The sequence below is a fragment of the Thunnus albacares genome, chromosome 5, assembly GCF_914725855.1.
Source record: "Thunnus albacares chromosome 5, fThuAlb1.1, whole genome shotgun sequence".
NCBI lineage: Eukaryota > Metazoa > Chordata > Actinopteri > Scombriformes > Scombridae > Thunnus > Thunnus albacares.
In genome coordinates, this window is record NC_058110.1 from 24,415,881 (window position 1) to 24,477,081 (window position 61,201).

General features: G+C 39.0%; 3 protein-coding genes and 1 long non-coding RNA gene across 6 annotated transcripts; 1 reads left to right on the forward strand and 3 right to left on the reverse strand.

Annotated features, from left to right (window-relative positions):
- Positions 1-1,515: 1,515 nt before the first annotated feature.
- Positions 1,516-5,353, reverse strand: LOC122982768. The gene is made up of 3 exons (XR_006403526.1): positions 5,251-5,353; positions 4,029-4,142; positions 1,516-1,757 (listed from the first exon to the last, which is right to left on the reverse strand). It is a non-coding gene; the product is annotated as an uncharacterized LOC122982768 (long non-coding RNA).
- A 3,935-nt stretch (positions 5,354-9,288) lies between these two features.
- Positions 9,289-17,324, forward strand: ddx23 (DEAD (Asp-Glu-Ala-Asp) box polypeptide 23). Its single transcript, XM_044352301.1, has 17 exons — positions 9,289-9,394; positions 11,213-11,358; positions 11,517-11,636; positions 11,936-12,029; positions 12,121-12,186; positions 12,282-12,420; positions 12,517-12,650; positions 12,962-13,074; positions 13,197-13,340; positions 13,566-13,791; positions 13,964-14,109; positions 14,227-14,404; positions 15,096-15,338; positions 15,462-15,613; positions 15,710-15,818; positions 15,974-16,148; positions 16,267-17,324. The coding sequence occupies exons 2-17, from the start codon at positions 11,213-11,215 to the stop codon at positions 16,488-16,490; spliced, it is 2,409 nt and encodes an 802-aa protein (XP_044208236.1). The 5' UTR covers positions 9,289-9,394; the 3' UTR covers positions 16,491-17,324.
- Positions 17,325-18,017: 693 nt separating this feature from the next.
- On the reverse strand, positions 18,018-39,896 carry cacnb3a (calcium channel, voltage-dependent, beta 3a). Of its 3 annotated transcripts, none has more exons than XM_044352304.1 (15): positions 39,743-39,894; positions 39,455-39,579; positions 38,512-38,604; positions 28,880-28,999; positions 27,737-27,859; positions 27,518-27,633; positions 27,330-27,409; positions 27,198-27,217; positions 26,950-27,027; positions 26,688-26,746; positions 26,477-26,577; positions 26,231-26,382; positions 26,052-26,147; positions 24,557-24,727; positions 18,018-22,583 (listed from the first exon to the last, which is right to left on the reverse strand). In XM_044352304.1, exons 2-15 carry the CDS (start codon positions 39,533-39,535, stop codon positions 22,152-22,154), a joined length of 1,722 nt encoding a protein of 573 aa, XP_044208239.1. In that variant the 5' UTR covers positions 39,536-39,579; positions 39,743-39,894; the 3' UTR covers positions 18,018-22,151. The 3 variants fall into 3 exon arrangements, with proteins under 3 accessions (XP_044208239.1, XP_044208238.1, XP_044208240.1); XM_044352303.1 differs by having other exon boundaries at positions 39,784-39,887; XM_044352305.1 differs by adding an exon at positions 24,304-24,349 and having other exon boundaries at positions 22,498-22,583; positions 39,455-39,896.
- A 10,204-nt stretch (positions 39,897-50,100) lies between these two features.
- On the reverse strand, positions 50,101-52,830 carry LOC122982280 (protein NYNRIN-like). Its single transcript, XM_044351467.1, has one exon. The coding sequence runs from the start codon at positions 52,813-52,815 to the stop codon at positions 50,101-50,103; it is 2,715 nt and encodes a 904-aa protein (XP_044207402.1). The 5' UTR covers positions 52,816-52,830.
- Between the last annotated feature and the right edge of the window lie 8,371 nt (positions 52,831-61,201).

Below are 61,201 nucleotides of genomic sequence, written 5' to 3' on the forward strand. Positions count from 1 at the left end.
TTTATACATTTACTATCATCCCTTATGCCCAAGTAAACACTTCTGTTATAACTAACTAGGCTTTGCCAGCTCCAGTAGCCATGTTACCCTACTCATAAAGGGCTCACTTGTGTTTGAGGCCATAACAGATCCAGGTGAGTAACATGTCCTTTTCTCTCTCTCTGAAGGTTACTTAACTGCTACTTCTGGTTTTACTGTTTCCCTTCCTCTTGCTTTTCCTTATGTAAGCAAACATCCTCCCTGACCTCCATTACTATATTTGCTTAGTCTTTCACTTCACTGATATTTGCTCTTATCGGGATCTCCCTGGCTGTCACAGTCTGCCCGCTGATGATACGACACGGATGTAGTTACTGTTTGTCATTCCTGAACTATCACACACACAATACGGCAATGACTCATGACCTCCTTATCCATCACCTTTAAACAACAAGGAGAGGCAATTGTGAGAGTATACTCTGCATCACTGGACTCAGATAAATTTCATCTCTTGTCTGCTCCAACATTGATTTTCTACAGCTTGAAATGGAGCAGTGGTTTGATTGTCTTGTGGATAAACTGGGCTGCCTGCCTGTCTGTCTACGTAGCTCCTCTTTCTTATCTTTTTGTACCGTTTGATCTGTCTCCCTGTCTCTTGCGCACAGATACATACATACACACGCCCACATTTATCAAAAATTGGCCAATGTACATTACACGTGTCTGCAAATCAGATAAACCTCTGATGAAGGCGTATTGAGCGTGTCATCTATGACATGTTGCTCCAAGGCGTGATTATACTGTACGACCATAGCTGATGTTAAACTCAAGCACTGGGATTCTGCAGTTCTTTTGTCAAAGACTGCACCTTTTTGTGCTCGCAGACTACATTTAAAGGGATAGTTCCATGGTTTAGGAAACAGTTATTTGCTTTGTTGCCAAGATTTATAAGAGAAGATCAATACTACTCAGGGGAAACAGCTAGCCTGCGTCTGTCTTAAGCGTATCAGCACCTTTAAAGCTCACTAATTTGCATGTTATATCTTGTTTGCTTAATTTGTACAAACAAAAAATACTTTGGGTTTTTTTGCTGGACTATTTTGTGGCCTGGTGCACATTTAAGGCATTTAACTGTTAGCAAGGAGGCAAATATGTGTATCTCTCAAAATGTTGAACTATTCCTGTAAAATCAGGTTTACTGTGCTGTCCTCTTTATGTTGTCCCAAACTTAGAAAAGGGAGGTTCCTAGCCCTGTTTTCAGGGATATATTGTTTTTATTATTGCTTTAATTATGGAATTAGATGTTATATGATTGATAAAACTAATAGCTGTCTGATAAAACTGACATTTTGATGACTATATGTTCAACATAGAAGCAGCTCTACAGGATCTCCTGGACCACATGGCAACTTGTCTACTTCCACCTACAACCTGGATTTGTCTATATTTTTTCTTTCTTTCTTTTTATTTTATTTTATTTTCCCTTCTTTTCTTTTCTTTCTACTTGAGAATGCATACAGAAAATAAAAACTCCAATCACAAAAAAGAAACAGGTGTCTGTGCTGTAGATTTATTGATAAAATTACCACCATGTCCAGGACAATTTCTGAAAATAGATTTGTACAGGCCAACAATGACACATGTATGAAACTGACATATATGATGTAAACTAATGAACAGGTCAGCAAGTGATCTGTGCAGTCTAGACATTTTGTCCCTTCCTCCCTGGATAGATAGGTGCCTGCAGCGGAGACGGTGAGCCTGCTGCAGATCAGGATCTGGAACCAGAGGAGGGATGATTTAAAGAAGAGTGCTGCCATCCGAAACCCTCTGGGGGAGTCAAGAGAAAATGGACGCTGTGCAGCGTGGCTCATTACCACATAAGCACATCATCTATCAGACATGGCAGCGCAGGCAGGCAGGCACACATAACAACACACAAGATGCAGTCTCACACACTCGCACAATCAACCTATCAGACCTCTCCAGCGCTGCAGCGGCAGAGAGGGAAGCAAAGGGCTGATGAGAGGAAGGATGGGGGGTTTGCAAAGCTATGCTGCCTGGTTACTGATGAGCTATCTGCAGACTGACATATAGATCACATTCCCTCATATGCCCGCGCCGCGCACACCGAACACACACATCCACTATAACAGTGAGCCTTACCACAGCTGCTCTGACAGTATCATAACTCCTGTCTCAGGATGGAAAATGGGGTTGTATGTCACAGGCTCAGCTGGCTGAGGAGTGACATTCTCCAGTGTCCCATATGGGCATCTGCCTCTCTGCGGTTCAATCACACAGACATGGTCGCTATGATGTCTTTCCAGATATTGTTTTGATATACTGCACTACTGTATGTCTGCATAATTCATGTCACTGAAAAAGGCATATTTAGATTACAAATGCAAGTTTTTATTGTGTATTCAAATTGTGGTTGTGTTTATTTCTTTAAAAGAACCCAGTACTGGCACAAAAACCATACCTGAATGTGTCTACCTGATTGTAGAGGACTTACTGAAGTGAAGTTTTACTCAATCAATCCGTCACTCGCTCTCTGATTTCTTAGTCCAAAGCTGCTCTGATGTGACAGATTCAGGCAGCAGAGCAGCGCTCAGTCTGTGCATGTCTGTGTGTTTCTTTTTAACTTTCCAATGAGGCGCACAGACATCACCAGACAGCATAAACTACAGCCTTTCTATATAGCCCTGAACCCTGAGGACTGGCTCATATGATTATTAACCATATCACGGGGTAGCATTAGCATACTGTGCATAATGTGCTGAAAATCAAGTCAAATATTCAATAAATATAAGGCTGCGTCTGTGATTTTTAAAAAAAAATTCAACTATACATTTACGACTGCTGTTATTAAACCAAGTTTCTTTGTTTCATTTACTGTCAGTGCAGTCCTGTTATCTGTTCATGCGTGTGTCTGTGAGTACCGTATTTGCAACTAAGGGCATCCATGCATGACGATGTACATACGAATTGATGTATGAATGTGTGTCAGTGTGTGCTGTGTATACTAAGCAGTTTATCTTGTCTGCTCTGCATATTTCCTTGTTCCCAGTGCAGCGAGGTGGGGTGAGCCAGGTTCACATGCACCGGCGCTCAGCTCAGGTCTGCAGGAATGATAAGACCCCTTGTGTCCCTGCCAGAGGTAAATAGAGTCCCCTGGTACGCCCCATCCAACCCCCCGCCCCCTCATTCGCCATATTATGGCACCCCAGAAACCCCTATTTACCCACACTGTTCACCTTCACCAGATCCAACCCCCCTTTCATGCCCATGTGCCCCGTTTGCCACACCCTGAGGGCATGTCAAGAATGAGTGCTCTTCTAGTGGTTTAATTAGACAACCATACTTGGCATCGGGGAATATTGGGGGAAGGGAGCCCAGGCTGGGGCACATGAGGTGCCTGAGATGGGGGGATGACAGGGAGGGAGGGTTACTGTTGGATATGTGGTGTGTACATCTGGTAAACATCCCTTCAAAAGCTAAACACAGTCATATCTGTGTCATCCAATCATGCAACTCCAGCAAAAGGCTGTTTCTAGGGCTTTTAAAGGGCTTTTAAAGGGGTAAATATTTGCTAATCAGTTGGAGTCATTTCCATGTTGTATCTTTAAATCGAAAGTGTTTTTGCCACAACAATTGACCCTTGACAATATGATTTGTCAACCCACTAATATTGATCTCTTGCTTGCACATGCCTAACTGTTATCAATAGTGAGCTGTTAGGGATCAGAATTAGGTAATAGTCATCATTACACAACGTTGGTTGATAGCAATTCAGCTTCCGGACCTGAAGAATAATTAACTAGCCATGACGCAAACAAAACGTGGAACCACAGAGACTTCAGGTGGTAAAAAATGCATTAAAAAGTTGAATAAGGGTAAAATATATATATTTTTTTGCTTGTTTACAGTACATTTACAAAACATTTGCCTGCTTTTAATGCAAAACTTTCCCCACAAGCACAATGAATTTCCCAATTCACTCAAAAGAAGAATAAAAAACCAATTGAATGTATGTGTGGACTTACCTGGAAAATCTTCCATTAATTGTGCCTGCGTGTGTTTATCTCCTGCCACGTCGTCACAGTTGTCAATCCTCATCTTCCTGCCTTTTGTTGCTGTACCTGTATGCTGTATCATCACTGTAAAAACACCAAAAATAGGGCAGTAGCATGTTAGGAGAATCATGACAGAGTTATGATAATGAGTATATTTTTTTAATTCAACTGTTGTACTCAATTTTCCCTCTATGAATAACTCGCTAGGGGCAACTGTACACATATTGTATAAGACAGGCTCCTAATGGCAAACATAGGGTAGTCATGGCAATGGTAAAGCGTGTTTATGTGTGAGTGAAGCATGCCAACACCAGCAGAGACAATATGTTATGGGCACTGAATAGAAATAACACCACCTTGATGTTTCCAATGCATGACAAACAATTTTACCTAAAACGGACAGCCAAATTATATAAATCAAACACTTTCATGTCTCATGTTTTTAGTTGTGATGAAGCATAGTTGTGATAATAAATTTATAAGAATATGGTCATGGAAATTGTAAAAAAGTGCCATTTACTGTCAATTTACTATTTTATATCAATGAACAATGTTTCTGAGTTTTGTTTACATGATTACTGCTGCTTTTGTACAAATTTTATACATTACATGTTGTGTATGAGAAAGTTAGCACCGTAGATTTACACCACATGACATACTGTACATACACACAGCGCAGTAATTAACCTCCATATAACATATACGTTAAAATAATGCAGGAAATTTGTAACCATATAAGATACACAAACATAATAAAAAGTCCATTTTATAACATGTTTCACTGAGTTTTCACTTACACACAGATGAAGAAATTCATTTTATTCATTCATATATATTTTTCATATTATAAATCTACATTCTCTTTCTCTATGTTGTTTTTCTCGTTCTTAACCACTCAAAGTGACAACATGAGATTGAAAGACTTTGTAATGACCCTCCACATCCATACAGATGTTATCATTTATTCTGGCTGATTGACTCAGTTCAGGTTGAAGTTGGGCAACGCTAAGTTGACAATTGTGGAAGGTCAGAAAAATGTCGGTGCACTAATAAAAAGTGATAAAGGTATAAGTTGTTATGGAAAGGTTTATCAAAACTGAAGAGTGACGAAGATGTCAATGGAGCGCTGAAGCATAAAAAACAACTGGTCAATCCAGACTAGTGTTGAGGAGACTTCATCATCTACTCTTACCCACATCTGCCTGTTATTCCAGACCTGCCATTCTGCACCTGTCCACCAGTTGTTCCCACTGAGTTCTCCCCGCTAACTAATTACCTGCCTGCACACCTGCACCTCATTACCAAATTAGTGCTAGTTTTTTCATAACCGTAATATCTGTTTGCCACTACTCTTCGCAGACTGTCTATGAAGACGCAGTGGGCCAGTTCTATTTCTGTTCTGCCTGCCTTTGCTCATAGGCCTTTTTCCATTGATGACACTTGGACATGTCACAGTAGAAAAAGCACAGGTGTAAATAATAAAATGAATGATGTCTGAATAACATTTTTCTGCTTCAGTTACAGCGTCCTGGTACTGTGTATGCTGGCTCACCACCATGGCTTACTGGGACACTTGAATAGAACAGAGCCATTGTTAATGTTATTAGTAAACCTGTGCTTTTCCTGCTATGACAAGTCAAAATGTCTGCTGTGAGAAAGGCCTATTGGGTTTGTTTGCACAACCTTACTGCCTCATGATAAAGACTGTCTTATCCCAGCTTTGCTAGATTGTGACAAAATGGGCAGAGACAATCAGATTATCATGACTAGTCAGTCCAGTCCAGGGTTTCTCAAACCCTGACCATGCAGAAACAGCAGCACATTGTGGTCTCTGGCCCATTGCCTAGGGTTAGTACACCATGAAAATATACTTTATATTAGTCCTTGAGACAAAAGGACAACAGTTTAGCTTGTGAATGGAAGAAAAAAAGATTAATAAAAGAGAAACAGAATAGATTTTGTTCATGGCGGGCATTTTAACATGTCATAGCAGGAAATTAACAGGTGTATTTCATTTATTTCTGTAGGTTTCAGGGCCCTCATATTATGAATGCTGACTCACTGGCTTGGCTTACTGAGACACAGTTAGGTAGGGATCTTCATTAAATGGTGTTCTGACAATTTCATTGAGGTTAACGTGACTAAAACAAAGTAAATGGTTGCAGATTTTAGACGTAGTGAAGGAGAAGTCCCACTCACAAATGTCAACACTGTACCCACTGAAAGAGTGAATACTTATAAATACTTAGGGATAGAAATTCATGACCAGTTGAAGTTCAACAAAATTTTTAAACCGTGAACTGTAACAGTGAATGATTTTCTAATGAAAATTGTACATGTTTTAATGTTGATCGGTATGTCCTTCAACTGTTTTACAAGGCTGTCCTTCAGATCGTCTTGTCCTTTGGCCTGATTTGTGTGTTTGGTAACGCAGCCGAGACTAAGATAAGTAGCAACACGTGAATAGAGTCATTGGGTGTGACCAGGTGCCAGGTGCTCAGTTGTGACATCATTCTGAGTAAGGCTGAGTACATCCTCAGTGACCCTACGCAACCTCTACGTCACAGGTTCCAACTAAGCTATCGGGGCAAAGGAAGGATCCTGCAAAGGACAATAAAAATAACCACGTTTAGCAAAGTCTTTTGTTCCTTCAGCAATTAGACTTTTAAATGAGAAGGACAGCACAAAACATGGGATTTGATGTTTTTTTTGGCCATGGCTATGTGCAGTGGTAATCCTTGTGCAACACTTGTATGATGCAATATATTTTATTTTATTAGTTGGTTCTACTTCTTATGCAGAGTTTGTTCCTCAGGGACCATGTAGTTCACTGTACATGAAGTATTTATGTCTCTACATTAGTGTGTCTGTGTGTGTGTCAGTGTATGCTTGAGTGAGGGAGCTTGGAAATGCTCTGTTTGTGTGCGTGAGTGTGTGTGTGTGTGTGTGTGTGTGTGTGTGTGTGTGTGACATGTGTTAGGGGGATGGAAGGGGGGGCTGCATATTGTACATTTAATAGATGGATAATAAAGTTTACCTTGACCATGACACCTAAATGGAACAGAGCCATCATTAATGTTATTAATTATACCTGTGTCAAAAAGTCAAAATGTCTGCTGTGAAAAAAGGTCTATTGGACTGAAACAGATTAAAGAATAATATCCATTTGCACATTAGTAGTTGTATGAGACAGAGGGAATTCATCATTTGCTGCTTTGATCTTCAGCCTTGTATTCAAACTTGTTTAGAATTATTTAATAAAAACTAATCAAGAAAAACAAAGAAATGCTAATGACTATAGTTCAGTACATAAAATACAAATCCTGACTTTATCTGTCCAACCAGTTCATTGTTCTCTTCTCAGAATCTTTCCCCTTTGTGATTTTTATTTTTTATCCCATCAACTTTGATCTGTTCCTACTGAAAGTGTTTCACCTTCAGAAGGGCTCCATAAATCTCACTCGTTCTCCCCATGGATGAAGAGGCAGGTCCAGAATATGAATCAGCACTGAGCCAATCCGGACTGTAGTCAAGCTTCGCAGCATCTAAAAAGTCTTTTATCTTTCTGCAGAAGCATGTATACGCACATACACACCAGAGGACGGTTTAGATTACAGTCTCGTCTCTGCACTAACAGCACTTCTTGAATGTTAATCTGTCTCTGAGGCTAGTATTTTTAAGTGCTACTGAGCTGACAGACCTATTTCATCATGGCCACACTACAGTCTATGCAACAGAGTGATACGGCCTGCTCCTACTGCAGACCTTTTAGTCTTGTATCGGGTAAAAAGCAGACTAATAAGCAGTAGTGAAACAAGTATTCAGATCCTTTACTTATGTAAAAGTACCAATACAGCAATGTAAAAATTCTCCATTACAAATAAAAGTACTGCACGAAAATCCTACTTAAGTAAAAGTACATAAGTATTATCAGCAAAATGTACTTTAAAGTATTGCAGTAAAAGTAGTGGTTTGGTCCCTCTGACTGATATATTATTATATATGACATCATTAGATTATTAATACTGAAGCTTCAGTGTGTAAGCAGCATGTTACTGTTGTAGTCGCTGGAGGTGGAGCTAGTTTGAACTACTTTGTATACAGTTAGATAATTTAGTCCAATGATTCCCAACCTAGGGTTCGGGCCCTCCCAAAGGGTCAGCATATAAATCTGAGGGGTCGTGAGATGATTAATGGGAGAGGGAAGAAGAAAAAACAAAGTTCTGATACACAAATGTTCAGTTTTTGGAATTTTCCTTTAATCTTTGATTTTTGGTGAAATATTGGATCATTTGAACATTCATTGAAATTAAACCATGTGAGAAGTTTAAAGGGAAAAATCACTATTTGGTGGAGCCGTTAACAACTCATCTGAAATGTGACCCAGACTACACATTGCTTTTTGTAAGATGTCAAAAGTCAAAAAGGCAGAAAACCACTGGTTTAATCTTTAAAAATGTGTTGTATTTTAAAAGCTTGTTATATTATCCATTGTGTTAAATCTTCGTCTGAAAAGTAACTAAAACTGTCAAATAAATGTAGTGGAGTGGAAGTGTAAAGTAGTATAAAATGGAAATCCTCATGTAAAGTACGTACTTCAAAATTGTACCTAAGTACAGTACTTGAGTAAATGTAATTACTTACTTTCCACCACACTGAAGACTGACCGGCTGGTCTAAATAGATTCAGGTTTTGTGTTTCACTCCTGACAGTATGAAATGCCCTGTCTGGGGAACATAAACTAGCTGTGTCTGGCACTGTTTAAAATGACCTACATATTTTTTTGATTGTGGCTCATTTTTTAATTTGATGTTACTTTGCGTCTTATTTCATTTATTTTCTTTTGAATGTATTTCACAATTTTTATTGTTTTTAAGTGTGTATTTCTCTTACCATCTATAGAAGAGATAAACTCCATTTAGATTTAATAAAAACTTAATACTGTCAAATGCATCAAAGTCTGGACAATTGACGGTTAAACTGTTTCATTTGTACAATCTAAACCTACCACCTGGTATAAAATTCAGCTAGAATAAATATAAAAACAGTTTCGCCCTAAGTTGTAACACGGTTGCCACCTTGTGCCCGAGATGCTGCGTAGAAAATTATTTTTAGGCAGGCATTTAGGTATTCATGCGCCAAACAATCGGGGCCCTGAGAGAATGCCTCCTCCTCGATGGGAAATGTAGTTTAAAGCTCTCTTTGCCTCCACTCTGTTTGGCGCGCTCAGTACTACGACTCCCACAAATCCTTGCTGGCTGAAGCTCGTGTCGACCGCTATGGCGTCTTCTTGAAGCGAAGAGAAATCGCAATAGTTTTGTTGACAAGTGGCCAAGGTAAGCTTTAAATGTTGAACTACGCACTTCCCATTTTGATGTATCTTTTATGAAGCGTAAATATTTGTCTTGATTGTAGTCTTAAAGTTTAATGTTTGTGCAGTTTCTTGAAGATAAGTCGTTTATTTGCTCAGTTGTTAGCTAACGTAGCTTGTGCTCACTATTACACCACATTCATTCTGCAGAAGCTGAGTGAACCGTCTTACTTTTATTTAATTAATTACGTTTCATTTGACAAATTGTGTTTTGCAAACATTGATGGTGAATTTTGACGGAAACAAAACAAACCTGACGCTTTCTCTGTACGACTTAATGCTGTACGTTATCTCAGTATAAGCAATAATAATTAGAATGGAAATATACTTTAACATAAAACATAACAAAATACACATACTATGTTGAAAACATATAAACCATATGCGAACCCACCACACAAGCAGTTAATGTCAAATAATGATCTAGTAATGCGCGAGTTTTTCTTTGTCTTTGGCAGAAAACTATATGTACGTGTTTTTTTAAGCTTTGCCTTCTTTTAACGTTAAAGGACGCGTTCACAATTTTTCAAAGTCTGTCTTAAAACATCAGTCAGCTGTCCATATGAACACGGTAAGCGGTTTTCCTCGTTGTAATCATTCTTCCTATTTATACTGGCTTTTAAAAGATCCCCTTCAAATGTGCTTTGAATGTAAGTGATGGGTGCCAAAATCCACAGTGTGTCCACAGTTTAAAAGTTTATCTGAAGCTTATATGAGGCTTCAGCAGTCTGAGTTAGTTATATCAAGTGAATATCTGCCACATTTACGGTCTTTTTAGCATCAAATTTCCTGTTTGTTTCCTCGGACAGTGTTTCCCTGTTGAGCTGTGGTGGAAGTATAGTAACAAAAAGAGGGACTTTGGCACTGAAAAGACTGTAAGGTTGCAAGATATCTACTTGATTTGACTCATCTGGATGGCTGAAGCTTCAATATTAGCTTCAGATAAACTTTTAAATACATTTTCACATAGAAGGAGGACTGTGGATTTTGTCCCCCATCACTTACATTGTAAGTGCATTATCAAGGGATGTTCTAATGGCCAGTATGAACAGGAGGAATTATTATGGCAAGAAAAAACAATTTCAATGTTAATTTGTGCAGCTGACTGTTGTTTTAAGACAGACTTGGAAAAACTGTGAACCCGTTGCTTAATTAATAGTCAAATGAAGTTAAATTCATGGAAATAATACATGAAATAAGGCTGCATATTTTACTTGAAAGTATTGAACATCATGTTTGCTAACTTATTATATGTTGGTAATGTATGTCGTTGTCTGTTGTACTGCTCATATTTGTGGCTTATTTGTCTATGAATTATACTCTACCTTTTTGAATGCATAAAATTAAGTGTTCAGTTAAACTGAAGGAAGAAAAAATATTTTTTGTGACATTTTGATAGTAACACTGAGCAATATAGTGAATATTATTGGTGGACTACAACAAGAGGTAGCTTTTTTTAATGATAGTTACTAACCAGGCACAAATTATCCATCATGCATCATGCATGACCTGAAAATTGCCCGGTGTCTTATCTGTTAAAAACAAACAAAAAAAAGTTTTTGTGAGAAAAAATTGTTCAGTGCAAGTTTAAATGTAATGGCTCCTTTTTACAGTGTCAGACTGTTTATTAATGCAAGCCATCTGAAAAATAATAGTTCAGTACCTTATCTACAACCTACCTATCCAAGAGAAAGTAAAAAAACTGATTATAAAAATGTATTATATGTATAACAAGTCAGTTCAAGTAAATTCAGCCACCCACACCTACTTGCTGTGTTTGCAGATGGCAGCCGACTCCGCAGACAAAAAGGATGCTGAATCCTCAGGGACCAAAGACAGAGAGAGGACACGAGAACGAGATCGTAAATCCTCCCCTTCACGCAAACGCCATCGGTCTCGTGAACGAAATCGCTCCAAATCTCCAGAAAGGTAATAAAACTGCTAAACTGGAAGTTGTAAATGTTATGCTTTCTAAATGTTTTCTGACAATCCTTGCTGTTTCATTTTCTGCATCGCCAGGCTTCAGTTTTTCTGATGTAAAAACTTTGTTTGTTTTTTTTTTCTACCTTTTTTGATTATGCCTACAGAGATCGTCGCATGAAAGACAAGGATAGGGACAAGGAACGTGACAGAGACAAGGACAGAGACAGGGGCCGTAAGGACAGAGACAGCCATCGACGTGATAAAGATCGCAGCAAGAGGTCCAGGTATGTGAAGGCTGAAACGCACTGCAGTGTGAGATAGAAAAGGATCACAAATGCAGTAAATGCTGATTTATTTTTTTTGAGCAAAACCAAGAAATTTTTACGCTGTAATTTAGTTTACAACTTTAGGTTGTGACTATTTACCCACAGCACTCTAAAAAACTTTCAAACAACTTTATAAAAACTGACATTTAAGCCACATTAACATTATCTTAATTACTATTTTTAAACTTGTGAATAGTGTTCACAATCCAATTTCATTACTGACTTGCTAAATTCAGTCTGTTGCTCTTTTTTTACAGAAGTACATCACCCAAGTCAAAAGATTCCAAGTTAAAGAGAGAGAAGGACATAAAAACAGAAGAGGATGAGGATGATACAAAGAAGAAAGAGAAGGTATGAATCTGGTTTGGCTGAATCTTTCCTGGTGTTGCATCGTTTCTAATGTTGTTATTTTGAGTGTTTGACCAGTGTTGCCTCTGTTCAGGTCCAGCCACTATCTTTGGAAGAGCTTCTCGCCAAGAAGAAGGCAGAAGAGGAAGCGGAGGCAAAGGTGAGAAGTTCCCTGAGATACACATTTTCTTTTCCTTTTGTAAAACCAAGATTATTTTGTCCTCACTTCTTTTTTTGATTTTTGGTCCTTTCCAGCCCAAGTTCCTGTCAAAGGCAGAGCGAGAAGCCGAGGCTATTAAACGGCGCGAGCAGGCGACAGAGGAGAGGAAGAGGATGATAGAAGAGGAGAGGAAGAAGAGAAGGTTGTTCCAGGACACGGGACGAAAAATGCTGGGTGTGTATCAGCCTCTGGTTGGTTCAGTTGTAGACAATCTGCAATTTTGTAACACTGTAGAAGTGTGTTGATCCTAACTGAGGATGTGTGTCACAGAGGACCCGCAGGAAAGAGAGAGACGAGAGCGAAGAGAGCGAATGGAGCGAGAGAACAACGGGAACGAAGATGATGACGGACGACAGAAGCTGAGAGAGGAGAAAGATAAAGGCAAAGAACTCCAGGCCATCAAGGTTAGAGAAATTTGACTATTGTATTAAGCAGAGGAGTTAGATGTTGTACAGGTTTAAGCATTAAGCTGAGTCTTGGTGTATTTGGGCAGTTTTAGTTTTTCATCAAATTAAACCCTTAAATTTCTTCTGTGAAACTGCACTTTAGTGGCAGCTGAATATCTAATGCACCATATTTATATTTATCACCTCAGAACTTGCATGTTGGATATTTATGGACGGACTCAGTTTTGGTCCATAACAAGAGAAGGCTGCTTCTTCATGCATCTTTGAATCATGTACTTCACTAAATTGAATATCTAACCTTTTCACAGGAGCGTTACCTGGGCGGGCTCAAGAAACGCCGGAGAACGCGTCACCTGAACGACAGGAAGTTTGTGTTTGAGTGGGACGCTTCTGAAGACACGTCAGTCGACTACAACCCGATGTGAGTCAACATGAACACACAGTATCACTTAAACATGCACCTCCTAGATTTGAGGCAGGTTTTGTTTAGCCAGCATGTCTTCATGTATAAAACATCACGATGTTTCCCCGTCTGTCTCCTAGCTACAAAGAAAAACATCAGGTACAGCTGTACGGACGAGGCTTCATCGCTGGCATCGACTTGAAGCAGCAGAAAAGAGAGCAGTCACGTTTCTATGGTGACCTGATGGAGAAAAGGCGCACGCTGGAAGAAAAAGAGCAGGAGGAGTGAGTAAAACATAAAATGATCATCTCTGTTTGGCTTTTAAAAAGGATACTGTTTCCAAAAGCAACTTCAAGTCTTTAAACTTAAAGCTGAGCGTATATTCATAAAGCTGACTGGAACATAAAAACTAAACCTAAAACTGACTCAGCAACTCACTTAAAGTTACTCCACCCTCTGTCTGGCCTCCAACCAACCACTATCCAATCCCCGATCTTTACTCCTCTCAGGACAAGACTGAAGAAGATGCGTAAGAAGGAAGCCAAACAGCGCTGGGACGACAGACACTGGTCTCAGAAGAAGCTAGAGGAGATGACGGACAGAGACTGGAGAATCTTCAGAGAGGACTACAGCATCACCACCAAGGGAGGAAAGATCCCCAACCCCATCAGGAACTGGAAGGAGTACCAGCTGCCTGCACACATCCTGGAGGTCATCGACAAATGTGGCTACAAGGTCAGTTCACTGAGCCGCCTCGTTGACCTTTTCATAAGTGGAATACAGATACTTTATCTCACCTTTTTTTTTAATCGTCCTCTAATTGACCTAGAAAACTGATATCTCTTAACTGTCCTCGGTCTAAGTGAATTTAATCACTAATAATATCTTTTTCCGCCTTAAAACCCAGGATCCGACACCTATTCAGAGGCAGGCCATTCCTATTGGCTTACAGAACCGTGACATCATTGGTGTGGCCGAGACTGGTAGCGGTAAAACGGCTGCTTTCCTGATTCCACTGCTGGTCTGGATTACAACCCTGCCAAAAATAGACAGGTAACGCAGTCGAGGCTCAAGTAATCACATGAAAAGGCGTTAATGTATTTGCTTTGTGTTCTTGTTTCTTTTTTTTTTTTTTATTCACATCTGCTCTCTGTTTGGCTGTTCGTGAAGGATTGAGGACTCTGATCAGGGTCCGTATGCTGTGATCCTGGCTCCCACTCGTGAGTTGGCACAGCAGATCGAAGAGGAGACCATTAAGTTTGGTAAACCGCTCGGCATCCGTACGGTGGCTGTGATCGGAGGAATCTCCAGAGAGGACCAGGGCTTCCGTCTCAGGATGGGCTGTGAGGTGAAACATGCAGCGTTTATACTTTCTTAGTGGACTCAAAACACCACTGAAACAGTAGATAGACATTCTGTTCTTTGGCTCAGCATTCAGCGAGCACCAAATGTTACTAAAATCTGTCTTTGGTGCTGTCTCATTTTGACAGTAACAGCTCTTGGTGAAGAATTACACTCTCGATTCATTATGTTTGCAACAAAATAAGTAATTCATTATATTCAGTACCCGAAAATTATAATCTTGTTCATTTACTTAAATCTGAATACACAGACATGATGCACATACTGTTAGATTCAGTATCACTTGCACTCTTAAGGGTTACAAATATCGTAGTGATGATTACACATCATAAAATAGGAGCTCTTTAAAACCAGGTGTAAATTCAAAGACCTGTGGATCAGATTTTACTATCAAGACAACATATCCAGATACAGATCACATGTTAGTACCAAAAAAGCCAGGTTCAAAGGTTAAATGGTGGTGAAAACAACAAATTATTTTGTTTTGTAAAAGTGAATTGTAGCAGCTGTTTCTTCAGCTTATCAAACCTCTGAAATTCAATGAAAAAGTTCCTTGCAGACATCCTAGACGAGCAAACGGCAACAAGAAGTTTATCCTTTTGGTATATTTTAAGGTAACGATACTGTGTTCACAAAACACGAATATACACCAACTGTTTGTTTTACTCGTCTAACAGATTGTGATCGCCACCCCCGGTCGTCTGATTGATGTGCTGGAGAACCGCTATCTGGTCCTGGGCCGCTGCACCTACGTGGTCCTGGATGAGGCCGATCGTATGATTGACATGGGCTTCGAGCCTGACGTCCAGAAGATTCTGGAGTACATCCCAGTAACCAATCAGAAACCAGACACAGACGAAGCAGAGGACCCCGAGAAAATGACGATGAACTTTGAATCTGGAAAACATAAATACAGACAAGTATGTTTATCTGTCAGACGTTTGCCAACATCATTTATGAATAATGCTGTTGTGCAGGTGCCAGGTGCTCTCACTGTTTGTATGCGTTTCTAAACTCAAACTGTATTTTATTGCATCCTGCAGACGGTCATGTTCACAGCCACTATGCCTCCAGCTGTGGAGCGACTTGCCAGGAGCTACTTGAGACGTCCCGCTGTGGTTTACATCGGCTCCGCAGGCAAACCTCACGAGAGAGTCGAACAGAAGGTCCTGCTCATGTCAGAGGGAGAGAAGAGGTGAGACGGACACTTTAAACCCCAAATGTCATGTTTACTTTGTGTCAAAGTGTCTTCAAGTACTGAATGTTTTTTGTTTTTTTATGTGTGGTGCAGGAAGAAGCTGCTGGAGGTGTTGGCACATGGTTTCGAGCCTCCCATCATTATCTTTGTCAACCAGAAGAAGGGTTGCGACGTGCTGGCCAAGTCTCTGGAGAAGATGGGGGTAAGTCACTGTAGACTCGTCTGGCGGTTTCACCATCACTACTTGTGATGTGTGTGTAATCACCTTTGTGAAACGGGCTGTTGGATTTCCAGAATGCTGATCATATAGAACAAAATCTAACCCGTCTCTTCTTCCCTCTCCGTCACTTCTTGCAGTACAATGCTTGCACGTTGCACGGTGGCAAAGGCCAGGAACAGAGAGAGTTTGCGCTTTCCAACCTCAAGGCAGGAGCCAAAGATATCCTGGTGGCCACAGACGTTGCTGGTCGAGGTATCGATATCCAGGACGTCTCCATGGTCATTAACTACGACATGGCGAAGAACATCGAAGGTAAGAAGCACGCAGTGTTTCCTCACTATCTAAGTTTCTTCTTTGTCTAGTATATTTGTTTTCTTGGTGTTATTGTTATTACTCTGGTAACAAAGTGCTCTTCTCTCTCCTCCCGCAGACTACATCCATCGTATCGGTCGTACTGGTCGTGCCGGTAAGAGTGGTGTGGCCATGACTTTCCTCACTAAAGAGGACTCGGCGGTGTTTTACGACCTAAAGCAGGCCATCCTGGAGAGCCCGGTTTCCACCTGCCCTCCAGAGCTTGCCAACCACCCGGACGCTCAGCACAAACCTGGAACCATCCTGACCAAGAAGAGACGCGAGGAGACCATCTTTGCCTGATTTACCCCGGTGGTTGGACTGTATACATTGAAAACACACACAGGACTATTTTATCACCTCTTCCTCTGTTGTATCTCAGAATATGTATTTGTCTCACATTTAGGATTTGGTCTGAGTATTTCTGATTTCCCTTTCTATCAGTTTTTAGTCCATTCTGTGGGTAGTGATATCCTTTTGTCTGATTTAAAACACAGTAACTAGTGCAGAAATCATCTCAGCACTGGGTTTTGCATTGTGAGGCTCAAATTTGGACAGTACTCATCAATGTGTGTGAATTTGACTATTTTTACACAGTTCAAATCTGTGTAATAAATGTTACGATGCTTGTAATGTTTCTATAGACGAGTGCAGGTCCAGGATCACTGATTATGTAGCTGAGCTCTACTGTAAAAAAAGCTTCTCTTCTGTTTTGAAATGTGATAAATACCAGCCAGGATGTGAGTACAGATGAGTAGTAATAAGTACTGTGTTGTGCATCTTTCTTTTTTAATTTTCAGTCATTATACTTTGAGTTTCCTGACTTTCAGTAAGAGACCAATTCCAGGAGTGATGGCTTATTGTTTTTCGCTGACTAAATTACAATGCACCGTTTTAAATATAAACATTTGTATGAAGTGAATACAGAAATTGTGTTTGACATTTCTCTCCTCACTGCCTAAAAAAAATATTGTGAAAGACTGACATCTGCTCGACCACATTGTTAGAAATGTGGAAGGCACAGGAAGTGTGTAGTAGTCCAAAAAGAAAGCGATGTGTTCAATGACTAAATCTTAAGATGCAGAGAAAGAGTTAAAATCTTCAAACATGTAAATAAAGGCCAAATGTCAGGCAGGAGTAATGTGGAGTTTTGTTAACAAGCCCTAATTGGTAACATGGCTTATTCATGAAACATTTTTTAATGGTTTAGATCTTGGTCTTAATCAGGGTTCAGATCAATAGATAAAACCTTTCTGCATTCATTCAGAGCTGTTTCCTGATTGGATATGTATGACAACAGGTTTGAGATAATGAGTGTTAATTTAGGAAAATTAAAGCAGATTTGTGTATTTCTTCCTTCCCATTAATCATCTCACGACCCCTCAGATTTATCTGGTGACCCTTTAGAGGGACCCAACCCCTAGGTTGGGAACCACTGGACTAAACTAGCTAACTGTATATAAAGTAGTTCAAACTAGCTCCACCTCCAGCAGCTACAGCAGTAACATGCTGCTGTAACACTGATGCCTCAGTATTAATAATCTAACAATGTCATATATAATAATATAGTCAGAGGGACCAAACCACTACTTTTACTGCAATACTTTAACTACATTTTGCTGCTGATACTTATGTACTTCTACTTAAGTAGGATTTTTCATGCAGGACTTTTACTTATAACGGAGTAGGTTTACATTACTGTATTGGTACTTTCCTGAATACTTCTTCCATCACTGCATTCTCTCATCACTTACATGACTGACAAAGTACATCAAAGACTACATTTACCAGCGAGTGTGTTATAATGAAACACAAAACGGACCCAAACCATTAAAAGTACATAAAATGTCATGTTTATTTTGTTTATTTCACATAGCATTGTAAATCTATTTTCAAATAGAAAGCATTCTTTACAGCATCAGGCAGGAAATGTCTCACTTTTTTACACATTTGCTGTCTCTTCTGATAAATAGAGGGAACAGGCGTGTTTGGGTCACGCTAGCACGCTGTGGTCATCTGGTGGATACATGGTTATATTAGTGCAGTTATTGCATTACAAAGCAACCATCCCCCAAAAAAAGTAGTGCAATTCTTCTTTTTTTTTTTTATTTCTCTACTCACACAAAAAAGAGGAAGTCCAGATGGTCTAAGGCGTTTAAAGTTTTTTCAATGTTAGGCTTAGTATTGCATACAGAATAAGACAGAGGAAACTAAATTATAACCCTTGTAAAAATTGTGCTTCATAAATTGAAAAAACCTCAACTGCTTTATCAGTTGCTAAATTGGTCCGCTTTGAAAAACTGCCAAAGTATAATGGAAATAGCTAATTGGTGAACTAAGACATGCAGGGCTTTGATAATTCACTCGTTCCTTTAATCACAAATTAAAAAAAAAAATCATAAGCCTGATCTGGGACAATTTTTAGTGAGTGACTTTAAAAGTGCGTCCGTCTAATATTGTGGGATAAAATGTCCCCCAATATTAAGGTTTGTGGAAAACTAAAGTGATGCGCTCTGATTTTTAGTAATAGTGTTGTTAGTGGTGGGGGTGAACTGCTGCATTTCACAGAGTGAATAGCCCCAAAGACAAGACTATCACTACAAGACGACAAGGAGAATCAGAATCAATGCAGTACTAAAATACTTAACCATGAAAAGAAACAATCAGATTTCATGCAACACTTGCATAGATTTTTTTTCTTTTCTTTTTTTTTTTCTCAATCATGCTGATTTTTTTTTTTCTCTTCAAAATATACAGAACACTAGATAGAGATACCTGTGAGACATGGAAGCAGTAAACCAGTATTTCCTAAAGCCGGCTGTGTATCAACCCCCTGTATGAACAGAAAAGCAGGTCACTGCTCGTCACCAACTCATCATCGGCTCGTGGACTGATAATGGCGCAGAGTGACATCATAGTGTCATGAGGTGCTACAGCTGCAAGTCCTTCAGGAGCACGACACATTCATTACATGGGAGTGAGCAGTTGAGCGTGATGAGTGTGTAGAGCCGCGTTTCCACCGCAGGAACTTTTCCCCAGGTACTAAGAACCTTTTGCGTTTCCACCGGAGGGACCAGGGTCTGAATTAAGTTCAAGGGAAATTATTTTACCCCCCCAAAACTCCCTGCTGGGTACTTACAAAAGTACAAGAACTACAGGGGCGGGGTTTGCAGGGATGACCGTCACTGATTGGTCAAACAAACACAGCGCAGCTGCTTCAACTTGTGTGCCGCTTCATTCAAAAAACAGGGAAGTACCCTTAATTAAGGACCAGTTTAGGACAAGGGAAGGACATTTCTCTTTCTTTGTTAACATTAAAAGTCAAGGAAGCCATTGTTGTTGGCGTCCTGACTCATTTTAAAAAAGACTGAGGGAAAAAGAACGAGACACCAAGCAAGCTATGAGGTGGTTGAGTGGAGAGAGGGAGCTGCGGTAGCGAGAACAAAGCCGGTGAACGAGAGAAATAAATTTTCTGATTGTTATTGGCGGTTCTAAAGCACAAATAAATAACCATCAAACACTCAACAGATGATTTACTGTGGAGACAGACGCTCTCTGCATTCATTCATTACATCCAACTCATGCAGCAGTAAATACAAAGAACAACAGGACAAATCTGTGTCGTTGTTTTCTCGTGTGTTAATACTGTGTCTCAAATGCTGCCATCATTTTAAAATTCCTTATGGGTCTAATCTGCACGACCAACATGGTTCCTCAGATGCGGTGGAAACGCCAACAGGACTGCACTACAGGGACTTTAAAGTTTCAAGTTTAGTCCTGGGATCGGTTCTAAAGTATCTGGAACTTTTGGTGGAAACAGAGTTTAGGACTCGCCCTCAAAGGGACACCTGAGGATCTGCCTTTGTTAAAAAAAAAAAGACAACTAATCAGTGCTCAACTGTTAAACTGCAGTACACAAACTGAACTGAATGCTTGACATACAAGGGGCTGAGATTAGTGTAGAAACTGTGGATGCTACAATCAATAACGTGCTACAATCGAATTACAGGGTAATCGGTTGGGTTGGGAGACACCAGGCGGTGCTGGAGGTGCAAAGGCATGCAAGCTTACATTCTCTGAAGCCTGGATTTGAAGAGGAGCTGCCGCGGTGCAGCGTGTGCTTGATATATGTGAATGAGTCGATGTAAACAAACAGTTTGGCAAATATAATTCGTCCTTTAAAAGTTCCCTTTCTTAGTTGTGTTTACATTCTCTGTGCCTGTTTTTTTTTTTTTTTTTTTAAAGATTCTTAGAGGTGTTTAGAGAGTGATTGTGCAACAGCAAAGACAAGTGATGCCCAGAATGTACTGCAGCTTCATATGATGGGATTAGATTTGTTTCATAATAATTTAACAAAATCCCCCAAAATCCAAATAGAAACAAAAAATTGAATTGAAAGTGAATGAAAATAATTTGGAACCAAAAACAACATCAAAGGCTTCAAAAAATTTTTTTAGATTACAATAATCTCCACTTTTCTTTCACTTTCTTCAGTTTTGCTGTTGAATTTTTCAGTTCTGACACAAAGCTCTTGTGTGGCTGCTAGGGCTGAAACAAACGATTAATCTCATTGTCGATTAATCTGACAATTATTTTCTCAATATTTAGGACAACAGGTGGGAGATAATGAGTGTCAATCAGAAAAATAACTCTTGTACAGCATGTTTTTCATTTGAGTTACCTGCTGTTATGTATTTTTGAGTTGTTTTATTATACCTGCCCCTCTAAGCGAGTGCCTGAAGTTTGCTCTTTAGTAGAGCTGCAGCCATTAGTCATTTAATCAATTAGTTGATCGAAAGAAAACAAATAGTAGGCGATTAATTTTGTCGATCGATTAATCGACTACTCGATGCAGCTCTAATGGGCGGGTATTACAGGGCTTCTGCGTCCACATTGGCCAGTTACTTTTTGGAGGGACAGGTCAACAGTCTGGAAATGCAACAAGTGGTACAAAAATAAAAAAAAGTGACATCAAAAGAGAAATCCTGATCAGTGAAAGAAAAATTGAGAATATTGTAGTTAATTGTAGCACTTTTGTGTAATTTAATTATAAGTTTTGTCTTTGAGGTGATTTTTTTCCGTTTTGAAATGATTTTTATTCACTTTCAATTTATTAATTTTTGTAGTGTGATTTTTGACTTTTTTCAGCTATCATGAAAAAAAAAATCTAATCCCATACATATCGCTTACACTCATATTGTGACCATTTAGAGGCTGATAAACCGTATGTGTGTCTCCCTAATGCCATTCACCGTCTTCAGAGTGTAAACTGACCGAACACATGGGTGGAAACATTTCTCTGAAACAACAAACGAGTCCGTATGAACATAAATCGATCAAACAAATAAATAAAGTAGCAATGAAACAAAACCAGGTGCCCATTCGGTATATACATTGTAATCAAATGCATTACTATTTCCCATAAATGGATTCAACAGTAGACATTCCTACATTAGTTTATCCGTAAAGATCATTCAGTTCCTGTTCTGACGTTAATGTGCAAATAGTCTTAAAATAATTATATTCATACATGCAATAGTAAAGATATTTAAAAGTCTTAGGAATTTTAAGGCCAGTATATGAGACATCCTACAATAGAGAAACCTTCGGCAAAGCAGCTAAAGTTTGCGTACAGCTGGTAGCCTGAAACCTTTCCATTGCAGATTTGAGTAGCCCTGTTGACAATCTGAATGATCTGACCCTGGAGAGGTCGTTACATCCCCTCGGTTTAGATAAAGTAAAACTGGGAGTCTGGAAGAGAGTGATTGTAAATACTAAACACTTGTGGATTTAATAAATCTGTTTCTGTTTGTTTCTGATTGGCGTTACAGTTTGGAGCTGATTTCGGGAAAGCTGTTTCATCTTTAAATCGTGTTTATGGAGACAGTTGGAGGGCTCGGGGGGGCGGGGGGGGGGGGGGGGGTCTAGGTGCTGATCTGGAGGCCAGTGGGGGGCTCTTGTTCCTCAGTAGGTGTCTCGGGGCCAGGGGCGGCTGCGCTGGCGGTTGTTCCTCTGGTTGTGACCTTGCTGAGCTTCGCGTTGGAGCAGCCTGTCCTGTGACTCGTGCCCGTTGGCACTGTGGGCACTGCCTGTGTGCCCACGGTGAGGGGGGTACATGTCCCTGTATGTGCGAGCATGGCACGGAGAAGCATACTCATCCTCCTCTTCCTCCTCTTCTTCTTCTTCTTCTTCCTCCTCTTCTTCATCCTCCTCCTCCTCACCCCCCCTGTGGCACGGGCTCCCCCTCCGGCCGCGAGACAGGGAGTCACTGGCCTCATCAGACGGCATCAGACTGTCCTGCTCCAAGGGGGAGTGAGCCTCCTCGCCCACCTCCTCCTCCTCGTCGCCCTCCAAGCCCACCGCCTCACGAGGCTGCGACTGGTTCTTGTTCTGGTTCTGGAGGATTCAAACGGTGATGAAGAGAAAAAAAAAAAAAAGCAGAATGAATCAGAACACGGCTCCGCCTCAGAAACCAGGACAACATCTCTAAGTAGCTTCTGGTAACAGTTGTCACAGTTTTTCTGCCGCAGCTACTTTTCATAGACAGCAAACGCACAGAGAGGGTGGACAAAATAATGCAAACACCACATGAAGAAGGACTCTTACATAACTGTTAGGATTACAAACACTGCAGTCACATATCACTTTCGATGCCAATTATATGGAAGCAAAAATCTTACAAGAAAAAAAGAGCAAACATTTGTTGTTTCCATGTGAGGATCTTCTGCTTTTCTCCGTTTTATATGATTATAAATAAAATATCTTTGGGGGTTTGATAGTTGGTCAGACAAAGCAAAGCAATTCAAAAATAGAAATTATGCATTTTTCACTACTTTCTGACATTTTATGGACCAAATGATTAATTGATTAGTCGAGAAAATGTTGGTCAGATTAAATGATAATGAAAAGAACCGTAAATTCACTGAATCATATTTTCATTATCAATTAATCCATCAATTATTTTTCCGATTAGTTGATCAATCGTTTTGTCTGTATCATGTTGTAAGATAATGAAATATGGCCAGATATTTTCAAATTGCTTACTTTGTCGATCAAGAGTTAAACCCTGAAGGTTTTCAATTTACAATGAAGCAGCAAATCCTCACATTGAGATGCTGGAACCAACAAATGTTCAGCAATTTTCCTTTAAAAAGACCTAAACGGTTAATTGATGACCAAAATGATTGCTGATTATTTTTTTGAACTGGGTTTTGAAATGCTATTTGATATTTATGATGGCTGTCTCTGTTTCTAGTGTTCAAAGCCACAAGCAGCAGAGCAACAAAACTACAGGTGCACTGCTCAAAGAAACAGTGAAAGTTTCTAATATGTCAAGAAGAAAATCTTTGGAAATCATGACATTACATCCTAAACATAACCTGCCATAATCTACAGCTAAATTACAGTTCATAACCTAACTGGCCTGCACTGGTTTGCAGTGTTGGTAAAGCCTTCTTCAAAGTGTTTCCATTGTTTTGTCTGTGTGTATAAAGGTTAATACTACAGACACTGAGCAAAAGAAATGCCAGTTCAACAGTTGAGGGGGTTACTCTCGGACATAAAATGTTGTTACACTAACATTATGGTCTCAGTATATTGTTGTGTATTTGGTTCCAGTAAATACACTGTTTAAGCATCGATCATGTGCTGTTAATTAGCATCGTCATTCAAGATAGCGTTATTATGTGCCACTGTGAGCGGGGGCTCCATTCACAAAGCATGCCTGGAAAAGGATCAACACCGATTGAAAATAGAAAACAGTGGTGAAATTTTCTCAGCTGACATTTTAAGCAAATGTTTTTGTGATTTCAAGCATGTTTTCAATAATAGTATTAAATTGAAGCCCTGCTTTGTGAATTTTCTCCCAGAGAGCTTGTGGTGCAGTGTTGATTCATCTGAGACCATCAACTAAGGAAAAGGAGGCAGGATGCAATTAAAAAAAAAAAACAATAAAAACATCTTTTCTGTGGTGAGATCTGAATGAATAAAATGCTGTTCATTCACTGTCTCAACCTGTGTGCTGCGTTCAGGTGTCGGAAGGTGTGTAAAAAGGGATTTTTGGGGTTGATAGTGCAAATATAAATATATATATATATATATAAACCCTACTACTCACCCCATTTTGTAAGCGATCATTCAATTAATTCCTGTGTTTCAGAAAACTGCAAAAATGTTAAGCATGGATGAGTGAGAGGACACACAAGACAACTGGAGACAATTAACTAAAAACACAAGAGTGAGAATCTGAGATGGGAAGAGCTGGTAAAGACAGTGACAACATACAAGATTCCTACTGAAGAGTCTTAAAAGAGTATTAAAACAGTGTTCGAGCTCTCCTCGTTTTAAACAAATGAGGACAACAAACTCACCTGTAGGCTTGAGATGGCAGAAGGCGGAGTCATCAGACTCTGCTCCAATAAGGGATTGAGAGGGGTGGTGCCTGGGAGATGAGTGGCACGCCAGTAAACGTCCAGGTATTCAGACAAATGTTCACAAGCATCTTCCAGCTGGTTCTCATCCAAAATGACATCAAACATATCCTGCAGGTGAGAAACAATAACATTTTACATGATTTTTTACAAGGAATTGTGTTGCCTTTGGTTAGACTTTCTCAATTCAAGCTGGACTCTTACAAGTTTACCACCAATGGGCGACAAAATTGTAAATACTAGCAGGAAACAAGTTCCATGATAGCTGAATTTCCAAATCATGCAGTATGACTGAAGGGGTACGACTGGAAAAAAATATATAGCAGGTTTATAGTAAGTATGTACATTAAGTAATATTTCTTTATCATAATGCTGTTAAAGGATAAAGCTGATGTTATCAGGTGTTGTAAATCCCACGAAGAAAATCATGAAAAGCCGAAAACCAACAATGTCTTGGTCCTCTATATTTCAATATTTTGTGACTTCCCTCCTCTGTCTGAGGGACTCGGTCCCGAGCCCATTAGTTCCTACTGAGGGCTTTAAAAATGGTTCACACATAGTTTATAAAAGGCTCAGTAGTTTCCCTATAACTGCTGGGCACTGTAGTTTTTAATAAACATTACTCAAATCGGAGTAAACAGTGCATTTATGTTGTTTACTTGACTATTTTCAGCCGTGGATTAGTACACATTTGGTGACTATTTACAGCAGCAGGACGGTGTTTACTGTATGTAATATACTCAAAATAAACTATAGTGCCCATGTTCATTGTACATTGTATACCACAATGAAGCTATAAGTATACAGAAAAGAGCTATAACAGGCTTTGACTGCACAGACAATACTTATTAATAGGATTAAAGTCAATTTATTGCTGTTTTTGGTATTTTCATTGGATTGGTTGACAATAAGAATACATTTATGTAGAGTATCATCAGACTTTCATCCGTTTAGTCATTTAATTTATGACCAGCAGCTGTCAAAATTGTGAATACCAGCAATACAAATGTTCCATGATAGCAGAATTTCCAAACAATAATTCATGAAAAGGTGAACAACTGGGAAACATTAATGGTAAATATCCATGAAAGTAATATTTTTTATTGTAATGTGTGTCAAGGATCTTCATATCTGACCAACTAGGTTCAGTCAGTCAGAAAAAGAAGCACTGAGCCTCGAGAGGAGATTCACTACAAATTGTTCTCATGATAAAATTACCACGACTCAAGTGCAAACACCTTGTATATATGATTAGAAAAAACAATGGTAGGTACTGCAAACTTAGCCCATTTAAATTTATGATCAGGGACATTTCTTTTCTTTTTCACTTTGTAAATATGACTTGTTCATATAAAATATTCAGATTGTACCAGTTGTTTAGGAAGGACCAAACATTATAGCAATGGAAATAAATGAACCTGCTCGCTCTACTCACAGGGGGGCACTGAGAGAGTTTGTCTGCAGCCATCATCTGCACATTCAGGTGCTTGCTCTGAGACTTCCCCCTGGATTTGATCAGCCTCTGGAGCACCTGAGAGAAAGAGAAAGATGACGTTAGAGGTCAAAGAAGATGAGGCAGCCTAAAGCCAAGCAAATCGCTCATGAGTGAGGTACCTTTGGTGAGGAAACTTTCACATAGACAATGATGGGTGCAAGGGAGGTTTTGGCTAGCTGTGCGGGATGATTGATGGTGTCCGCATCCAGAACCACCAGCTGCAGGGTTTTGGCGAGCTCAAATATCCTCTCGATTTCACTCTGAACCTCCGCTGCACGGACAACACACATGAGATTTCACACAACTCATTGCGTCTTTAGACCAAACATCTGTGTTTTTTTTCATGCTAACATTAGTGTGGTTACCTAGACTGGAACGAGTGTTGGATCTCTCCATTATGGGTCTTTTGTTGAGGACAGATCTTTTCGCTAAGGACAGGTCGGCAGTTACACGGGTGATTGAGATTCTGCAAACAAAGTCACAAATGACAGTGATAAATCATTTTGATTGGATATAAAGATGGTCTGACTTTCCACAAGTACAGAGTTTATTTTATTATCTCTCCGTTTTACTGACCTTCCCTCAAATCTGTGTTTCAGGAAGTCAAAAAGAGCTTTCTGCATCATATCCGTCACCTAGGTGAAAGGATAAGAGGAAACAAACAGATTTGTTTAAACAGATGCAAACCTTCAAAATAGCACACACATGATCAAATGTGAAATTCAGATGGTCGGCTAACAATGAATGTAACAGTGCAGGAACAGTTTCAACAGAGCAAATAATGCAGAGTGAAGTAGTTGTTCTCTGTCTGCTGGAGGTGAAATGGGGAGAGGCTGACCTCATAGCCCTTCAGCGATGGTCCCACGAGGACCACCGGCCTCATAGAGGGCACCACGTCGTAGGGAGGGACATGTTCCTGCCAGAAATAGGGGAGGACGATAGGAGAGGGATGAAAAACAAAGAAAGAAGGGGTGAGAAATAATGGGGGAAGGGTATGTTTATCAGGAAAAGCTATAAAACACAATGTCCCTTAAAGGTAAAAGTCAAAAACTATGTATTATGAGGTATCACTTCATGCAAACCTACCTGTTTTTGCTTCTGTTTAGCTTGTGAAAACAAGAAAATAATGCAGGAATCAATGAAGGAAAACAGAAAGAAGGCAGCAGAAGGCAAAGAGAGTTTCTGTTGGAGCACACAGGACAGGTTTGTAGTACTTACATTCACCTGCAGATGGCGGTGTGGTCCTCCAGCTCCCAGTCACCATGTCGCCCAGACTAGAGGAGTTACCCCCTGTTTTCCTGCAACAACAGAAAACTAAATTATCAAACTTACACTGTGGAAACACATCGTCTCAGAGGCCCACATGGTTGAAGGTAAATGCATCCTGGTTCAGGGGTTTAACCAACCTCTGTTTCTGCTCCTGTTTGAGCCTCATCGCTTCCAGTCGTAGAGGGCTGGGGATGAAGGTGATGTCCGCACCTTCTTTTACTAGCCGTCCGATCCACCAGTCATTATTGTACTTCTGTTAAGTTCAGTACAACAACAGTCTCATGTCACAAACTATATATCTTTGTCGTTTTAATGTAAGGGAGTTCTTCATCATTAATTAATAAATAATCACTCACTTCTTTGATGTGCAGAAAGTCTTTGGCATCAAAGTTGACTGCAGCTCCTTGGACCGGACAGTCCTCATCGAGAGCTCCACAGTAACTCACATTCGTCTTCACTGCAAACGCTACAGGTTTGGACTGTAGCGACAATAAATAAGTACAAGAAAAACCGTCGTCAATGATGGAAACTACAGAAGAGAGCTATAAGATCGTGTCTAGGGCTGCAACTAAAGACCAGCGCCATCATGTCTGATAAAAAAAAGCATTAAATCATCACATATGAGAAACTGAAGCCAGCAAATGTTTGGCATTTTTGCTTAAAAAATGACTAAAATGATTATTTGATTATCAAAATAGTTGACGATTCATTTTCTGTAGATCGACTAATCGATTAATTGACTAATCATTGCAGCTCTGACTGTGTCCACTGAAAAACGAATTTTGACTGCAGATGTACAGTAGATTTAACTTGTTTGTTTGACTGAATAATGCCTCTGGATTAATGTTTTCAACTGTGCTTTATTATTCTTTACAGATGGTAGGGTCAGAGTAGCTCGGTGAGAAAAATAAGAAAGGTCTCCTGACGCAGTAGAGCTCCACTTGTGGCTCATAAAGACATGAAGGATAAGTCTCGTGATATTCATTATTTTTTTGGTTGTCAACAAATCCCATGAAACAACCTAAAACCCTGATATATACTTACTCCTCTGTGGTCCTTCAGACCTCCATTGTTGTCCAAAAAATATTAAAAACAGATTGATGAGCCAAACCGATGAACATGGAGACTGCAGTTAATGTTGAGTCGATCCCACAAACACCATCTGGATACAGTAAATACTGACAAACGCACCAATTCCTCGACTGAAAGTGGTCCCAAACTACAGCATCCAGCTGTTTTAGGAAATCAATGAGCCATTTGAAAACATGAAAATATATATTCGTGACCCATATTTAAAGTTTTACGACTTCAATATGAACCAATGGGCTTTGGGCTGAGAGTCACGGACAACACAGTGAAGTTGGAAAGTTCTTAGATTTCATGAGATTTGTTGACAATAGCAAAAATATAGAATATCCCCAGCCTCATCCTTTAACACATTATTAAACTTGAAAAACTCTTATAACACCACAGCAAGTATAAATCACTGTATGACCTACCTTAGCTCTGTCGAGCTGCAGTTGTGCCTGGCGTTCGGCTTCACGCCGATACGCCTCGCGGTCCTCCTCTGCTGACAGGTCTGAATCCGACGGTCTACTGGTGTACGAATCAGCCGACCCCTGTCAGGAGACAGTTGGAGTTGGACATGTTAGGGATATTATTTGTCATATAGGAATTATATGATCATTTCATTACTTACATGAAGATTATCTAGTCACACTGAGGTTACTGAGGCGTATTACTATGAGGCTAGAGATCTGCTGTTTCTGTTTTTACTTGTGCTTTCATCCGCTCTCTGTTCCTGTTTGTGTGCAGGTGTGCATGCAAATACGTGTCTGTATTCACACACACATTCATGTGTGAGCCTGCGTGTATCTACAATACAATGCGTTGCTCTCCCACACCAGCCATCCTCTGGCAGACCAAATATAGCACAAAAGAGGCAACTGCTTCCTCTTCTCTCCTGCTTGGCCCCAATCCATTCCATCATCCCCCACAGTGCAGCACATATACATCCTTTATTCCCCTGTTTATTCTCCAAGGACATCTCCCCATTAGTAAAATATATGCTGGCTATCATTTTTCATTGTAAGCGGTTTAAGGACACATCGCAGGGATGGTTCACACATTATGCTGAAAGCGACAGATAAAGCAAAGACACAATTTACACAAAGTAAAATGGTGAAAACTGCCTTTTAGGTGTTGCTGCTGGCTTTTATTCACAACCTATGAGAAGACTCTGGTGATTGTTTTCTTAAATGTCTGTATCATAAACTGTATGTTAAAATAATCATGTTGCTGTGGGACATTCTGACAGAAACCATGACGCTGATTTCCAAAGAGAAAAAGATGAAAAGGAGAAGAATATGAAGTGGTCTAGATGCGGTTTGGGTACTCTGTGTGTTTCTATGTGTGTGTGTGTGTGTGTGTGTGTGTGTGTGTCAGCTCTCCTATATTTGGTATCTATTCGGCTTCTCTGAAGGAGCTCAGTCCTGAATCTGTCAGTAGAAAAAAAACGCTGCAGCAAACAAAACCAAGTCAGGCAACAGAAAGGTGAGACAGCAGACAAAACAAGAAATAAAAGAAGTGATGGATGAGACACTCACACACTCATAATGACATTCCTGTGTACTGAGACATTGAGGCATATTCTTGCAAATAAAGCAAGATGTAAAGAAACAGCAGGAACAGAAACAGTAATACAGTTTTCACTTTGGTTTTCCACTTCTCCAGAGTGCGGTGACTTAGTCCTGGTCATCCATCTTGCCAACATATACAAACAGATCCTCTAGAGGACCAATTAACAACAGCACAACAAAAAGGAAATTCAGGCTCAAAATACACACACAAAAAAAGTGCCCAGACATGAAAAACAACCACCACCTTTTCTCGTTCTGCACTTCAGGATGCATACATATAATCCAAAATATATTTTTATCTATGATGCCACTTCAAGCCCCAGAGAAACGGCAAGCAAACATCTCCTCGCTCTTTTGTGTGTGTGTGTGTGTGTGTGTGTGTTTGTGTGTGTGTGTGTGTGTGTGTGTGTGTCTATGTTAGATAACTAGATCTGATTTCTAGCACTCACAAGCTCTGCGAGGCAACACTGCAGCAGTGCCGGAGCAGCACTGAGAAAGAAAAGGAGGGTGAGGAAGAACGGGATAGATAGAGAGAGAGAGAGAGAAAGAGAGAAGTAAGGGGTGAATATCTTTGACAAGATATACTGAAAAGAGAAGTATGTTTACGAGGACGGAGAGTGAGCGTGACTGACGGATGGTTGGCGCGACGAGAGAGGTATAAACGATTTATACGACGAGATAAAGCGAGGCTATCTCAAGGGGAAGATGAGATTAGAACATAATAAAATGCTATGAAGGAGTGGAGTGAGACCTAGATATCTATCCTCACCGCAGATAGAAGAAAAGAGGGGAAACACAGCAGAGGAGGAGGAGGGGAATGGGGGGGGGTGGGGGGGCGAGGAAAAAGACCACGAGAGACAGAAAAACACAGATAGAAACGGTCAGAGAGAGTTGCATACCTGGCTGATTAGGAGGACGGCGCTAGAGCCTGATAAAGACATGAATCTGAATTTTCTCACTATAACGGCGTCCCTGTCTTCACTGGGAACGCACTCAAACACACACAGACATAAAAGTGGAATAAATGTGGTGGTGGGCGCAGGGGAAAGGCGTTATGTCAGAGGGCTGTTTAATGATGCCAGAACACAGAGAGCTGCCTCGGCTGTGATTGCTTTTCATTATTAATGTTTGGACACGAGGCTGCTGCACACTCTCTGTCCTGACTACCTGTTAACCCCCCCCCCCCCCCCCCCCCCCCAAAAAAAAAACTAGTGACAGACAAAAAAACATTTGTGAATTTTGCAGGTGAAGCTGAGCTGCATTGCAGAGCGTAACGACATGACTACATCTTTATCGTCTGGTGTGAGGATGTCTTGTTTTTCCACTGCTAATGTCCCCCGTCTGGAGGCTAAATTTAACTCTGTTCCTTCAATATTCTGCTTCTGTGATTATTCTTCACACACTGCAACACTGATGGCCTCAACTCCACAGGGAGGGGCCGACGGGGAAGCGTGTCATCCAGCTAGTTGAGTCCTCGGGAGGGCCAAGTCATCCTACAGTTTACGGACAGAACGACGGGGGGTCTCTATTCTAATTTCACTACAGTTTCACAAACACGTTGTTCAGTGGTTTTACATTTTACATTCAAATGTGTTCTCATTTTTCCTTATATTCTTTTTATAATACATGTAGATAAGACAAGTGGCTCTGTTGTTAAATGGTAAATGGTAGTGTGGGTCATAATTTCATTCATGCAAATGTAAACAAAAACCCACGACCAAAACTAAAGAAATGCTTAATTGTAATCTACCACTCTAAAATTGATTGACAGGTGTTTTTACGTTATCTATTACATTATTTAATGTTAATTCATGTTTTCTGCTGTAAACAAATGTGCATTAATTGATTTTTTGGACACTTGGGTCGCCACAAGAGGCTGTAAACACACCAACATAATTTTGACAAACAGTATTATCACCTTATAAAGGGGCAGATGTATTTAGAGTCGTGTTTGTGTCCATCTGACGAATCCAAGTCAAGACGTCCAATGTTTTGGTCTTCACCAACTCCTGAGGGAAATATCTGTCTCTTTATCCACAAAATGCTCCACTATGTTCACCAGCTTGTTGCTAAATGCTGCTGCTGGAAACAACGCTATGAGAGCCGTGACAGTGAACCAAACCGGTAAAGTCGCAGGACCCGAAAAACAAAATAATGAGCTGAAAGACACTGAAATGCTCCGTAGAGCTGAGAAGAACCGCAGAGTCGAGTGATAATTCTCTGTGGGTTTGTCACAACGAGCGACCACTTTCACATTATACACAGTCAACTGAGCCATTGATAACATACACATATTGATTATAGCAGCTTTAATTTATATTAGTTTATATTAATATTTGTGAACCTTGGTTTGAAAAAAACTTAAATTTCAAGAATGATTGCTTAAGGAAAAACAAAAAATGTAGATTTTTAATTCATAACTCAAATGCTTAAGTTGTGTAAGTCAATTGACTTCAAATTGTTATAGTAAAAAAGTATATTTTTAACATTAATGTAAAGCTTAATTCCTTATTGAATCATTAAGAAGTGATGTTATTGTTTATTGACAGGTTTGGGTCTGACATGCTGTCATTCACTTGTTTCAAGATCAGATAAATTTTTCCTCAATGTGAAACCTCAGACAGTCATGCTTGGTGAGCGCTCAGTCACACGGACATGAAAGTTTTTAAGTCCTCTAATTGTAGCTGCACGTCTTACTAGACAACTTCTAGATAATGTCAAACTATAGAAGACTCCAGACATTTACTGTCATTTGTTTCATTGTCATTTATACATAGAGAAATGGAAAATTGTGCTTATTTGATACATCTGTTGAAGTACAGACACAATGCAAACATATACAAAAAGTTCAGTCTGAACATCAAAAGCAAAAAACCAACAACATCCCAATGAGAAGTGTGAGAGGTCATCTTTGGTCACGCAGGACCACAAAGCAAAAACGGAGCGAGATGAAGCTGTTACATGCCAACAGGTGGTTTTAACTTTATTTGGTTGTAAACAAGAAATGATTGTACCAAACATCACAAATGTATCTTGTTTTACTTTATTACAATTAAATAAAATATTGTTGTTAAAGTCCTCTTAACAGTTACGTCAGTTAGAGAAAAGTCAACTTCTAACTTAGTATTTCTGAGAGTTAACTAAAATTCACACTCTGTTGGGAATGACCAAAGACACACAGAGTGGTGCTTCTGCTTCCACAAAACCATCTTTGGCCAAGTGTAAACGAACAGACATCGGCATGCAGAGAGTATTTTAACCAGACAGCAGCCAAGATTTCTTTTCTGTTGGTTTGCTAATTAATAGCAACTGAGCGTACATACTCTAAACCACTGCAATGATTCTCCAAAAAAAGCACTAAAGAGTCTCCTCAGTAGGATGAAATATAGACGATGAAATCAATGGAGGCGGATAAAATTTAAGACACTATTAATATGTAAGTTTATTACAACCACAACTCTTGAAATTAAAAAATTGCACTCTTTCAAAACACGATTTGGAAATAAAAATCATCTTGTAAGTATAAATGATTTGTAATGAATACATAAAGAAATACAAAACATAGTATGTTCCTTTGAAATTATGTAAATAATGTGCAGAGAGTGCATGCTAAAGCTAAAATCAGATTCTGCTCAACAGCAGAATATATTATTCAAGAAGCTGGAACACCTTTCCCTCAGTGCAACAAAAAAAAAAAAGCCCCAAAAAACTGCAAGCTCCAGCGATTTGGAAATCCTGTAGCCAAATATCCAATTTCAAAAAGTGTTCGATTAACTGTGCAGTCATAATTCAACGTCAGCAAGTTACACATGCACAGAGCTCTCTGATACACACTGTAATAAATCACTCAGTAGTTACATCAATATCAAAGTCAAGATCAGGCACGTGTCAGATTGATCAATCACACGACTTGGCGAGGAAGTGTTAAGACGAGACGGTGAAAGCTGTAAAAGGTGAGAAGGAGATTGCACACGGGCAAGAAAGTAAAAAAAAAAAGCATTGTTGATGTGTGTGTGTGTGTGTGTGTGTGTGTGTGTGTGAAGAAGCGAGGCGAAGGAGGAAGACAAAGGAAAACAGAGACGAGCGGCAACAATCCGATGGAAACGCTACAAAGAAGAGACATGAGGAGGGGGAAGACGGGAGTTTCAGACGGAGAGAAGAAGAAGAAGAAGAAGAAGAAGAAGAAGCTGACTGTGTTGGGAGTCATTTGTACTTACTCATTTAATGTGGTGATGCTGCTGCTGCCGGTCCCTCCCTCTCTCTATATATATATACACTACATGCTGTACGCAGATACACTGTACTGTGTCCCATCCCCTAACCAGGGACGACCTGCACTGGAGCAGACAACTGGCAACACCTTCTATTCTATTCTTACCCCCACCTCATCCCAACACACACACACACACACACACACACACACACACACACACAGAAACACACACATACAGAAACACACAGAGTAACAACAACCAACGCAGCTTTCGCATCACTTGATCAAACCAACTCTCTCACATTATTTGTTATTTCAGATCAAACTCCAGCGTGCACAGGTGGAGAAGAAACAGAGTGGAAACTGCTGTAAATAGACCCCCCCCCCCCCTCACCTCCTCCTCCTCCCACCCCCCCTCCTCCCCCCTTTTTCTCAAAGCGTCATGTCCTACATATAACACATACATCCACACTTATGGCAGCATACTGCTTATTGTATCCTGCTGCAGAAATGAGTCATACTCCACTGCTCCTCCATAGACACCCCACCCCTATCACAGACAAGAAACTATCTGCTCTGTTTGTGAAATCTACTCCTTCTGCATAAAACATATACTGTATCACCTATGAGGGGAGTGAGGGAGGGGTGGGGGGATGAGTGAGGGGGGGTGGGGGGGGGGTTTGTGCCTGTTGTGCGTGCGGAGAGAAGGTAATGATTGAAAAGAAACTAAAAGGTGCTTGTGTGTGAACAATGAACCCACACGTCACATCGCCCGAGGCCTTCAAAATGAGCATCATGAATATTTTAAGCCGCGCAATATTCTCAGGGAATCTGGAGATTGTCATTAAGCCCCCCCCCGCCCCCCACCCCTCCGATCAGGATAACTAATGTCCCCCTTCTGAAGAAGATGTCTGCTCAGCCCTTTTTTTTTTCTTCTCCCATGAACGCCTCGCAGCCTCACTGCTCCACTTTCCCTCCACGTTAATGCTGCTCTGCATGTAACAAAAGTATTTTTTCATGGTGTTTGTTTATTTCATGTTTACAGGTATTAAACCATTCTGACTCTTTCTGGTAAGAGAGGATTAACATCTCACTAGTCCTTAAAACCTCCAGAGTGAGTTTTAATGAAAAACTTTTAATGAAACATTTCAACTACTGTCTTTTTAACAACATTTTGAGGATTTTTAGTTTGTGCTTAAGTCTAAACAAAAGCTGGTTTCTGCACTTTTTAAAAGTTATTTCACTTTGACAATTTATTTAATATGCATCTGTTTTGAATGTTGAATACCACAGCCTTGGTTTTTCCTTTCTTTGCAAAAGATTTCCTTTTTTATTAATTTTAATTTTTGAATTTAATATCGAACATAAATATATTTGACATAAGACATTATTTTCTCCATCAATCAGCTGTTCTATAAAATAGTGAAAACAGTTTTCCAGAGGTAAATATGTCATCTTCAACTGCTCCAAAGCCTGAAGATATTCATTAATCACATAATACAAACAATCAAAAAACCCTCACACTCACAACTGATAACTGAGAAGTAGGAAATGTTTCGCATTTTTGCTAAACTATTAATTGATTATCAAAAGTTGTAGATTAATTGACTAATTGTTTCAGCTGTAATTTGATATTTGAATAGTATTATAAATAAACAGGTCCTGTGTTACTCATGATGGGTTGAAGGACTTTCCAAATTTGGGCCTTATTGAATATTTTGTGGAGCTGAAACAATTAATCAATTAATCAATCTCAGTCTCATTAATCAGTTTCTCCGTAGGGAGGATTTGCTGTTTTTTCTTGATCTTATGAGATAATAAACTGAATCTTTGGAAGACGTCACTTTGGACTTTAGGAGATTGTAATTGTGAAATATTGGGATTTGCTGGCGTTTTATAAACCAAGCGATTTATTGAATAATTGAGAACATTATTAGCAGACTGACTGATAAAATGAAAATTAAAATAATTGTTATGGGCAGCCCTAGTTTGGTGGTTTTGCTTGATAAATTACTTTAAGTGAGACTTTGTAACTTTTTCTAAGCAGCCACTCTTTCCACAAGTGACAATTATGTGACAAATGGAAATGCTGATAGAAACAGTCTCAGTAATGTTGCAGCAGCACTGCGTTTATATGAAGTTTGCTAACATAAGCCTGAAAAAGCTACTGATCATAACAGACCAGCCAGACTGTAGAGGCGAAACATCTGAGTGTGCTGGACTGAGTAAAGGTACTATGGCTGCAACTTAAGATTATGTTCATTATCGATTCATCTGCTGATGACTTTCTCAATTCATCAATTAATCATTTTATCTATAAAAGGTAAAGGTGTTGTCTTCTAATGTCTTGTTTTGTTGGATCAACAATTAGAAACCCAAACATATTCAGTTTACTATCATGTTTGTCAAATAAAATCTTCAAATCCTCACATTTGAGAAGCTGCAAAGAGCAAATTTTGGCATTTTTCCTTTAAAAAAATGACTAAAATAACTTGATTACCAAAACTGTTGCCGATTAAACCTCTGTCGATCAGTTCATAGATTAATAGACTAATCATTGCAGCTCTAAAGGGTTTGTTTTATTGTTTTATTGCTTATGAGTTTAGTTTTTCATTTATAAGAGGAAGACTTTTATTTCTTCATTCAAAAGTTACACAATTTCACTTTAAATGATTAATCGATTATCAGAACCATACATTTTCTGACGATCAACGAATAAAGTAAACAAACTAATTGTTTCAGTGCAACTTTATTTCAATAGAGAGTCATTTCTACTTCTTGTCCTATAAACTACATTTTTAGATTTTCAGTTTAGGATTTAGTTTAGTGAGTCCAGACCAAAGCTGGTTTGAACACTTAAAGGCTTCAACTAACAATTATTTTCATTATTGATGAATCTGCTGATTACTTTCTCGGTTAATTATGAGCCTGAAAACAATTTCCTGAAGTCCAGCGATGTCTTTAAATTGCTTGTTTTGTACGAATAACAGTCCAAATCCCAAAGACTGATAAGTTTACTATCATATATGAGAAAGAAAAAAATAAAAATAACCAAAAATGACTTAAACTATTGATAATTTATCAAAGTGACGGCTGTCTTTCTGTCAATCGACTAACGGACTTGTTGATACTGTCAGTGTTGTTATGTGACGTGTCTGTATGTTTTATTGTTTTATTGAACTGCCAGATGATCCAAAGACAACATCCCACCTTTGTAGGCAATAAAGCTGCATTCTATTCAAATCATTTCAGCTCTAGATGAATTAATCGAGTTTAAACGGATGGAAATACTCTATAGATGGTGTCAAAGCCTACAGGGAAAAAGGAGACCGCCTTGTAGTTTCTGTCGTTAGCACATCAGACTCTTTTTTTTGAGAAGGGATATTTGAGTCCTTCCCAGCTCCCGACTTTCCCTCTTTGATGTCATGAACCTTGGGGATCTAGCGGTTTGGGATGAGCTCTGCATGCACAGTCCGTCTGTGGCTCAGAGAAAAAGTCACAACCTGATTTCTACAGGGATCGTTTTCTCCCCTCTGCTGGACTCTCTGTGAAACTACAACCAGCTCTCCTCCACACTGACACACAAATCAAATCAAATATAATCATCGGAAACAACACATGAAGATAAATGAACATCGTCTTCATTATAAATCATTAAATCGGCAGATCTAGATGTGCTTGATTCACAACATCCATACGGTGACATCTGAGGGGAATCTGAAAATCTCTGTTGCTTGTTTTCAGTCTTAAATAAAAACCAAATCTCCATCTGAGTCTGTTGCACGTGCTTGACCTGAAAACATTAATTAGAAAAACCAGGCTGTGTTGGGATTTTGATGTAGCACACTAACACTTTCAAGCATCATTCTGCTGCTCTCTGTCGGGCAAAAGAACAACTGCAACTGAGGACACAGCTCTGTGGAGGAAGATGCAGGGCAGAAATGCTCATATATTGGATAAATACAGCACTACTAATGCCATTTTTTTTACCTATTATGAGTCCAAACCAGCAGAATATATCTGAAAAAACTATAGGAACCTTACTGATGCCAACAAAATCTGCCTGTACTGAGCAAAAAGCAACATCAGACCCTTTAATGGCAGCTTTATTCACACCTTAATGTCTTAATTTTCCATGTAAGCCACAGATCTGCCCTCCCACTGACAATGTATTTATGAGACAACCTGCTAGTGACTGTGATGTACCAGCAGCCTCTACAATGCATGCATAAATAAGGAAGGAGAAGTCAAGAAATGGCTCCCTCCGAGAGCTTTTTACCTGCCGTTTGATGAAGCTGGATGTTGTGTCAGAGGACGTGCTGCCATCGGAGCGTTTGAAGCGGCTCTTGCGTTTAGGCAACTTCCTGGGCAGCTGTGATGAAAGAGACACACATACAGGTGAGAGAGAAAAAAAGAGAGAGCAACAGATGAACAGATAGATATGTATTGTTGGATGAACAGACAGCAGCATGAAACCAGCTTCCGCTATGATGATTTTTTTTTAAAGGTTTTTCTTTATAATTTTGACATAAAAGTACCTTTAAGGAGGCTAAAAGAGCTGCTATAATCAGCTGTAGCTTTGCCAAAAAAATCAGGACTACATTAACCTAGCTGCACACAGATGTCTGTGTAATGCAGGAGACAGTTTTCCTGTGGCCTCCTATAACGCAGCCCATTAATAAGACAGTATGGATGTTGCAGTGTGTTGACAGGCCCCTGTAGATTCAGGCTACAGGTGAGTCAGAGTCATGGTCTGCACCTTTAGAGAAAGCACCAGCGTACAAGTCCCATCATGTTACATACAGCATCTGTGCCTTTCCTTCCCTACATTAAGTGTAGATTGAGGAAATGCATTGAAATAAATAATCAATACAGAATCCATTTAGAAAAAAAAGGCCTGGTCTGCGAGTTCAGACTAAAAACAGCAACATCTATGGAGATTTAATGCTGTTTTATTGTGTGTGTGTGTGTGTGTGTGTGTGTGTGTGTGTGTGTGTCGCATCATTAATCGTAAGAGAGGACACTTTCTAATCACTGGCTTTTCATCGATCAAGCATCAATCTGCAGTTTCAGTGAAGGCGGAGGTGAAAAAAAGTAGCTCGGTGCCAAAACGCGACGCCTCAATTTCAAACAACAAGTAGCAAGACCTTTTTTTTTTTTTTTTCCTTTACACTTCGCTCGGTAATCAGACAAATGTGTGAATAAAAAGTGAGCGGACGTACCTGGAAATAGTGCGATTGAGAGCCGGTTTCCACAGCAGACAGAGGGTCTACGGGCGATTTGGACATTTTGACTTGCACCATCTATTGAGAGCGCAGGGAGGCGGGATGCGCACAGACATGGGTTACTGGAGGAAACAACAAGGGATACAAAATACATCTGAATGCATCAAAGACAGCGAGGAGGCGGCACACAGGCGCGAAAAGAGAGAGGAAAAAGGCCGTTAATATCCAAGCTATGCTCATACTCCCGGAGGAAAAAATAAATAAAAGAAAATAAAAACGTGTTACATTGGGGGGGTGAAAAAAGGTGAAGGAGGCAGGAAAGATACCGGAGCTAAAATAACCCGTAGAGACTGGAGCGTCATCCGTCGTGCAGAGGCCCGTACTAACTGTGTGTCTGTGCCGGGGGAGTCGACGCGCAGGGGCGGATTCACTGAATATGGGGGCCACCGGGCTTCATTTTCACCCTTTTTTCCAACTGGGAATGCTGGTACTGGCAGTGGTAGAAGAGGTGCACAAAACTGTTTTCCTAAGTAAAACTAGTAATACAGCACAGTAAAAAAAAAAAAAAAAATGCTGTAAAAGTAAAAATCCTGCATTCAAATTTTTACTGAACCCCGTTCAGAGCCTGATTTTGTTCCAAACACATGCACAAAAATATTACTCTGCCACTATTCTAAATGCGCTCATAAATCAATGGCAATAAAAAAACTATTAACATACTTTATTATGTGTTATTTTTTCTGTCCTTTCCAATGAACGGAGAATCAATGCGGGAAACCATGACAATAAACAGTCTTAAAGACCTTTTTTTTATAACAAAAAACATGAGTTTATTTATTTTTCATGAATGATTAACTCATATCAATGAATAAAAGGGTGCTTTAAAACACACAGCATACATTTTTTTTATTATTTTAACAAACATTCAGATCCCCTGACCAATCCAATGGTCCTGAGTGAAAGCTATAAATCTTTCATATGATATGTTGACTTATATAAGTAATATAACATCTCATGTTTACTTTAAAACACAAATAATGTACTTTAACAATATGATTGATAGATTAAAATGTGCCACCTGCTTCCTCCTTGCCTCACGGTCAGCCATGCCTGCTGACAAAGGGGGTGTCGCTCTACTGCAGCCCACTTTAGATGATGTGGACCACTGTGATTGGTCTGTAGACTTAGTTGGCCCTATGGGGGGTAAAACCCTAACACCTTTTAAAATACCCAAACCATGGGATTTATTAACAAAAACATACAAAACATACAAAAAAACACTAAATAAATTAACATCCCAGGCTGAGAGGCAGCAAGACCAGCAGTCCACAAACAGGAAGCCTCTCTCTGCAACAGGAACCTGGAACATTTAACCCTTCCTCCCTGGCCAGGTGCACCTCATTGTGGACTGATTATGTAGACCTGGGTGGAGCAAGAGGCTGGGGAGGAAAAGGACAAAAAGCACAGGCAACACATACACCCGTAACATAGACATCCATTCAAATCAGTTTGTGCATTCGGGTGGAGTCAGATGACAGTAATCGTAGATCTGGACATCCTAGAAAAGTTATGTCCACTGGAATGATTGGGGTTAAACGTGAAGAGTGAAAGAGAGACATTATCAGCGCATTGGACTTCAATTTACTTCTGTTCAAGGTGGAGCTTTTTTCTGTGTATAATGACTTTGAATAGTAACATAATTAAATATTTTTCATATCTAAACATCATAATAAATCTTTAGCTGTTTGGGGCCCTTTTACTTGGGGGTCACAGGCAGTTGACTGCTTTGCCTAATAGTGAAGTCCGTCCCTGTTAACATAAAAAATGACTCATACCAGGATACATTAATATAATTTGTATATTTCTTTTTTTTTTTTTTTTTTGTAGAAGTGTGTGGTTTTATACAGACACGCTTTTCCTTCTCGTCTGTGCATAATATTTGTTTGTTAAAGGACTTCGGCTAAACCACAGTCAAATGTACAGTATATGTGGGATCTTCAAAGACTCGATCCTGGAATTAATAAAATCGGCGAGATCAGGTTCTTGTGAAACTTTTTTTGCACTCTCAAATTTTTTTTAGAAAAGAAATATCAGAGGAAAGCTCAATAAAAAAAATTGATTATATTTTTGTCTGTGTGAGCTATGTCTGTCTACGCTGTTTTTATTAAATTATGGCTTTGGATTCTTGCATATAACTATTTGGAGGAACTTCTTTGTTAGTATTTTTAATAAAGCCTGACCAATAAACCAACTGCTGGCCAGTATTAGGTTAACAGATATATCAATGTTAACAGTAGATGTCAGCCGATAAATAACAAGAAATTGCAACAGAGACATCCCAAATATATGTTTTATATGCAGTTGAAAGATGACATTAAGGGTGAGAGATGGGGAGCGACATGCACCTTGCTTCACCTCAGCACCCCAAGGCCACCCAGGTACCCCCTTGAAGTAGCAGAATTTATCTTGGATGATGGTGCTGAATCACGTTCCAGTTTCTCATCACATTCAAGTTTTTCAGGAGAACATAATTAAAGGAAAAGTTCAGTTCATTCGCTTTCTTACCGACCACTCTAATGTGTGTATGCTATGTATTAAGCTACAGACAGAATACAGAGTGAGACTCCATGTAGTCCTTGCGCCTGATCAAGGAATAGTTTTGTACAGAACGAGATATAATATTTTAATTAGTAAACTTTAGACATGCTGGTAGGTGGAATTGTTACCTGTGGACAGAGCAAGGTTAACTGTTTCCCCCTGTTTCCAGTCTTTATGCTAAGCTAAGCTAAACGTCTCCGAGCCTTTGTTTCATATCATAGTAACCTACAACAATGACAAGAGTGGTATCAATGTTCAAATCTAACTGTGTGCAAGAAAATTATTAAGCTCATTGAAAACACATTTGCAGCTCATTAATGATCTGTGTGGCAACATGTTTTGTGGCCCATTTTAATTACTGTACAAAGCCACAAAGCCGCGTTCTTGTCTATATTTTGCATCTGAAGGAAAACCACAGCATCCTCCTTCTGCTCCGCTCAGTGGCCTGATTGTACTCCAGCTGTTGCACCAACATGTTTTGGGTTAGAAACAGTGACAGCATCATGCAATTTGTCCACCAGAGAGCACTGACAAGTTTATTTTTCAACTGAACTTAAAATCCACTATAAATTGGGCTGTAATGATATTTATATATTACTGAGTCAAATGACTAAATGTGAAAGTGGTTGCATATAGATGAGTCCACAGAGAATTATCATCTAACCGTGCAGCTCTAATGAGCTTTTAGCTCATTGTTTTGGTTTTACAGCCCACATTTACTGTACAGTTTGACCTCACCAGTATCAGCTCTGTCTCCAGAAACAGGCTGTAATTTAAAGCAAACAAGCTACTACGTGCTGCCTGACCAGCACCAAACTCTACTGGTGGAAAGTAACTAAGTACATTTATGCAAGTACTGTACAATTCTGAAGTACTTGTACTTTACTTGAGTATTTCCATTTCATGCTACTTTATACTTCCACTCCACCACATTTCAGGGAGAAATGTTGTACTTTCTACTCCCCTACATTTATTTGACAGCTTTAGTTACTTTTCAGATGAAGATTTGACACAATGGATAATATAACAAGTTTTTAAAATACAACACATTGTTAAAGATGAAACCAGTGGTTTCCAACCTTTTTGGCTTTTGACGTCTTACAAAAAGCAGTGTGTAGTCGAGGTCACATTTGAGATGTCTATGAGTTGTTAACAGCTCCACCAAATAGTGATTTTTCCCTCTAAACTTGTCACATGGTTTCATTCCAATAATTATTCAAATGATCCAATATTTCACCAAAAATCAAAATTAAAGAAAAAGTCCCAAAACTGATTTGTGTATCAGAACTTTGTCTTTTCTTCTTTCCTCTCCCATTAATCATCTCATGACCCCTCAGATTTATCTGGTGACCCTTTGGGGGAGCCCGACCCCTAGGTTGGGAATCTATGGACTAAACTAGCTAACTGTATATAAAGTAGTTCAAATTAGCTCCACCTCCAGCAGCTACAACAGTAACATGCTGCTCTAACACTGATGCTTCAGTATTAATAATCTAATGATGTCATATATAATAATATAATAATATATCCGTCAGAGGGACAAAACCACTACTTTCACTGCAATACTTTAACTACATCAAGCTGTTAATACTTATGTACTTTTACCTTAGTAGGGTTTTTCATGCAGGACTTTTACTTGTACTGGAGTATTTCTACATTGTTGTATTGGTACTTTTACTTAAATGAAGGATCTGAATACTTCTTCTACTACTGGTGCCAGCTGAGGGTGCAGCTATTGGGAAAAAGCTTTTTTACACCTGTGAAATATATTAAATGCAACATGCAAATTAGACACCTGTGGAGTTGCTGGAATGAATGCCTCATGTGTTATTTCAACATAGACTAGCTTTATTGGCATATTTAATCACTTCCTACACATACAGTATGTCTGTACTGAATGCTTAAGTGCCTCGAGTGAACAACGTAGCCAGAAGTTCCTCTTTTTTTTACACTGGTGCCATGTTGTGGAACAACCTTCTGCTACACATCATGTTTTTAAATATGAGATGATCTTATCGAAGTCAGATTTATAATCTGAAATGACACTTTTACTTTACAAACTGTGATGATGTGTTTGGGGATTTCAGGAGTGTATTGTTTAATTTTTATGATGAATGTCTTTGTGTTTCTTTATATTTTCTTTGTCTTTGAACATCTTGGGACCATGTTGGAAATAAGTGTCACTTTAACATGCTACTCTTTGGATTTAAGTTTTTTTTTTATGTCTGTTTAATCCATAAAATCAATCAAACAATCAATCAATCAATCAATTAATGCACAGAGATTAAATTCATATCAGCCTTTCTTTCTTATTCTGGCATTTGAGCACATATCCCGAAATGTCAGCGTTATTTTGAAGATGCATTATAGAATATTTGTTATTGAAATTTAGGAGTATTACAATAACTAAGTAAGTATAACTAACTTAATAACTTAACTAAGTAACATTTGGGTCAGCTGGTAATGTAGTAAATATTTACCCTTTCTTAACTAAATCACATTTAGCCGTTAAATGAAGCCTTCTTGTTTGGTATGAAAAGTAGTTTTAAGCCTGGTACATTATCTGTTTTTCCTTCACAGAAGAGATTTTAAAGCTTTATTATCGGATGTTTTTATGACTCTTGTAACTGTTTTCATCAATACTTTTATTGATTGTGCAGTTGTTTCTGATTGCCGATTGTGTGCTTGTCTTATGAATGTTTCTTGTTCTCGGGTCTTTCTTGAAAAAGAGATCTTAATCTGAATGAGAGTGACTGATTAAATAACGATTAATTCAAAAAAGTCCTGACAGATGACGCTGACATGGACATTTAGTCACAGACCTTCCTGCTATAACTTTATCCTGAGCTGACAGTCCTCTGCAGGTCGCAGCGCTGTGACTTAACTCATGTCAACACTAACGTAGATGAGTATAAAAACATTGCTCCCAAATACACCAGTCAAAAGTTTGGGCACATCTTTCCATTCGCTTATATAAACAGGAAGGTTTTTCACATCAATTCGCCAGTTATGTGACTTCACTGCTGAGACTGAATCTATTTTTGAACTTGAATGAAGTAAACTGCTTTTTTTTTTTCCTACATCCGCCTTGTGCTGTACAAGTCTGCTGAGCTCAGTCAGCCATTGTTACAGTTCAATCTGGCCAAAGATGGACCAAACGATTACTTTCTCCGTTAACTGTTTGGTCCGAAAAAATGTCAGAAAATGGTGAAAATTGCTCTTCACAATTTCCCAGACTCCAAAGTGACATCTTCAGTTTGCTTTTTTTGTCTGACGAACAGTTCAAAACCAAAAAATAGTCAGTTTACTATCACATAAAGCAAAGAAAAGCAAAAAAATCCTCACAATTGAGAAGCTGCAACCAGAGATGGTCTGGTATTTTTGCATTTTTTGAAAAAAAGACTCAAACATGATGAATTTATTAATTTTCTGATGATTGACAAATTTATTATTTGACTAATTGTTTCAGCTCCACCTAGCATAATGTGGAACCAGCAGACACTAAGTTCTGTTCTGGTTCTGTTCACAGTCTGTGTCTCTAGCTGCCATTCTCCACTGGTCCTCCAGAGGCCCTCAGACTTTTCTCCCTGTTTGTTTGGACTGGTCTGACTGGGAGAAAGCTGTTTTGAGTTGTATCTTTAAAGACTTCTGGCATGATATCATCACCTTTATTAGTTAGACTGTATTCATTGTGCATTGTGTTTCTGGGTTTCTGGTTTTCTGTTTGCCTTGTGTTTTTCCTTCTGTGTTCATGTTCTCCTCCTCAGCCTGCTTTTCCTCTCACACCTGCCCTGCATTCAAGTCCTGCCCTGCCCCCTGTGTCTCCCCCAGCCAATCAGCTCCCTGGTTTTCAGTTCAGTTTTGTTGGATCCTTTGTTCAGTTTGTTCAGTCTGCTCTGTTTGTGCTGCATTCTGTCTCAGTTTTGCTTTGACCTGCCAGCTTTGTTTTTGCCTGCACAAGCCTTAAATAAAGAAGTTATTTCTTCAGCCTCACTCAGCCTAAAATCTCCTGCATTTGGGTCCATCTGCTCCGTTCCACCTAACATTTCCTCTGCTGTTTCCAAACCGCAGTCCTGTCGTAGATACCTGCTACTGGCAGCTTGCTATTCAGACACAGAAGACTAAATATTATTGTGAAAATCTTAATGATACCTCCAAAAGCCAACGTGATTCCTTATTTCATACACAGTCTCTTGTGATATCTATGTAATAACACTCATCTTGCCCAATCGAAAGTAACAAATTTACCAAAAATGTAAATTAACCTGAGGAACTGACACCATTTTGTGAAGCTTTACACTTTTATAAAAGATAATAGCTCATAAAAGATCATTTCTTGTTACAGTTTAATCCAGCTGTAATACTCCATGCAGTAGTACCTCATCAACACAACCTGATAAAGTATGTCGGTAACAAAATTACATAATGTGCACAAGGTCATGCATCAATACTTTCTTTATTCAAAATGAGCACCTTTAATTTTGATACTACTTAATATTTCTGTATTAAATTCATTATGGTACTGAAAGGAAGGATGTGTGATGATATCGTTCAAAGGAAGAGCTGTCGAAGTTCTTATTTTGTAGACGTTTATTAGACGATGGCCATCGGGTCCATTCCATATACAAAGATGGTCTGGGCAATGTACCACTGTCGATGCACAGCTTATATAGGGTTACACATCTGTATCTTATCATATGAATAACATGTTTTCCAGGGGCACTACCTCCGTTGGGAGCCATCCATCAAATGATTGACAGCTATCTCACAACATAGTATGTGTCATCACATGCCCACATCTGGAACCGTTCCAAACTTAACCATGGATCCATTGTTTGTATCTAAAAGGCCCCCCAGAAGGGCTATGCCATATTACCCAAGGTGTCATACAGACTAGGGAATGTTTCTGTCACACGTCCAACATCCAAAATCAGTAAAATACATAGGGTCAGATAAAAATCATACTAACAATTCCCCCTTTTTTTTCTTTTCCTTTTTTCTTTCCCCCTTTTTTTTGCACAAGGATATTATAAAATCAACATATATGACCATAAATGTAGCATCTTACATACACATGTTAAAAAAATACACATAGTACATGTAAAATCTTCCCTTCCATCTTGTCCTCAACTCTTCACGTTACCATGCTGTTTGCAAAATACATCAGTCTTTATTATCCTCTGTTATGTTAGACTACACCTGCTTCACTCTCCCTCACTTCTAATAGTGACCTGGTTACCATTGTGTCCTTGCTACAACTCTTCACTGGCATCAGGGACGAGGCCCCTATTGGTTCTCCGACCCCCCTTTAACCAGACTTCGCCAAATCACTAGCAAGCAAATGAGAATGCTCCCATGTGCGTCTCTTCATACACAGAGTTTCCATGTAACTCATTATCCCCATCTTCTCCACATTTCTGACTATTACAAAATGTCTCTTAGTCCTTAGTCCACATTGTTCATTGGATCTTCAGACGATTCGGATGAAACAGACGTTGAGTCGTCGTCTTCATTCATCTCAGGTGGAGCGTAGATGTAGGTGTTTCTGATTGGGTTCTGGACCAGTATAGTCTTGGAAACAGAAGAAACGGATTTCATGATTAAGGCACGGAAAATTGGGAAACAACAACCCATTATTATGGCTACTATCAACACAATGCCTATGATGGGGGCACATAATCCTACCAGCCAAGCTAAAACAGAATTTCCCCCAAAATACCTTGCGATGTTCTCCCATATCTTGTTTCCTCTGTAACCCATTTCCATTCGTGCATTCCTATTAACTGCAACAATGCTTTCCTGGATATCTCTCAAATTCTTAATCGCAATTGACAAATTGCCACTTCCTTCCGAATCCGAGGGCAAATACGTGCAGCATCCTTCACCAACGATAGCGCAGACGCCGCCGTTGACTGCGGTTAAAGCGTCCAATGCTACACGATTGTCATTAGCAAATCGCTTAATCAAGTCCAATTCACTACTGATAGACTTAAGCGCTAAAGATGTAGAATTAGCCATTAATGCTAAATCATGTCGTGTCAAAGCTATAAGATAATGATTATTGTACTGTAATTCAGTGTTCCAAAATATAGATGCGAACACCATTTGAGAATGAGTGTAAATCTGGTACCCATCATCCAATGCATAATATTGTTCTGCCAAACGCTGAGGATCAGTGTTCCTCAGATGTATGTATCCTTTTACTTCTCTGGCTTCTCTTTTGGCTCTAGACGAAGTCACATTATTTCTGATATACTCTACGGGCTCCACTACATAAGTTACGTCATGTAGTATGCAAATTCCACATCTTCCCTTGAATCGCGGTGGAAGACTGTTCCAAACATGTTCTCCACAGCACCAATAAAATCCTTCCATCACGGGTACACCCATAAATGCCAACTGTGCATAATCGTTCCCTTTATCAATGATGTATCTACATTTGTCCACCTGCACAAATCCCATATTTTGACCTCCTCCTGTGTCATTTTCTTGTCTTCCTTCAAGACATAGGTCAAAAATGTCAGTGTCATTAACAATTGCTGATGACTTCGTCGGTGTCGCCGATAAATCGTATGGCACGTCACAAATGTGTTTCTCATAGAAACTAGTGCATCCCACAAGAGATGGGTGATCTCCTGGTGCGTGAAATTTAGTCACATGAATGCTCACGAGATCCTGTCCATTTGGTTGACTAATTGAGATGTTGGAATAAATTGCATATTGTGTTACTTTGTACATGATGTTATTCTCTTTCATCACTAGATTAAGTATCTTACCGAAATACATTCTATTTGTTCTAATTATTGGTCTCGGAGACGAAGTTGTCAACACGTGTGTTCCTGTCTTAGGGTGGTTTTGGACTACGTACATATATGCTAGTGTACATAACGCGGGTAATCCTTCTGGTCCTTTAAGAGGTTTTGCTACTAGAACAAATACATCTCTAGTTGACAACGGGAGTAACGAACATGCATAGCAAGATTTCTGTGTCAATCTTCTAACTCTTCTCTTAACTGATTGGTACCACAAATTAGATTCAAAAGGATGGCCTGATCCTGGTTTAATGTTCAATTCCTTGTAAGTGTGTGTATCGTCCTCCTCAGTCACCTCATTCGCCTTTTGGTCTCTCCCTGTTGTATTCGGCCATTCTATTTTTTGGGTGTCTTCACTGCCTATTTTATCTTTTTCATCTTCTGTTTCTGATGTAAATTTAGCTGTTTTGGGAATCCAATATGGTGCGCAAGTTCCCTGCCAATTTGGAGGTATGAAAGTATACACATTCTCTCCACACGACCAAATCACATTATCCAGAGCTGGAAAAGGATAACTGGTGAGAATATATATATTACTTCTGCATCCTTTAGTAAACCCAAGGTCATATCGTATGATACCTGTTATCGCATTTACACATACTTGAGGTGGTTTTCTCTGAACGGCCCTCAACACAATGGAGTGAAATTCTTTATATGCACCTTGATCTATGTGCACGTAGAATTTTGGTGTGATATTCTCCCATACATCATTACAAAAGTCTACACTCGGTCTTGACGTCAGTGCACTCAATACAAATATTCGAGTTACAATTGTCTCATTTGCTACCGATTGGTAGTCTACTTGCACATCTACCTTATGTGGTTCAATTGTGATGTATGTGACCTTATTAATGTAGTAAGGTTTGGTTGCATCAGTTGTTAGTGGGTAGTACAGACATTGCATTTCCAAATCAGTCACTGGTACGTGATCCATCATTCCTACTTCCATGTGCGGTCTAGGTTTCACAATCTCTGACCTCTTCGCTCTTCTCATGCGCTTAGTCATCCTCTTCATCCATTCACTTTTCTCTTCTTTTCTATTCCACATGCTTTTGTCTTTCTCATCACTTCCATCATTCATATTAATTCCGTCTACATTACATTGTACAACTATCCAAGTAAATATCATGCCGCATGCTATAATGCTTAGAATAACTCTGGGGTTAGTTATTTTAGTAAACTTTAAAATGTTAGATGTGTCATGCGTGTTTCTCCCTCGTTCACGCTCTCTCATCACTCCCCTTCGTGTGTTTCTGTCGTTGCCGTCTCCGCCTCTTGTGACGTTGCCGTATTCGCATCTGTCGCCTCCATTTCGGTCGATGGTGCCGCCCTCACTCTGGATGCGTGAATCCATTGTGGTTGTCCTTTGACCTTGACGGCGGTCCTTGTCACCATCAACACTTGAGTCGGAGGTCCGTAGCGTGGTTCTCCTCCTGTAGGCTTTAGACTGCGAATCAGCACGTAGTCACCTGGTTGGAAGTTATGTGTAGGCGTATCAGCTGGAAAAGGAAGAGCGTCAAATACCTGCTGAGAATACTGAGAAACGAAAGAAAACAGATGTTTAACGTAATTTTGTTGTAATTCTTGTAGTTGTGTCAGATCCACTGGTGTTCTCTCGTTCATCTTGACTCCTAAAGGAAAAGGTCGTGCCATTAACACTTCATGTGGCGACAATCCAGTAGTTTTGTTCGGCATTGCTCTTATAGACAAGAGCGTCAATGGTAATGCCTCTATCCAATTTAGCTGTCTGGATTGGTGCACTTTTATCAATTTTTCCTTAATCGTTCTATTTGTTCTCTCTACTTGAGCTGAACTTTGTGGATGATAAGGAATATGAAAATTCCATTCGATTCCTAATGCTTTAGCCAGTAATTTAGTTACTCTCGACGTGAATGGAGTTCCATTATCCGAGTCAATGCTCTCAGGTATACCAAAACGTGGAATAACATGTTCCATTAAACACTTGACTACAGTTTGAGCATTTTCTTTTCTTGTTGGGAACGCCTCCGGCCATTTAGAAAATCGATCCACAATCACGAGTAGATATGCATAGCCTCGACATTTGGGCATATGCGTAAAATCAATTTGTAATGACTGAAAAGGTCCTTCCGGTCTTGGCAAGTGTTCATGCCTTGGTGGATTATTATGTGGATTGCATCGTGCACAAATTAAGCATCTTTTGATATATCTTCTAACATGCTTCTCCAAACCTATCGTGAAAAACAATTTAGATATGTAATCTGTTACCGCTTTGTAATTTACATGAGTTATCCCATGTACATACGCGATTAGAGGATCATATGCTAGTTTAGGTAAGGCTACTCTTTTATCCTTAAATTTCCACAAATTATCCACATCTTTATGGCAGTTCTTCTTTAGCCACAACTTTCTTTCTGCCTCTGAGGCTTGTGTTTGAAATTCAATTAAATCATTAACAGTATAAGGTGGATTAGTCGTTTGTACTGCCATTAGAGCTGTGTTCAACCATGGTGGGAAGGTTGCATTTAAAGCTGCCTCTCTAGCATATTTGTCTGCTAAGTTATTTCCTTTTGCCACTTCTGATTCGCCTTTAGAATGGCCTGCACACTTTACTATGGCAAGTTGCTCTGGTAACATCATGGCTGCCAATAGATCTTTCACTAAAGTAGCATGTTGAATTGGTTTTCCTGAGGTTGTTATAAATCCTCTATTTTCCCAAATTTTACTGAAATCATGCGCCACCGAAAACGCGTATTTTGAATCCGTGTATATCGTTGCAGTCTTATTTTGTGCTAGAGTACATGCTCTAGTTAAGGCTATTAGCTCTGCCGCTTGTGCTGATGAAACAGGTAGCCTATATGCTTCAATACATTTATCTTGATTGTCCACAATTGCGTAACCTGATAATGTGGTTTTATCATCCGGTCTCATTGATGATCCATCACAAAATAAGATGAGGTCATTAATTTCCAAAGGCGTTTGTTGCAAATCTGCTCTCACACTGGAGGTGGAGTTAATCAATTCCATACAATCATGTTCCACTTCCTCGTGTTCTTTGTCTTCCCCATGTAGTAATGCCTTTAAATGTAGTGCGGGGTTAATATGTGTTGTGGTTGAAATAGTTAGATTTTGAGTCCCTGTTAAAATGTGCTCATAATTACTACGTCTCTGGCTAGTCATATGTTGTGTTGTTATGTTGAGCAAAATAATGTTTACCACATGTGTTGTATGTAATACCAGTGGATGTCCTAAGACTATCGTTTGTGCTTTCTCAACCATGATGGCAGCAGCGGCAACAGCTCGTAAACAAGGAACCATGCCTTGTACGATTAATGGAAGTGTTTTGGAGTAATATGCAACGGGTCTTGACCTGTCACCATGCATCTGTGCTAACACTGCGGATGCAACAGTACCATTCTCTGCCACATAGAGGTGAAAAGTTAGCTTGTAATCCGGCAGTCCCAATGCTGGAGCTGTGCAGAGAAGGTATTTGATGTGACGAAAGGCTTGTTTCATTTCCTCATTCCACTGGATGTCGTTCGGAGCATCCTTGATGGTTGCCTTGCGCAATACAGAGTCATATGTGGCATAATCAGCCAACCATGCCCTACAATAGTTCACCAGACCCAGAAAGGATAAAAGTTCAGTCTTTGTCTTTGGTCTTTTGATGTCTTTTATTGCCTTCACTCGTTCGGGAGACAAATATCGGCATCCATCTCTTAAAACAAAGCCCAGATAGTTGACCGCTGGCTGGCAAAACTGTAGCTTTGTAAGAGAAGCTTTGTGTCCACCCATGGCGAGATGCTTTAGGAGAGCAATAGAGTCTTGGAGGCAGTGAGACTCAGTTGGTGATGCTATGAGGATATCGTCAATATAAACACATAGCGTAGATGGTCCGGGTAAGGTCAATTGAGCCAGATGCATATTAACCGCTGAGGCGTACACAGTTGCTGAATCAACAAAGCCCATTGGCAAGCGCCTCCACACATACTGCTCATTTTTGAATGTAAATGCAAACAAATCTTGTGTATCCCGATGTACAGGGATGGAGAAATATGCTGAGCATAAATCTACCACTGTGTAAAATTTAGAGTCTGCTGGCAGTGCTGCTAAAATGGAATTAACATCTGGTACTACTGGTGCAATAGGATAAACGGCTTCATTAACTTTTCTTAAGTCTTGTGTGAACCGATATTTATTTGTTCCTTGCTTTAAGATTGGATTTATCGGCGTATTATTTTGGGATCTTCTCTTAACAATTACTCCTTGTTGCAATAAACTTTCAATAACCGGTTTAATTCCTTCTTCCTTTTCTTTAGAAAGTGGATATTGCTTAACGTAAACCGGATATTTATTGGGATTAATTTTAGCTCGATAAGGTGGTATATTTAATAATCCAACATGATTAGCATGCAGTGCCCATAGTTCTGTTGGAACTGACGCTAATATGGATGGCGCTTTCAATTGAATTTCTCTCATTGCATTCTCCACGATCAGTGGTTTCATATTATGCTGCAACGGTTTAATGAAGAAGTGAGTTGGTTCTACATTATAAGACCATATGACATAGTCTTTGTTTTGATCTTTATTATCTGGTACTTTTTCAAGGTATTCAATACATGATTTCACTAATGGATCAATATCTGTAAAGTCTGTGCGTACAGCACATACAAAGAATCGAATCTCTTTAGTTGTTGTTTTCCATAATAATACAAGACCATTGGGAGACATGTAAAAACATGGTGTATTTTCATCCATTTCCTTTTGACTCGTCATCTTATTTGAGAATGGAGGATCAACTGGTTTCATATGTAATATTTTAGCTGCAGCTGCTTGTTGACATGCCGCTAATTTCTTGATTTCGTCCATGGCAAACAACCTGTAAATTAAATCAACATCTGTTAATGTGGATGTAGCTATATAAGCTGTTCCAATGTTATGAGACAATAGTTGATGCACTCTATCTGCAGGAATGTGTATTTCCAACCCATCTGGAGAGCATGAAATAACCGCATTTAATTTGCTTAAAATGTCTCTTCCTAATAGTGACATTGGTGTCGTATTACTCACTATGAATGAATGTTGAAATTTATGTTCATCCACACAAGTTGTCAAAGGTATAGACATTGGTTCAGTTTGAGTCACTCCAGAAATGCCAATTGACTTAACGATTTCCTTACTAACTGGGCATTTCAAATCTTTTCTTCTCAAACACGACATAGTAGCTCCAGTGTCCACTAAGAAAGGGATCCTTTTACCTGCAATGCTCAAGGTTAACTGTGGTATCTCAGATGGTTTACTAGAAATCTGTAATTGAGGTGTATTAATTATCACTTTAACATGCTGTGAGTTTAAATCATCCATGTCCCTCTGTTGTCTGAGTCATGCATTCCATATCACGTTTCCTGCAGCAGCTGTTTCAGACTGCTGGTTCGGTGTCTGTGTTCGAGGCTGTGTGTATGGGCGTGTATTATTGTTAAAATTTGCTCCTGTGTATGTTTGTCTTTGACATTCTTCCTGCCATTTTAGTTCACAATCTCTTGCCCAATGTCCCATCTGTTGACAATAATGGCATACATCAGATAGATTTCGCCTTGCTCCACGTCCAATCCCATTCCTGTTGAAGTTTCTCCCCCTTCTTGTCATCTGCCTGTAACCTCCTCTCTGTGTGGGGGCCCAACTCTGCCCCTCACCCCAAGCTCCATTTCCTCTGCCTCTGCCTCTTCTCATCTCTCTCCCTCTGTTCGTGTTTTGGAAACCTGTTAAATTGTATGTTGGCTCTTCGTGATTGAGTTGCAAAGCCTGTGTCATATTCTTATTCTTTTCAAACAACCCAATGGCGTCTAACTCCCTTATTTTCTTTAACAATTCTTGTGGAGTTAAAGAGTAAACATCTGGTGCGGCGATTTTTAGAGTGTAAGAAGAATTTGAATCTAGTCCATTTAGAAACATAGCAGTGAAAAAGGGATCTTTGTCCTCCTTTATTTCTAATTTGGCCTGTTCTTTCCAGCACTTTTGAAATCTCGCTGCATATTCAAACATCGGTTCATTAGATTTACGTTTGCAGTTCAAAATTTGCGTGATATCTCTCTCTTGCGCAGCATTCTTTTGAAGAAAATCAGCCATTTCTCTAATGTGTTCTTCTTTATGCCTTTTGTCTAACCATGGATATTTCTTCTCCAGTCGAGTTTCATGTTCAAGAGGACCATCATTATCAAAACTTAATGTTTCACACGCTTCTATCAGTTTATCTACACTAATATTTGGCATTAAAGTTGTCAATATGTAACGAACATCTCTCCCTGACATTGCGCTATGCATTAAAGCAGTTGTCCACCAGTTCAGAAAGGCTGTGGGATTTATCAATGGTTTAGGGGCATCCCGTGTGATTTGTGATATTTCACTCAGCGTCAAAGGTTTGTCTAAAACTCTATCATCAAACGTGACTAGTGGAAACGCAACATTCAAAGTTTCTCCGTCCGCTGATTGTTTCTCTTGCTCCTCTTGATATTGTATGTATGTCATTATAAGATCGTGAAGAATTTCCGCATCTTTATCCGTAATACTGTTAATTACCGCTTTAGTATATTTAGGGTCTTTAAATCTCTCTACATCTAATGTGAAACCTTGTTCGCGCTCATACCGTTTCAACACTCTTTTGAAGCTATCAATCATGCATTTAGATACTTCATTGATCTCTATCTCTTGTCCATTCTTCAGTATGGCAAAACATTTTTTAAATTCACAGGACATTGCTTCCTTCAGATAGTTGATTTGTTGTGCCCGAATTCTGTCACTGTGCCCATGATACTTGTTCGATATCATATCAAACATTTTCCTACAGTTTTGCATCCATTCAAAAGTACACTGTCTTCTCCAGCTCTTGATTTGATTGGATATACTTTCCACTGGAAATATCAAAGATGCAGTGACTTTTTTCGGCGTGCAAGATTTAGTTTTGTTTTCTGTACATAAAATCATCCATTCCATAATTTCATTATCAGATTCATATTCGGGCGGAGATGTAATGTCATCTATATTAGGATATAACTTATTCTCTGGTGTTGTCTTGATCATTTGTGTTTTCTCCCCTTGCACTTGTTCCGTATTCATTGTATCTTGTGTCATTATAAGGTTAAATTTCTTCTTTTTCATTAGCTTTTTTGTCATATTTGCTGGCCATTGACGACTCATCATTTCCCATGCTTTGAACACCTTTATCATATATTCTTTGTCCCAACTCGGATTAGGTACGGCAGTATTATCCATTATGTATGCTCGTATGAAGTCTAACTTACTCTTGTCAAAACTACCGTCTCTGGGAAATTTATTATCTGTCCACTCGGAGATGTCTGTTAAGAATGGTTCGATGTAGTAAAATCCTATTTTAGTTTGCATCCACTCTCTAGGTGTCATCTGATTTATTGTTTTAGCTTTAACTTCTTTAAGGTGAGGGTTCGTCTTTAACAATTTCTTCATTGCTTTCCTTTCCTTTCTTGGTAGATCATGTTCTGTTTTGTGTTTTATCTCAATCTCCTCTTTACTCATTTTACTGGATTGTGACCCCATGATTAAATGTTGTTAGTATATAATACACCAAAGCATGCAGCGTCTCTGAAACAAGAACTTTCTTATGTCTCTTCCACTCTCTTTTCTTTTTTTTTTTTTTTTTTTGTGCGGGCTGATATAGCGATCAACTGTATGTCAGAACGCACTCAACCGCTATATAATCAAAATCACAATAACATTTATTTACAAACAGCACAAGGCGCTAGACAGCCCTTGCCTGTGACACTCGTCCAGACTCACTTTCTCTCTCAAAGTGCTCTAACAGTGTCTCTGTCGGGACGGAGCGCTCTATAGCCTCTCGTCTGCACCCCTGCCCAGACCCGCCTTTCTCTCTTTTGAAAAGCGCTCTGACAGTGTGACTTATACTGTGTGTCCACTCCGGAGATTTCTCTTTTTTTTTTTTTCTGTGTCTGACCTCTCTTCGTCAGAACACCAAGGCGCGCGCTCGTAAGGCACACACAGTCCGACCCCAATGATAAATTATATGTTAAGTGCTCCTGACAACAGTTGCTCAATACCAATCAACAATCACTATGAGAAGTGGTTCCAATAACCGTACCAATGTAATTAATAATTTGAATCAGTCCCACATAGCCAATAGAACAACATCACACCACATCATCCAAAAACCAGGTACTTCGCAGTGAGCAGTCAGGTAAGCAGTGAAATTCAAAATATCACAAACATCTGCTTACCTGATATCTCGTCACCGACTGTTCGTGACGCCAAATGAAAGGAAGGATGTGTGATGATATCGTTCAAAGGAAGAGCTGTCGAAGTTCTTATTTTGTAGACGTTTATTAGACGATGGCCATCGGGTCCATTCCATATACAAAGATGGTCTGGGCAATGTACCACTGTCGATGCACAGCTTATATAGGGTTACACATCTGTATCTTATCATATGAATAACATGTTTTCCAGGGGCACTACCTCCGTTGGGAGCCATCCATCAAATGATTGACAGCTATCTCACAACATAGTATGTGTCATCACATGCCCACATCTGGAACCGTTCCAAACTTAACCATGGATCCATTGTTTGTATCTAAAAGGCCCCCCAGAAGGGCTATGCCATATTACCCAAGGTGTCATACAGACTAGGGAATGTTTCTGTCACACGTCCAACATCCAAAATCAGTAAAATACATAGGGTCAGATAAAAATCATACTAACAGGTACTTAACAGAATCTTACTAAAGACTTGATAATGCACAGTGACTCTTGTAATAAGTTAAAGGAACTAAATGCAAATTACACAAACTCATAATGGGTTTATATTATCTTCTAATAGGCACGTTGTTCAAAACCAGATAAAATAAAAGGATCTCTTCAGTTTAAATGAATAATTGTAGATGCTGACTTACTCAACAGTTATGAAAAAACATATTAAAGATGATTGTGGGCTTTATATGCAGTGTTAAAGTGAAAAAACGTCCATGTTTAGAGTGTCACACTAGTGAACGGTTGTATCTTACAGCTCACAGGTTAACTGTCAACAACTGCAATTAGTGTTTCTGCAACGTCACCTGTTCATTTCTGTTTGTTTAACAGTTAAAGTGTTTTGACAGGGCCTTTATCACCTATCAGCTTTTGTAAATACGTCTCTGTCAGGTCTGATTTACAGTCGTTTAGACACTGACAATAAATCACTGGATGTTCCTTAGAAACCTGATCCTGTGAAAGAGCTTTGTTCGATTCCCAGAATTCACTAAAGGTTTGTCAGAACTGTTGTTGTTTATACTGTATTTCAGACTTATTAGACTTATTCTGATTTTTTAAAACAATACACAAAAGCAAGGGAAGTAAGTCAAAAAGGACATCTTTCATCAACATACAACTTTATCAGTGATATAGTTTATTTACAGAGAAGGGTTCCACTACTTTTACAGTTTTAGTTTTAGATTATCATCAGTGTTCTCTGACTTTCCTCAGCTGCTAAAATCCAGATGATATCATCTCAAGAAGTTGACAATCAATATCAAAAATTTCAACGCTCATCTAGCTCGCTTTTAACTTTCACTGTGAGCTCACAGCAATAACCTTTACAAGCAGCAGCAAGACTTGCTTTTCCCCCAATTTTGAAGAAAATGAGGGCTACATACGGTACTCAATGCTGGAAAAATACATCTTTTACACATTTTTATTTACAATATTCACAGTGTACATTCTCCTAAAAGGATGCTATTGAGTATCAATCATAGACAATACAAGTAAGGACAATGCTATTTGTTGGAAAGATGCAAACTCAATATTCATACAATTATCATCATAATATCAATCAGTTACTGTGTAGAGTTTTACTGTCATATTAGCCAGCTGGAAATCAGCACGGCAAAGACAAAACAACTAATTATCTGTACAAAACAAGATTTAAAAGTTTCACTTGATGCCCAACATGTTGAAACTGTGCAAAGTTTTAAACATCTCGGTACCGTTCTTGACTTCAAGGTGATCTTCTCTGAAAATACAGAGTATATTTCCAAGAAATGCTCACAGCCACTTTATCTTCTCAGAAGACTCAGCAGCCTTGGTGTTAGTCAGCAAATTTTATAACTAGTGTACAAAACTCTTGTTGAGAGTGTTTTAACTTTTCATTTTGGTACAGTCACTTAAACTGCAGATCTAAGAATAAACTGACAGCCAGCAGAATAACCCTAAATGTCCTTGATTCAATCCAGTCCTCTGTTCAGCCAGTTTGAGTCTTTGAGCTCCGGGAGGCGCTGTAGAGTTCATCTGGCTACTAGAAGTGTATTGAAGAAGTCCTTCATCTCAAGTGACTGATGAGATTTAATCCACAGACATGACGTGAACTGTTTTTAATGTGTAATGTAGCCTTGTCCCTATGTTTGTTATGCAGATTGCTTCACTTTTTATCTCTTTACTGTAAGAATCATGTGTAGTTTATCTTCATGTTTTGGTGAGAAAAAGAATTTTCCACTATAAGAAAGATCCATTCTATTCTATTCTATTCTATTCTATTCTATTCTATTCTATTCTATTCTATTCTGTTCTATTCTGTTCTATTCTATCGATATTGAAGTCATTTACTTATAATTATTGTTTTCATTAGACCACCGTTAATTGGGAAAGCATGTTAACCAATTTCATGATAATGTGTTAATGGTGAGATTTAAATTAATATATAAATGCAGTAATAACACTCATGTACTTATGGTTTGTTTTTGTTGTTGTTGTGGAAGAGGAAGCTCTGATTTAAAGAGCTTAAACTTATATATACTCATATAAACTTATATATTATGTGTGTGTGTGTGTGTGTGTGTGTGTGTGTGTGTGTGTGTAATATGTATATGTATATAATATATCTAATGTATATTTGTGTGCTTGTATTTATTTGTTGTGGGTCTGACTGTTTAAAAGGAATTGAAAATGAAAGTAGATTTTTGTTTTGTTTCATTGTGCAGTTTTCTGTCTCCTCAGATAAAAACATTTTTTAGTGACCCCACGCTGGCTCTTCTACCTGTTGGTCTTTATTTACAGAGCCAGTAGTCTACATTGTGATATGTAGTCCCATTTAGAGTACTGGTAATCCAGATTTGGTAATCCTGAAAAATTTGTATCTGGATCAGAGTGATCTAATCCAATGATGCTTTGAATAACCGGCACAAAAGTAATATGGATCACCTGATCCTGGATGGCAAAATACTGGATTTCCATATCCGGATCATTGTGATCCAGATGAAACTTTTTAAACAACTGGGCCCAGATCACAACTGCAGACTCGGTTCACCTCTAGAGGGAGTGCCGAGTTACTAAAGTGGGAATGAGAGAGTGGTGTGAGCAGGGCTGAGGACAGCTGCGTCAAACCAGCCAAAGTTACAGACAGAAAAACACCGGAAGTGAGACTTATCGTACCTCAACATTAAAACTTATAACATGGAGGAGACGGAGGGTGAACACAACCAGAAACAATACAACACAACACAGTCAAATGCAGGTAGAAAACTAAATTATATTATATATTAATTATTTTAATGTTTTGTCCGGGGGAGAGTTAACATGCACATTTTGCTTAATCTCATTTATTTCTGTAAATTTGCACAGATATATAAACCAGAGTCTGGTATGTAAAATAAACGCACATGTTGATGATGTTTCTGTATAACAGCAGTCACTGGCAGCATCATGTTTACTGCTGATAGGATGGAAACATGTTTATTGTTCAGAATAAAACAGAGAGACATTATGAAATAAATAATCATATAATACAGTAATATATATATAATATAAATTCAATTTTAAATAAGTACAAATTTAAAACTCATAATTATGAAATTGCATGTCATAATTACTCATTCTAACAGTTATAGAGTTTATTACATGTAATTTATATTTAATTCTAGCTGTTTTTATTTTGAAATGGCCCTTTTACAAAATATATCTGTCAAAAAAATAAATAAAATAAATAAATAATCTATGATGAAAAATGACATGAAATAAAACAGTTATTGGAAACAAAAACGTGCTGCAAGATAAAAACTTGAGAAAAGGGACGTGATGAAATAAGAACTGATTGAATGAAAAAACAAATCTGCACTAAACTCTGTTGTTGTGAAAAAAACAGGTTGAAAATACATTTCATAACAATAAACTGTGTTTTGTAGATTAGATGTATTGATTATCTCTTTGTCTCATTGTCTCATCTCATTATTTCATTGTTATTCTGTTTGTATTGATTGTATAATGTATTCAATATGAATTATATGTTTTATAATTTATGTAATATTGTTGAACACTTTGAGCATTCAATATTAATCATCGCACA

What these genes read in the sequence shown, in the direction of transcription:
- cacnb3a (XM_044352304.1), bottom strand. Translation starts at nt 39,535, where the DNA reads ATGGTGCAAGTCAAAATGTCCAAATCGCCCGTAGACCCTCTGTCTGCT. An exon ending in TGAAAGTTTCCTCACCAAAG is followed by an intron (nt 26,148 to 26,230) that starts GTACCTCACTCA and finishes TCTTTCTCTCAG; the next exon opens with GTGCTCCAGAGGCTGATCAA. An exon ending in CTGCCATCTCAAGCCTACAG is followed by an intron (nt 22,584 to 24,556) that starts GTGAGTTTGTTG and finishes TGAATCCTCCAG; the next exon opens with AACCAGAACAAGAACCAGTC.
- ddx23 (XM_044352301.1), top strand. Translation starts at nt 11,213, where the DNA reads ATGGCAGCCGACTCCGCAGACAAAAAGGATGCTGAATCCTCAGGGACC. An exon ending in TCGACAAATGTGGCTACAAG is followed by an intron (nt 13,792 to 13,963) that starts GTCAGTTCACTG and finishes CTTAAAACCCAG; the next exon opens with GATCCGACACCTATTCAGAG. An exon ending in GAAAACATAAATACAGACAA is followed by an intron (nt 15,339 to 15,461) that starts GTATGTTTATCT and finishes TGCATCCTGCAG; the next exon opens with ACGGTCATGTTCACAGCCAC.
- LOC122982280 (XM_044351467.1), bottom strand. Translation starts at nt 52,815, where the DNA reads ATGGGCTTTGTTGATTCAGCAACTGTGTACGCCTCAGCGGTTAATATG.